The 72,089-nt window shown below is 46.4% G+C and overlaps 1 protein-coding gene across 3 annotated transcripts; it reads left to right on the plus strand.

Moving 5' to 3' along the window:
* The first annotated feature begins 4,920 nt into the window (after positions 1-4,920).
* On the plus strand, positions 4,921-57,893 carry LOC147123250 (magnesium transporter NIPA2-like). 3 transcript variants are annotated; one of them, XM_085969825.1, is made up of 6 exons: positions 4,921-5,153; positions 29,009-29,278; positions 33,619-33,675; positions 49,244-49,334; positions 51,624-51,784; positions 56,526-57,893. In XM_085969825.1, the coding sequence occupies exons 1-6, from the start codon at positions 5,117-5,119 to the stop codon at positions 57,194-57,196; spliced, it is 1,287 nt and encodes a 428-aa protein (XP_085825951.1). In that variant the 5' UTR covers positions 4,921-5,116; the 3' UTR covers positions 57,197-57,893. The 3 variants fall into 3 exon arrangements, with proteins under 3 accessions (XP_085825951.1, XP_085825959.1, XP_085825944.1); XM_085969818.1 differs by lacking the exon at positions 4,921-5,153 and adding an exon at positions 11,544-11,627; XM_085969833.1 differs by lacking the exons at positions 4,921-5,153; positions 33,619-33,675 and adding an exon at positions 11,542-11,627.
* Positions 57,894-72,089: the final 14,196 nt, after the last annotated feature.

Here is a 72,089-nt window from a genome sequence, read left to right on the forward strand (position 1 = left end):
TGACAGATGTCAGGTTGAGAATACAAGTGAGAACCAGGCTGAATACAGAAAGTTCAGAGAGGAAGTGAAAAAGGAAGTAAGAGGGGCAAAGAGGGAGTATGAGAATAGACTGGCAGCTAACATAAAAAGAAATCCAAAAGTCATTTATAGGCACATTAAATAGTAAACGGGTAGTAAGAGGAGGGGTGGGGCCGATTAGGGACCAAAAAGGAGACCCATTCATGGAGGCAGAGGGCATGGCTGAAGTACTAAATGAGTACTTTACATCTGTCTTTACCAAGGAAGAAGATGCTGCCAAAGTCATAGTGAAAGAGGAGGTAGTTGAGATATTGGATGGGATAAAAATTGATAAAGAGGTACTAGAAAGGCTGACTGTACTTAAAGTAGATAAGTCACCAGGACTGGATCGGATGCATCCGAGGATGCTGAGGGAAGTAAAGGTGGAAATTGCAGAGGTACTGGCCATAATCTTCCAATCCTCCTTGGATACAGGGGGTAGTGCCAGAGGACTGGAGAATTGCAAATGTTACGCCCTTGTTCAAAAAATGGTGTAAGGATAAACCCAGCAACTATAGGCCAGTCAGCTTAACCTCGGTAGTGGGGAAGCTTTTGGAAATGATAATCAGGGACAAAGTTAACAGTCACTTGGACAAGTGTGGATTAATTAAGGGAAGCCAGCACGGATTTTTTAAAGGCAAATCGTGTTTAACCAACTTGATAGAATTTTTTGATGAGGTTACAGAGAAGGTTGACGCGGGCAATGCGGTTGATGATGTGTACATGGACTTCCAAAAAGCATTTGATAAAGTGCCGCATAATAGGCTTGCCAGCAAAGTGGAAGCCTATGGAATAAAAGGGACAGTGGCAGCATAGATATGAAATTGGCTAAGTGACAGGAAACAGAGAGGAGTGAACGGTTGTTTTTCGGACTGGAGGAAGGTACACAGTGGTGTTCCCCAGGGATCACTGCTTTTCTTGATATATATTAATGATCTGGATTTAGGTGCACAGGGCACAATTTCAAAATTTGCAGATGACACAAAACTTGGAAGTATAGTGAACAGTGAGGAGAATAGTGATAGACTTCAAGAGGACATAGACAGGCTGGTGGAGTGGGTGGACATGTGGCAGTTGAAATTTAACGCAGAAAAGTGCGAAGTTGGTAGGAAGAATGAGGAGAGGCAATATAAACAAAAGGATACAATTCTAAAGGGGATGCAATAACAGAGAGACCTGGGAGTATAAGTGCACAAATCATTGAAGGTGACAGAACAGGTTGAGAAAGCGGTTAAAAAAGCATACGGGATCCTGGGCTTTATAAGTAGAAACAGAGTCCAAAAGCAAGGAAGTTATGAAGAACCTGTATAAAACACTGGTTCGGCCACAACTGGAGTATTGTGTCCAATTCTGGGCACCGCACTTTAGGAAGGATATGAAGGCTTTAGAGATGGTGCAGAAATGATTTACAAGAATGGTTCCAGGGATGAGGGACTTCAGTTACATGAATAAACTGGAGAAACTGGGGTTGTTCTCCTTGGAGCAGAGAAGATTGAGAGCAGATTTGATAGAGGTGTTCAAAATCATGAGGGGTCTAGACAGAGTATAGAGAGAAACTGTTCTCATTGGCGGAAGGGTCAAGAACCAGAGGGCAGAGATTTAAGGTGGTTGGCAAAAGAACCAAAGGCAACATGAGGGAAACTTTTTTACGCAGTGAATAGTTATGATCTGGAATGCACTGCCTGAAAGGGTGGTGGAGGCAGATTCAATTGTGGCTTTCAAAAGGAAATTGGATAAGAACCTGAAGGAAAAAAATTTGCAAGGCTATGGGGAAAGGGCAGTGTAGTGGGACTAGCTGAAGTGCTCTTGCAGAGAATCGGCACAGGCTTGACGGGCCGAATGGCCTCCTTCTGTGCTGTAACCATTCTATGAACCTATTTGAGTATGGAATCTATGACTCAATTTCCAATCATACCAAGACAGTTTTAATAAAGTTTAAAAAAATTGGCACAGGGCACATGCAGGATGAGAGGCCAACCAGGAGAGCACTGGAATAGTGGAGTCTGGAAGTTACAAAAGCATGGATAAGAGTCTTAGCAGCTGATGGGCTCAGGTTGTGGTAGAGATAGGCATTGTTACTGAGGCGGAAGTAGGTGATCTTTATGTTGGAGAGGATATGGGGTCAGAAGCTCAGCTCGGAGTCAAATAGGACACCGAGGTTACAAACAGTCTGGTTCACCTGAGCTGCTGTGGGCCATCAGCAGCAGCAGAATTGTATACCACCACAATCTGTAACCTCATGGTCTGGTATATCCCTCACTCCTCCATCACCATCAAGCCAGATGACCAACTCTGGTTTAATGACGTGTGTAAAAGAGCATGCCAGGAGCAGCACCAGGTGCACCTGAAAATGAGGTGCCAACCTGGTGAAGCTACATCACAGGTCTACATGCATTCAAAACAGTGAAAGCAGTATTGCTATAGGCAGAGTTAAACAATCCCACAACCAACAGATCAGGTCAAAGCTCTGCAACCCTGCCAGTCATAAATGGTGGTGGAAAATTAAGTAACTAACAGGAGGAGATGATGCCATGAACATCCCCATCCTCAACAATGGCAGAGCCCAGCATGTGAGTGCAAAAGACAATGCTGAAGTGTTTGCAACCATCTTGAGCTAGAAGTGCCGAGTGGATGATCCATCTTGGTCTCCTCCTGAAGTCCCCATCAACACTGATGTCAGTCTTCAGCTAATTCGATTCACTCTACATGACATCAAGAAACGGCTGAGTACACATTGGACACAGCAAAGGCTGAGTCCCTACAACATCCCAGCTGTAGTACTGAAGACCTGTCCTCCAGAACTAGCTGTGCCCCTAGCTATTTCAGTACAGCTACAACACTGGCATCTACTCAACGATGTGCCTAGGTGTGTCATGGCCACAAAAAGCAGAAAAGTTCAGCCTATATCAGCAAAGTGATGGAAGGTGTTGTCGACAGTGCTATCAAGCAGCACTTGCTCATCAATAACCTGCTCACCGAAGCTCAGTTTGGGTTCCGTCAGGGCCACTCGGCGCTAGATCGCATTACTGCCCTGGTTCAAGCATGGACACAAGACCTGTAGTCCAGAGGTGAAGCAGGATTGACTGCCCTTGATATCAAAGTAGCATTCAACCGAGTGTGACACCAAGAAGCCATATCAAAATTGAAGTCAATGAGAACTGGGGGAAAACTCTTGTGTGACTGGAGTCATACCTGGCACAAAGGAAGAGGTTATAGTTGTTAAAAGCCACTCATCTCAGCCTAAGGACATCGTTGCAGGAGTTCCTCAGGGCAGTTTCCTACCCAAATATCTTCAGCTGCTTCATCAATTACCTTCCCTCCAACAAAAAGGTCAGAAGTGGGGATGTTCATTAATGATTGTTCAGCTCCATTTGTAATTCTTCTTATAATGAAGCAGTCCATGTTCGCATGTAGCAAGACCTGGACAACATCCAGGCTTGGGCTGATAAGTGGGAATTAACAGTTGCACCACACAAGTGCCAGGCAATGACTATCTCCAACAAGAGACAACCTAACCACCTTCCCTTGACATTCAGTGGCATTACCATCGCCAAGTCCCCTGGGGGTACCCGTTGACCAGAAATTCAACTGGACCAGTCACATAAATGTCATGGCTACTAGAACAGGTCACAGGCTGAGTATTTTGTGGCATGTGGCTCACCTTCTGACACCCCATAGCCTTTCCACAACCTACAAGTCAGAAGTGTGATGGAATATGCTCCACTTACCTGGATGGGTGCAGCTGCAACAACACTCAAGAAGTTCAACATCATCCAGAATAAAGCAGTCAGAATGACTAGCTGAAACATCCATCCCCTTCATCACCGGTGTACCGTGGCTGTAGTGTGTACTATCTACAGGATGCACTGCAGCACTTCCCAAACCCACGACCACCACTTAAATGGATAAGGGCAGCACATTCGTGGGAATACTACCACCTCCAAGTTCCCCTCCAAGTCACACACCATCCTGACTTGACCATATATCGCTGTTCCTTCATTGTCGCTGGGTCAAACTCCTGGAACTCCCTACCTAACAGCACTGTGGGAGTACCGTTACCACAAGGGGCTGTAGTGGTTCAAGTGGAAGGCCCACCACCAGCTTCTCAAGAGCAACTATCCTGAGAATGAATAAAATTTAGAACCACTTGCACCTTGTTAATGAGAAGTACTGGATAATGGTCAAATAATTTAGATCAAGAAAAGTCAAGGAGTCTGAGCTTCCATACAACTGGTAGAAGTGTGTTAACGTCTGACTTGGGTTTACACATTGGGTGAGATACCAAAGTACTCTAGAGCCTGTAGAACGGTATCACATCATGAGTCAGTGCACTCACCCAAAGTAAAACTCGTATTTTTCACAAAACCAATTTAAGCAACTTATTGTTCTACCATAGTACTATTTATAGTCCGCAGCATGCACAAGATTCGCCTGATAAATCTTAAGTTTTCCTCTAGTGAATTAACTCCCCAAGGCCTACGACACGTCAACAGGACCTTCAGGTAATTTACAAAAAAAACTAAAAAACATCACTTCTGCACTAATTATTTTTTGTATTACCATTGAAATAACATCAGAACAAAGATATGGGGAAGGTTATGAAGCCAGTAAAATATACCAGAAAGCATATTAATTTTGAAAAAGAGAGCTTTGTGTCTAAAAGTTTCACAACTTCGCACCTGAAATAAGATTGCGTCAGAGAAGTGCATTAGCACAACTAGTCATTCAATTCTGCTGGCGGGCCCGGGTGGCCGGATCCCGACTCACTACAGGATTGGCTGAGTGACAGGCAGACACCTGGAGCGCGCGCCAGGGGGCGGGGACAGCGCAAGGAGGTAAAGCAATAGACCGAGTTATCAGGTAGAGGGAATTAACATTTAAAGAGCCGGCGGCAGACGATAGGTCAGAGTTGTGTAGTACAGAAGAACCAGGAGCCAAGGGGGAAACCGTCGAAGGGTTTTCGAGAGAAACTTCCAATAAGGACATTACATTTCGATTAAGACCGATGAGCTTGTTCTGGTAAAAAAAATCACTTCCAGCTGTTTACGGAAATCATTCAATGGAGCCAGGAGCAGGACACCAACAGTGTGCTGAGGGTAATGTCCTTCGGTTGTATACGTGCCAGTTTGTAACTTTTGTTTTGTTTGCGTACTGTTGAACACTGGCCAGAGATGTTATACCGTATAATGCAACACTTGATTTATTTCCACTTGTACTGACTGCACGAATAATACATGAGCCATTTTAAGTATAAATATTTCATAATGTGACTTTAGTGCACATGTGCTGACATTTTTCAGGTGAATATATATATGAGCTATATGTGAATTCGGCTGAGATGTAAGAGTGGAATTACATAGAAATTATAACTTGGAAACAGGGCGTTTAGCCCAGTCTGTTGGTGTTTATCCTCCAAACGAGCAGTAGCCCTAGTCCCATGTGCTTTCTGTTCCCATATCCCAACATTTGACCACTTGTTTAACCTATTCTTCAATGGTGACATGACTTCTGATTCAATCACTAACTCCGATAGTTCATTCCACAGCCTCCGGGGAAAAAAAAATCTCCTGCTCTAACTTTACCATCATTCTAGTTCCCACAATCACTAGAAACGGTCTCCAAATTACCCTGTAATCTCCTCTGCTCTAATGGAAACAGACCAAATATTTTCAAGTCTTCATATTTGTATTTTTTTTACCAGGCATCACACTAGTGACTCTGCGATTTACCCTCTCCACTGTCTTAACATCCTTCCTGTAGAGTGGAGCCCAACACTGCCCATTGTAGTCCAATTGTGGTTTTACTAACATTTTATATAGATCATCTTGACTTTTATATTCAACAACTCTTGGCATAAAACCTGCCATTCCATTAACTTTTGTTATCCACTTAAGGTATTGCTTTTACTAGCATTACTAGAATTCGAAAAGCCTACTTGCTCATCAAACCTACTTCTTCCAACAAACCATGTAGAAGTTGCACTGTTATGATCTCCACTTTACTTGATTAACACTAGTCACTAGATTATCTTTGATTGCGAAGAAGAAAACTTAGTGGCCTAGAAATTCAGTATCGCCACGTTTGGGGCGTTACAGTCGAGTGTGCGCTAAATTTAGCGCCCGGCGCAACTTAGCGCTACCTTCACCAAAATTGAGTTGCATCGCCCCAAGAGGTTGCTGCTGCGCTAAAGCAGGCGGTGCACAACTATCCTAAGGCGCTAAGCTGACGAGCTGAGGCGTTATTACCGAGGGCGGGCGCAGCGCAGGTGCGGCGCGTTAGCGATTGCAGGCAGACATGCTGGCGCCGGCCACCTCTTCAAGGGGGAGGGTCGATTTGGCTTGCAGCCACGCCCTGCCATTGGAGCCCTGATTCTAGGCCTGGACAGACCTGCTGCGACATTGTTACGCCTACGACCATGGAGAAGGCCAGGGAGCGAGCGCAGCGCTTCAGTGAGGGGGCCCTGAAGGTTCTGGTTAGCGCAGTGGAGTGCAGGCGACCTATCCTCTTTCCTGACAGTGGCAGGAGGCCGTTGCCCAGCGAATATAGAAAAGCCTGGAGGGAGGTGGCAAACAGGGTGACCTCCAGCAGCATGGTCCCTAGGACCCCAACGCAATGCAGGAAGAAGTTCAATGACCTCACTCGGGTTGTCAGGGTGAGTACCCTTTCCAGTATCCTCTTCATCCCTGCATGTTCACCTCACTTTATGACCAAAGGGCCCTGAAAGCCCCAATGCCCAGCCCTCATCCAACAACTATGGGACTCATGAAAATCACATGCACATTCACCACTTTACACACTGTCAGGGCTGTTTGACCATGGGAGGCAGTGCAGGCAAGATCAGGGCTTCACACTGTTGGGGCTATTCCACCATGGAAGACAATGCAGCCAAGATCAGGGCTTCACACTGTACTCAGAGCCCGTCCTTTCTCTTGCAGGGCAAGCTGGCCCACAATAGGAGGCAGTAGCAATGGACCGGGGGAGGCTGTCCTGAACTTAAAGACCTCAGCGATCTGGAGCAGCGAGTGGAACGGATTATGGCAGGCCGACTGATTGGCCCTGTCACCACTGGAGATGCCGACCCCGTTCTGGACAGCAATGGTAAGGTCATCACCTTTTTGACCTCTTTCTATTTGTGCCTCACACCAGCATCCTTTGCCACTATCGAACCAATACAGTGCATTGCAGCACTCATGCCTCCCTTGCTGCCGCCCTGTCCCCTCACTAAAGCAACTCTTGTACCTCCCTGCTTTCAGATGCTGATTCACCAGGTGAGGAGGCGGGCCCTCAAGCTGGCACTGCGAGTGAATCGGAAGGCAAGGAAGAGGAAGCCGGAAAATCGGTGCCACCCTCAGCTGAGGCAGCCCATGGCCATGATGGGAACATGACTTCCCTGGAGGGGAGCAGGGGGGGCGGGTCTGAGGGTGAAGCTCCGGGGCCCAGCGGGCTGCAGCAATGCGGGGGCGGGTGTAGGGAAGCTCAGCGGCCTTCTCCCCAGAGGGTGAGTGTGGCCTCCAGTCCTGCTACAGTGAGTGCAGAGGAGGTGCGGCTCCTTGGTGAAATGGGCGCCCAGGCGGAGCGCAGGCACACTGAGCTCATGGCTGCAGTAGCAAGGATGCCTGACTCCATAGAGTCACTGGCAAGGAGTGTACAGGAATTCTGGGCAGCACAGGCAAGGAGTCTGCAGGACTTCGGGGCACCACAGGCAAGGAGTCTGCAGGACTTCGGTGCAGTACACGCGGCTTCCAGCCAAGTGCTTAGTCGTGCCATGCAGTCACTGGCTGGTCTGATGCAGACACAGATCAGGGCCACATGAGCACTAACTGCTGCCACCCTCGCTGGATCGGCCAGGATTCGCCGAGGCCCTCGCCGCACTGCAGCAGTCTGTGCTTCAGCAGATTGCTGCGCATACTGCAGTGCTGCCCCGTGCGAGTGCCAGTGTCTCGTCCGACCAGGGAGTGCCTGTGCTCTGTCAGGTTGGCAGCATTCCTGCTGCCAACACTGTCACACCTCCACTGCAGCTGCCACCACCCGTAGGACAGACTGCTGCCGCCCAAGCAGAGTTGGAGCAGTCAGCAGCCGGGCCCTCCAGGCCTAGAGCTGGTACAGGCCGTCCCCCAAGGGCATCTGCCGTCTCACCATCTGACCCTCAGCAGCCTTGCTGCAGCCACTGAGGTCCCATTGCGGAGGAGCTGCAGGGCAGGAAGGGGCCAATCTCGCAAGCGAGGCAGATCACCCTCGCAGACCAAAAAGTAGGAGGTGTGGCAAAATGTTGTGTTTTTTTTTGTGAAGGCTGAGGATCATGGTCATTTTTGTTTAACTTTTTTGTTCATTGTTTCCAGGTTGTGAGAGCCAGTTATGTGTCTGACTTTTTTGGGGGGTTTCTCTGTATTTGTTTGTCATGCGGGAAGGGCACAGAGTTTGTTAAATAAATAATTGTCTTTATTCAGATAGTTCAAAGTGCAAAAATGCGCAATTTGTTGCCTTGACCAGCTCGGGGTTTGCGGAGCGGGGTCCATTCATGTTCTTTCAATGGCACAAGCCATTCCCTGAGAGGGGGCCTAGAACCAACTTGCAATAAGCCGCTGACGGATGGCCCTTGCACTTTGTGCCTCCCTCCCGTCTTGTGCTCCTCCTCCTCCTCCTCTGGTGGTCCTCCAATGTCTGCTGGCAGTGGCTGAGTCCTGAGGATAGCCAGGTTGTGCAGCATGCAGCACACCACAACGAAATGGGAGACTCGCTCAGGCGAGTACTGTAGGGCTCCCCTGGAATGGTCCAGACAGTGGAACCGTTGCTTTAGCACGCCGATTGTGTGCTCAATGATGTTCCTGGTCGCTTGATGGCTGTCATTGTATCGCTCTTCAGCAGGGGTGGTGGGCGCACGGAGCGGGGTCATCAGCCAGGTGCACAAAGGATAGCCCTTGTCCCCGAGAAGCCAGCCTCCCGGGTGAGCTGGGGCTTCGAAAATGTCTGCCACAGAAGTCTGGCACAGGATGAAGGCGTCGTGGCTGCTGCCTGGAAAGCGGGCATTGACAGCTAGTATGAACTGCCTGTGGTCACACACCAACTGCACGTTCAACGAATGGTAGCCCTTCCGGTTGCGGTAATCCTCGGCATTCTCTAGAAGCGCCCGCAAAGCCACATGCGTGCAGTCAATGGTGCCCTAGACCATGGGGAAGCCCGCTATTCTTGCAAATCCCATTGCACGCTCTTGCTGCTTGTCATGGGGAAGGAAATGTACTGATGTCTCCTTTTTGAAGAGGGCATTCGTGACCTGGCAGATGCAGCAATGCACCGCGAACTGGGAGATATTGGCAATGTCCCCAGTAGTGGATTGGAAGGAGCCGGTGGCGTAGAAGTTTAGAGCCACTGTCACCTTCACTGCCACCGACAGAGATGCCCTGCTCCTCAGCTGAGGCTGCAGATCTCTCTGAAGCAGGTGGCAGATCTCCGTGACCACCTCCCTTCTGAATCGAAGCCTCCGAATGCACTGCTCCTCAGGCATGTTGAGGTAGGAGAAGTGCTGGCGGAATACCCTGGGAGGGTAAGGCCTCCTGTGCCGATGCCTGTTGGCCCTCCTCCGTCTGGCCATGATTGGCACTCTCTCTTGGCGTCTCTGAGCCCCCTCAATGCAATGGAGAAACCCAACATTTCCACCCATTGCAGCCCCCATTATATGTGGCCACTCAGGGCAATGGCACTGAAAAATCAATCCGACTGCAAAGCTCTGGGCTGAAGCCAGAAGTACCTGTGCGAGTGCTGAGTCAAATCAGAAAGCTCTCTCCCTTTGTCTCTCTGCAAATCTCGGCTGAGATGTAAGAGTGGAATTACATAGAAATTATAACTTGGAAACAGGGCGTTTAGCCCAGTCTGTTGGTGTTTATCCTCCAAACGAGCAGTAGCCCTAGTCCCATGTGCTTTCTGTTCCCATATCCCAACATTTGACCACTTGTTTAACCTATTCTTCAATGGTGACATGACTTCTGATTCAATCACTAACTCCGATAGTTCATTCCACAGCCTCCGGGGAAAAAAAAATCTCCTGCTCTAACTTTACCATCATTCTAGTTCCCACAATCACTAGAAACGGTCTCCAAATTACCCTGTAATCTCCTCTGCTCTAATGGAAACAGACCAAATATTTTCAAGTCTTCATATTTGTATTTTTTTTACCAGGCATCACACTAGTGACTCTGCGATTTACCCTCTCCACTGTCTTAACATCCTTCCTGTAGAGTGGAGCCCAACACTGCCCATTGTAGTCCAATTGTGGTTTTACTAACATTTTATATAGATCATCTTGACTTTTATATTCAACAACTCTTGGCATAAAACCTGCCATTCCATTAACTTTTGTTATCCACTTAAGGTATTGCTTTTACTAGCATTACTAGAATTCGAAAAGCCTACTTGCTCATCAAACCTACTTCTTCCAACAAACCATGTAGAAGTTGCACTGTTATGATCTCCACTTTACTTGATTAACACTAGTCACTAGATTATCTTTGATTGCGAAGAAGAAAACTTAGTGGCCTAGAAATTCAGTATCGCCACGTTTGGGGCGTTACAGTCGAGTGTGCGCTAAATTTAGCGCCCGGCGCAACTTAGCGCTACCTTCACCAAAATTGAGTTGCATCGCCCCAAGAGGTTGCTGCTGCGCTAAAGCAGGCGGTGCACAACTATCCTAAGGCGCTAAGCTGACGAGCTGAGGCGTTATTACCGAGGGCGGGCGCAGCGCAGGTGCGGCGCGTTAGCGATTGCAGGCAGACATGCTGGCGCCGGCCACCTCTTCAAGGGGGAGGGTCGATTTGGCTTGCAGCCACGCCCTGCCATTGGAGCCCTGATTCTAGGCCTGGACAGACCTGCTGCGACATTGTTACGCCTACGACCATGGAGAAGGCCAGGGAGCGAGCGCAGCGCTTCAGTGAGGGGGCCCTGAAGGTTCTGGTTAGCGCAGTGGAGTGCAGGCGACCTATCCTCTTTCCTGACAGTGGCAGGAGGCCGTTGCCCAGCGAATATAGAAAAGCCTGGAGGGAGGTGGCAAACAGGGTGACCTCCAGCAGCATGGTCCCTAGGACCCCAACGCAATGCAGGAAGAAGTTCAATGACCTCACTCGGGTTGTCAGGGTGAGTACCCTTTCCAGTATCCTCTTCATCCCTGCATGTTCACCTCACTTTATGACCAAAGGGCCCTGAAAGCCCCAATGCCCAGCCCTCATCCAACAACTATGGGACTCATGAAAATCACATGCACATTCACCACTTTACACACTGTCAGGGCTGTTTGACCATGGGAGGCAGTGCAGGCAAGATCAGGGCTTCACACTGTTGGGGCTATTCCACCATGGAAGACAATGCAGCCAAGATCAGGGCTTCACACTGTACTCAGAGCCCGTCCTTTCTCTTGCAGGGCAAGCTGGCCCACAATAGGAGGCAGTAGCAATGGACCGGGGGAGGCTGTCCTGAACTTAAAGACCTCAGCGATCTGGAGCAGCGAGTGGAACGGATTATGGCAGGCCGACTGATTGGCCCTGTCACCACTGGAGATGCCGACCCCGTTCTGGACAGCAATGGTAAGGTCATCACCTTTTTGACCTCTTTCTATTTGTGCCTCACACCAGCATCCTTTGCCACTATCGAACCAATACAGTGCATTGCAGCACTCATGCCTCCCTTGCTGCCGCCCTGTCCCCTCACTAAAGCAACTCTTGTACCTCCCTGCTTTCAGATGCTGATTCACCAGGTGAGGAGGCGGGCCCTCAAGCTGGCACTGCGAGTGAATCGGAAGGCAAGGAAGAGGAAGCCGGAAAATCGGTGCCACCCTCAGCTGAGGCAGCCCATGGCCATGATGGGAACATGACTTCCCTGGAGGGGAGCAGGGGGGGCGGGTCTGAGGGTGAAGCTCCGGGGCCCAGCGGGCTGCAGCAATGCGGGGGCGGGTGTAGGGAAGCTCAGCGGCCTTCTCCCCAGAGGGTGAGTGTGGCCTCCAGTCCTGCTACAGTGAGTGCAGAGGAGGTGCGGCTCCTTGGTGAAATGGGCGCCCAGGCGGAGCGCAGGCACACTGAGCTCATGGCTGCAGTAGCAAGGATGCCTGACTCCATAGAGTCACTGGCAAGGAGTGTACAGGAATTCTGGGCAGCACAGGCAAGGAGTCTGCAGGACTTCGGGGCACCACAGGCAAGGAGTCTGCAGGACTTCGGTGCAGTACACGCGGCTTCCAGCCAAGTGCTTAGTCGTGCCATGCAGTCACTGGCTGGTCTGATGCAGACACAGATCAGGGCCACATGAGCACTAACTGCTGCCACCCTCGCTGGATCGGCCAGGATTCGCCGAGGCCCTCGCCGCACTGCAGCAGTCTGTGCTTCAGCAGATTGCTGCGCATACTGCAGTGCTGCCCCGTGCGAGTGCCAGTGTCTCGTCCGACCAGGGAGTGCCTGTGCTCTGTCAGGTTGGCAGCATTCCTGCTGCCAACACTGTCACACCTCCACTGCAGCTGCCACCACCCGTAGGACAGACTGCTGCCGCCCAAGCAGAGTTGGAGCAGTCAGCAGCCGGGCCCTCCAGGCCTAGAGCTGGTACAGGCCGTCCCCCAAGGGCATCTGCCGTCTCACCATCTGACCCTCAGCAGCCTTGCTGCAGCCACTGAGGTCCCATTGCGGAGGAGCTGCAGGGCAGGAAGGGGCCAATCTCGCAAGCGAGGCAGATCACCCTCGCAGACCAAAAAGTAGGAGGTGTGGCAAAATGTTGTGTTTTTTTTTGTGAAGGCTGAGGATCATGGTCATTTTTGTTTAACTTTTTTGTTCATTGTTTCCAGGTTGTGAGAGCCAGTTATGTGTCTGACTTTTTTGGGGGGTTTCTCTGTATTTGTTTGTCATGCGGGAAGGGCACAGAGTTTGTTAAATAAATAATTGTCTTTATTCAGATAGTTCAAAGTGCAAAAATGCGCAATTTGTTGCCTTGACCAGCTCGGGGTTTGCGGAGCGGGGTCCATTCATGTTCTTTCAATGGCACAAGCCATTCCCTGAGAGGGGGCCTAGAACCAACTTGCAATAAGCCGCTGACGGATGGCCCTTGCACTTTGTGCCTCCCTCCCGTCTTGTGCTCCTCCTCCTCCTCCTCTGGTGGTCCTCCAATGTCTGCTGGCAGTGGCTGAGTCCTGAGGATAGCCAGGTTGTGCAGCATGCAGCACACCACAACGAAATGGGAGACTCGCTCAGGCGAGTACTGTAGGGCTCCCCTGGAATGGTCCAGACAGTGGAACCGTTGCTTTAGCACGCCGATTGTGTGCTCAATGATGTTCCTGGTCGCTTGATGGCTGTCATTGTATCGCTCTTCAGCAGGGGTGGTGGGCGCACGGAGCGGGGTCATCAGCCAGGTGCACAAAGGATAGCCCTTGTCCCCGAGAAGCCAGCCTCCCGGGTGAGCTGGGGCTTCGAAAATGTCTGCCACAGAAGTCTGGCACAGGATGAAGGCGTCGTGGCTGCTGCCTGGAAAGCGGGCATTGACAGCTAGTATGAACTGCCTGTGGTCACACACCAACTGCACGTTCAACGAATGGTAGCCCTTCCGGTTGCGGTAATCCTCGGCATTCTCTAGAAGCGCCCGCAAAGCCACATGCGTGCAGTCAATGGTGCCCTAGACCATGGGGAAGCCCGCTATTCTTGCAAATCCCATTGCACGCTCTTGCTGCTTGTCATGGGGAAGGAAATGTACTGATGTCTCCTTTTTGAAGAGGGCATTCGTGACCTGGCAGATGCAGCAATGCACCGCGAACTGGGAGATATTGGCAATGTCCCCAGTAGTGGATTGGAAGGAGCCGGTGGCGTAGAAGTTTAGAGCCACTGTCACCTTCACTGCCACCGACAGAGATGCCCTGCTCCTCAGCTGAGGCTGCAGATCTCTCTGAAGCAGGTGGCAGATCTCCGTGACCACCTCCCTTCTGAATCGAAGCCTCCGAATGCACTGCTCCTCAGGCATGTTGAGGTAGGAGAAGTGCTGGCGGAATACCCTGGGAGGGTAAGGCCTCCTGTGCCGATGCCTGTTGGCCCTCCTCCGTCTGGCCATGATTGGCACTCTCTCTTGGCGTCTCTGAGCCCCCTCAATGCAATGGAGAAACCCAACATTTCCACCCATTGCAGCCCCCATTATATGTGGCCACTCAGGGCAATGGCACTGAAAAATCAATCCGACTGCAAAGCTCTGGGCTGAAGCCAGAAGTACCTGTGCGAGTGCTGAGTCAAATCAGAAAGCTCTCTCCCTTTGTCTCTCTGCAAATCTCTCTCTCTCTCACACGGGAGTGGTCCAAAATGGCTACCACAAAGAATGCAGGAAGAGTCCCCTTTAAATAGCGTCCCCACAGCGACTGGGAACCGTTCCACTCAACCAGTCGCTGCGAGCGCCAGGCGGAAAGAAGGGGGGCGCCACTGAAGTTCCAGTTCGGGGCACACCAAGGGCGTTGCACCATGAAGTGATGTTAGGATCTGTGCGCGCAGCTGAGCGGGTGTTGCGGTTTTGCGCCGCCGCTAAATCTTCACTCAAGTTCGCGAGAGGCGCAAATCGCGCCGGGCGCTAGCCGCTTCGCGCCCCACTTATCGCCCTCTTAAGGCGCTAGCGGCTGGCGCTACCAACTGAATTTCTAGGCCAGTGAGTCTAAAGTTAAACCTGACAATGGCCTATGGAATGTCTCTTGACCCCAAAGTAAATGAATGCTAAAGAACATCAACCTTGCATTACAATCTACATTACTCAACCTTAATTAGTTGTATTACAGGTGTGATGTTTTTGCAGAGAAAAAAAACAGTATTTCAGATTTATGTATCCTCTAGTTCTGTGATCACTGTTTAAAGTAAGTAAAATTGTGTGTACCATTGTGTCCCCTTTCAGTTTTCTTTTCTCTATGGTTGTAGCATTATAACTTGGATAAATGGATGGAGAAACACATTTATTTGTGATATTTTGAGTGAAAATGGATAGCAAGGGTGGCACCATAATGAGAATTTGTTCCAGTAAATTTAGCATCTATGTAATTGTGGCTGCTACTGGTAGATTGGGAAAATTATTTGTGAAGACCTTTTGGCACACTGTCCAACTTAGCATAGCATCTAATAAATACCAGTATTGTACCTACACAATTGAATGTACTGTAGATAAATGCATTTTGTCCCTCAGGCAAATTTACCCCAGTATGCTGCTGCTTTATGGAGGAGTTGAGGCAGGGGTTAATGGCAGCACATTTTCTGTACTAAATGGCTGCAAGTCGTGTGTTTGCCTTGTGTTTTTTTTTAAAGGTTTCTGTCCTCTGAGACATGAATTTGTCAAGTGCGAATACATTTCTAAAATATATAAATCCAGGAAGAACAGTGTCTACTCTTTACACCCATTCTCTTCACAAAGAACACTTGGTGTATATTTGCACTGCAGCTACTAGTCCTTTCCTTGGATCGCCACCTTGTGGTGGAGAGGCTTGCGTGAACCTGTGAGCGGGGGCACAGCTCTTGGCAGGGTCACCCAAGGCGGTAAGGTCAAGGGGGAGGTTCCAGACGAAGTGCGATCCATACCAAGTCCTCAACGGTAGAACAGGCGGATGGCGGTGGTAACTCTGAGTCACTTTGGTTCAGGGGCTGCGAGAAGTACCACAACGGCTGTGAAGGCGGAAGAAGGCTGCAGCAGAGAGGGGTCTCCAGTCGTCTCGGTTTTTCCTTGCCACTGGACCCTGGCCCCTTTTCTGTCAAGGATCATGTGGTGGCTGGCTGTGCACCAACCACCCCACGCTAAAAGATACCACGCACGGCGTCCTTCAGAGGGATCTACATTTACCTCTACAACACGCCAGCGTAAAGTCCTGTGGCGATCAGTAAGTGGTGATGGGGGCAGGATTGTGAGGTCTGGAAGCTCCTAATCACAAGCTGGCACACTCGGCGGTGGGTGTCTGATTCAGTCGTCTGGCTCGTGGATCGAGGCAGGGGAGCCCCCCGGCAGCTTCATCCACGACTGAGCATCCCTATTTAGGATCCGCTCTGCTCGCTCTGAACAGGGAGGGGGCTAGAAAAGGTGCCCCACAAATAGCCTGCCACAATAACACCCTGTCTGGAATACCGCATCCAGAAGGGTCACCAAAATGCGGTCCTAAAGATAGAAAATTGAACTTCGGAGCATGGAATGTGCGGACACTAGTAGACAGTGCAACAAGTGATCGACCGGAGAGAAGGACGGCCATCGTATGCAGAGAGCTGAAATGATGCAACGTTGATATAGCTGCCCTATCTGAAACTCGATTAGCAGGTCGTCAATTGAAGGAGGAGAAGGGGGGTTACACATTCTACTGGAAAGGGAAGCCAACGGAAAACCCCTGGATCCCCATGGAGTTGGATTTGCCATCAAAAATGAACTTGTTAGCCAACTCTCTGAATTTCCTGTGGGAATCAATGAACGCCTCATGAAAATGCGTCTAACCCTATCCAACAATCAGATGGCAACAGTTGTGAGTGCTTATGCTCCCACCCTGGATTCGCTAGATGAAGTAAAGGAGATCTTCTATGCTGACCTGGATAAAACCTTGTCTGGTATCCCAAAAGACGATAAAGTCATTCTTCTTGGACTTCAATGTCAGGGTCGGTCGGGATTACCAACGATGGAAAGGCATCATAGGAAAAGAGAGCATTGGAAAGTCCAACTCAAACGGACTACTTCTTCTCACTGTGCTGAGCACAACCTCATAATCACAAACAATTTCTTCCGACAAAAAAACAAGTACAAAACCTCCTGGAGGCACCCCCGCTCAAAATTGTGGCATTTCATTGACTATGTCATTGTACGGGCAAGGGGTCGTCGTGATGTTCTGGTCACTAGGGCCATGTTCAGCACTGATGACTGCTGGACAGATCATCGCCTTATCCGAGCAACTATGTCCCTCAAACTAAAGCCCAAGATACGTGCTCAGAAGAAGCAGTTCCGGCCAAAATTAAACATTGAATGCCTTGAGGACACTGCCATACAGCAGTGCTTTCAGGATTCCATCAGGCAAAGTCTTCCAAAGGAATACCCACATGATACTGGAGAACATTGGGAACTGCTGAAAGTCACTATCCACAACACCTCCCAGAACATACTCGGTTTTAAGTCCAGAAAACATCACGACTGGTTTGATGAGAACGACTCAGAAATTGAGCAGCTCATAGAAAGGAAAAGGAAAGCTTTCTGCGCCTGGCAAAACAACATCAGCAGCAAGGCCAAAAGAGAGGCTCATGCTAGAGCTAAGGCAGATGTCCAGCAGAGAATAAAGGAGATGAAGAACAACTGGTGGTCTCAAGTCCCTAGAAATACAACGTATGGCTGGTACTGGGGACTCTAGAGGCTTCTTCAGTGCCACCACGGCAGTTTTCGGACCAAGCTACCGTGGCTTAAACCCCTTACGCTCTAAGGACGGTTTAACTCTGCTGAAGGACAAGGAGGCAATTGACACAAGATGGAGGGAGCATTTTCAAGAACTGTTCAACTGACAGTAGCGCAGATCTGGAGTCCATCAATCAATTACCGCAGAGACCAGAAAGGGAGGAAATGGGGGCACCCCCAAGCACTATAGAAGTGCAGAATGCCATCAGGTCCATGAAAAACAACAAAGCTGCCGGCTCAGATGGGATTCCAGCAGAAATCCTTAAAGGTGGCCCTGAGCTCCTGACACACATACATGCCTTCCTCCTAAAAATATGGCAGCAGGAAGAAATTCCACAAGATCTCAGACGCTTTGATTGTTACTATCTTTAAAAAGGGGGAAAAGTCGGTGTGTGGTAACTACCGAGGTATCTCCCTCCTTTCTTCCACAGGAAAAGTGCTTGCCCGTGTCCTTGCTAACAGACTTTTGCCGTTATCTGAGGAGGTGCTTCCGGAGTCGCAGTGTGGTTTCCGACCATCCAGAGGAACAGCTGCTATGATCTTCACAGCACGTCAATTACAGGAGAAATGCCGTGAACAAAAGCAACCACTGTTCATAGCTTTCATAGACTTAACTAAAGCTTTTGACACCGTCCACCGCCAGACTTTATGGCATATCTTGTCTAAGCTTGGTTGCCCCGATAAATTCATCTTAGTTCTGAGGCTGCTACATGACAACATGTCCACAGCAGTTCTCAGCAGCAGCGGTTCTATTTCAGAGCCCTTTACAGTTGAGACAGGAGTAAAACAGGGCTGCATCATTGCTCCAACCCTTTTTGCTGTGTTCATCTCTGTTATCCTCCATCTCATCGGCAGTGATCTGCCCACCGGAATTCAATCCTTTACCGTACTGATGGCCGACTTTTCAATCTCAACAGGCTTAAGGCCAAGAGCAAAGTCTCCATCACTACCATTGTGGAGTTACAGTGTGCAGATGATAACGCCATCACAGCTCTTTCCGAGCATTATCTACAAAAAACCTTGAATGCTTTTTCCAGAGCCTACAAACTTCTGGGCCTCACCATGAATATAAAGAAAACCCAGGTGCTCCACCAGCCATCAGCTTGCAACTCCTCCCTCTATAAAGATTGATAATAACACCCTTGAAAATGTCAACACCTTTCCATATCTGGGTAGCCATTTATCCTCCAAAGCTGACATTGATTCTGAAATCCATCACCACCTGAGTTGTGCATGTGCAGCCTTTTCTAAACTGAGGAGAGTCTTTGAAAATCATGACCTCCAAGTCCAAACTAAAATTCTTGTATACAAAGCCATCATCCTTCCCACCCTTTTATATGGAGCTGAAACCTGGACTACGTACAGTAGACATCTCGAAGCCTTAGAGCAATACCACCAACGTTCTCTACGCAAAATCTTGAGGGTTAGCTGGGAGGACAAGCGTACCAACTGGAGTATACTTGAAGAGGCCAATATCTACAGCATCACTACGCTCATCATACAGCATCAACTCCGATGGATTGGACATGTCATTCGCATGTCAGACTCACGTCTCCCAAAACCAGTTCTGTACTCCCAGTTGAAGGAAGGGCAGAGGCCTCCTGGTGGTTAAAAGAAGCATTACAAAGATAACATCAAAGTAATCCTTAAGTTCCATATCGATATTTAATAACTGGGAGGAAATCGCACTGGACAGAGACAATTGGAGAAAATGCATCCACAACGGTGCCGCACTACATGAAAAGAATCTCCAGCGTGCCACTGAGGATAAACGCCAGCGCCGTAAGGAGAGACAACTTAAGAAGACCCATACTCCAGTTACTACCAATAGTCTTACATGCCCACACTGTAGTAGTCTGTGGATCTTGGATTGGCTTCCACAGCCACCTGAAGACCCACAAGTAGATGACTGATGAAGGACTTACCATACTCAAATTCGAGTGGTCGCCGATGATGATGACTAGTCTGAGGCCAGAAGATGCAGTTCGGGTTCCAGGCAGAATCCTGTTCACACTCTTTGGCTCCTGCCTCACACGTATCATCTTGGCCTGGAAATTGTGGTCAGTGTACGCCTCCGAACCGAAGAACAGTATGAACTTACCTGGTCTCTCTGGAGCTTCGGGCTGTTCCGGACCTGCAGGTGTACGCCTGTGTAGGGGCGCATGTGGTTCACAAGTGTCCCTGGGATCATGTGGGCCAGGCTAACCAATTTAAAAAAGGGGATTCCATTTACGTACGGAATCCTCATAAGCATAATCGAAATCGTCTAACAAATAAATAAAATTTCATACCACTTAAATAAAAATAAATGATCACATGTTCAAAATGAATTAAAAGATCTTTTAATTAAACATTTTAAATAAAAATGTAATTAAAAAAAATTAAACATTTTAAAACGGGATAGAATTTGCCTAAACTAATTGTAAATTTATGTGAATGTTTAAATCATCATAGCCCAACTCTGCGAAAGCGACTTTGCAGCAGATACGGTGGATCTGTCCAAACGAAACTTGACAGATCACAGTTCTGGGTTTTCGTGCATGCGCAGCGCATGCGGAAACCTGGAACTAGTGGGGCCATTCTGAAGGTTTCCGACAGCGTGTGTCGGAAGCACCGTAAAATCAGGGCCATTATTGTTTAAATAAACTTGGCAGCCAATCTGCACAGTTTTCTAATTCAGAGTCTTGTAGTGCTACCAAGTGAACAAAGCCACGAAGCACTCTTTTTGTTACCTGAAATGAGTTTCCAAGCTTTTTAAGCTTAATACAGAGGCAAGCAGAGATGGACTGGAGCAACGTAGTAAGGGTTCTATAAATCGTCACCTGGAGGAGTGGAGCCACTTGGCTAGGACTTACTCAGTCACTTAAATCTGTTTGTCCTTGTGATCTTGTTCAGAATTCTAAGCTGAAAATGATCTTTTCCCACTCTAGAAATATTTTTGTCAACTTTATAGCATTCAAACTTCCATTAGAATACTCCATGTTACATTTGTACTGTGTAGCCAGCATTAGCTCAGAAGCCACTTTTTCCTGAAGCTGCAAGTAATTTAATGTACTCCCAGCTTGAATTGGGGATTGTTAAGTCCGTGAATGATTGAGACACGGACTAGCAGGAGAGAAAACAAAACGATCTTTACTGGTGGAGGCATAAACGACTCTAAACAACAGAGGCTCTCTAGCGCCTTTTATACAGGGGTGGTCACTGCCGGTACTGCAGCCTGAGACCAGTTATTCTCTTAAAGGTACATACACAACAATTCCTCCCCTTTTAGATAAACAGTACATAACATTCATTTAACAACTAATAACGAATTACAATCACAATTACTGTTGCTAGATACATTGGTTAAGTTTAAGCAATTATAAGTTCAGTCTTTGAGGAGGCTTCCTGATTCTGTCTGGATAACGCCTCTTTGGGGTATCAGGTTCTTCTGGCAATGTTGAGTTGGAATCAATGTCGTTGTTTGGTTCATCTTCCAATATTACTGGGTCTGCGGTGGCTGCAATTGGAACGTCAATTTCATTACCAGGTGTATCAGATCGTGGTGTGGAGTTGACGTTTTCCAGTGACTCTAGAATCTGGTCAGCATGTCGTCTTACAATACTCTCCCCAACGTCCACGGTATACTCTCCCCAACGTCCACGGTATACATGAGAGGTCCTTGTCGTGTACAAATCGTTCCTGGCTGCCATTTCTCAGTGCGGTAGTCCCGGGCCAAAACTGGTTGACCTATCTTAAAACTCTTGGTCGGCCTTTCATTCATATTCTGAAACTGCCTGTTCTCCACATCTCTTCGGACATTTGGCTTAACCAAATCCAAGCGGCATCGTAGTCTTCGATTGTAGAACATCATGGCTGGAGTTTGGTTGGTAACCGCATGTGTCGCATTCCGGTAGGCAAACAAGAAGTTGTCCACCTTGTGTTGTAGGGGTATATCTTCATTACACATTGCCTTGATAGCCTTCTTGAATGTTTGGACAAACCTCTCGGCCAATCCATTAGTGGCTGGATGATATGGGGCAGATGTGTAATGCTTAACACCATTGTTCTTTAAGAACCTCTGGAACTCTTCAGACACAAACTGTGGTCCATTGTCAGAGCAAATCTGTTTAGGCAGCCCATTCCTGGTGAATATGGTTCGTAAAACTGTGATAGTTTTTTCTGTGGTGGTTGAGGACATTTTTATTACCTCTGGCCACTTTTGTGCAGCCACTGCAATTAAAAACATCGAGTCCATGAAGGGACCAGCAAAATCAATGTGCACCCTTTGCCATGGAGATGAGGGCCACTCCCATGGATGCAGAGGAGCTTGTGGTGGGGCGTTTTGGATCTTCTGGCATCCTGCACAGCTCTTGGTCATCTCTTTGATTTCTCTATCGATTCCCGGCCACCACACAAACGCTCTGGCTAAGCTCTTCATTTTTACCCCACCCAGATGACCCTCATGAAGCTCATTGAGCACTCTATCCGTCAACTTAGGTGGAATTACTACTCTGGATCCACACATCAAGGCTCCTCTGCACACTGACGGCTGTTCTCTTCTCGGCGAGCATGCTGGCAGCAGTGGTTCGCCATGTGCTGGCCATCCCTTCCCCGTTAATTCATAGACCCGTGATAGTGTCGGGTCATTCCGTGTTTCCTTTTCTATGTTTGCATTTGTCACAGGGAGACATTCGACTATGGTCGAGTGGAATAACTCCATTGGATCCACTGCAAGGTCTTCTTCTTCCACCGTCGGCAACGGTAGATGTGACAATCCATCAGCATTTCCATGCTGTTTAGTTCCTTTTGTACTCGATTTCATATTGGTGTGCCCCTAGAAAAAGGGACCATCTCTGCAGCCGTTGTGCTGTCATTATCGGTACGCCCTTCTGAGGGTTGAAAATGGAGACACGAGGTTGATGAGCGGTTAGTAGAGTAAATTTTTGACCGTGCAGATAGTGATTGAACTTCTTCACCCCCCCACACTAGGCTGAGGGTCTCTCTGTCAATCTGGGCGTAGTTACGCTCGGCAGAAGTTAAAGAGCGTGACGCAAAAGCTATCGGCCTCTCTAAACCATCAAGGAATTTATGTGACAGTACCGCCCCAATGCCGTAGGGAGACGCATCACACGCCAGCCTGATTGGCAGTGCTGGGTTGTAGTGAGCCAATACTTCCTTTTGAAGTGATTAAGTCCTTACTCTTCTGAAAAGCACGCTTACAATCATCGCTCCATTTCCATGCTACCCCCGTTCGTAGCAGGGCGTTCAGTGGGTGCAGAATTGTCGACAAATTCGGCAAAAACTTATGATAGTAATTCACCAACCCGAGGAATGACCTCGGCTGCGACACATTTTCAGGCGCTGGGGCCTTAACAACCGCTTCAATTTTGTCAGGGGACTTATGTAACCCCTCTTCATCAATCACGTGGCCACAATACGATATCTGTTTCTTAAAAAATTCGCACTTGGGGCGGTTGGCTCGCAGCCCATGTTCCCGTAGTCTAGTGAGCACCTGTTATAGGTTGTTAAGGTGTTCACTGTCATCTTCACCTGTTACCAGGATGTCGTCCAAGTAACACTGAGTCCCCGGAATCCCTTGCAGGACTTGTTCCATCGCTCTTTGCCATATCGCCGGAGCCGATGCTACTCCGAATACCAATCGATGATACTGGTAAAGACCTTTGAGTGTTTATCGTGGGATACTTCCTAGAGGACTCTTCAACCTCCATCTGCAAATATGCTTGTGCTAGGTCAATTTTTGTAAAACGCTTCCCTCCAGACAGCGAGGCGAAGATGTCTTCTATCCTTGGAAGAGGATATTGTACTGTGCGAAGGACAGGGTTCACCGTCACCTTGAAATCCCCACAGATGCGAATCTTCCTTGGCTCTCCGGACTTACTGGTTAACGTTTTTTTCATGACCAGAATGATGGGTGTCGCCCACTCGCTCCAGTCGACCTTAGACAACACGCCCGCCTTCTCCAGATTCTCCAGCTCTGCCTCGATGGCTGGGCGAATTGCATATGGTACCGGTCTCGCTTTGAAAAACTTGGGAACTGCATTCTCATCTAATTTTTATCGAGGCGGTTACGCCTTTAAGCGTGCCCAGTTCTTGTTGAAATACCTCTTTGGCGTTAGCTAAGATTGTTGACAATCGTCCAGGAGTGACGTCTTCATCTTTTTTACCGTCCACCGTCATTGCATGAATGGAATGCCAATCTAAGTGTCAGGGTTGGGGAGCCACGGGGCCGTGTAGATACGGGGCCGTGCTCTCCGGGCAAGGTAGGTTCTGGACCCAAATGCAGAAACCAGGCTAGAGGCAGGTATACAATCTTAAGGAACAGTACTTTATTCATTACTTAACTAGATTCACACATAACTAGATTCATACAAGGAACACAACAGCATACGTAAGAACTCGAGACAGGAACACCGCAGCATGCATAGAACTCGAGACAAGAACAATATACATAGAACTCGAGACAAGTTACAAAACGGTTAGTCAAGAATAGGAACTCCGGACAGCTTCCATGAGGCAACCTACTTGTCCATACTGAGCTGGGATAAGTTTACCACAAGCGCAACCAGCTTGCCGAGACGAGACAAGCTATCACGAGGGGCTGCCGCAGGGGTAACAGGCTTATCAATACAGAGCTCGAGACAAGTGCCAGCATGGCAACACGCTAGTCCAGCCCAGCACCTTATCAAGACTAAGAACAACAAGAACAACAAGAACACAGACTTAGTTACATCTTAAATACAGAGCTTGAGAGAACTATGGCAACCAGCTAGTCAAAGCCAGGAGCCACAGAGCGAAGGCTAGTCCCCGGTTCCCCGGTTAGGACTGAGCAAGGAGGGAAGCAACCACAGAACTTATATACCAAGAAAACCAGGTGAAACCCATGAACAGCTAACAGGCCGTTAAGAATTAACACAAGAGGCTAGGAACAATTAACAAAGGGCTAGAACCAAACAAGTGAAGGTGCCATCTAGAGGCTACAGAAGGAACTGACTGGCACCCTCACACAAACTTAATCTTCCTGATCCATTCCCGTCCCAATAACGGTGGTCCACCATTTGGCAGTATGTAGAGATACAATTTCCGTATTTTCTTGCCATTGTATTCGACAGGCACCCTTATTTTTCCTCTGGGGTATACTTTTTGCCCCGTATATGTCGTCAAGACGATGGATGTCTCTCTCAAGGGTATGTGAGAAAATAGCCGCTCGTAGTCTCGTCGATTCATGACGGTTAGCGCTGATCCTGTATCCAATTCCATTTTAACTTGGGACCCTGCTATCGTGAGAGTGACCCAAATGGTTCGGTGATCCTCTTTTGCGATTACATTGTGAAGTTTGAGACAGCTTAGTCTTCTGTTTCCGGATTCACTATCGCTCATCTGGTCTTCGGAACTACTGTCCGTCATCTTTTGTACTTTCTTGTACGGTTCCTTAGTAGCCTTTTTGTTGTCGCTGGTCTTCTTCCCAGACTTACAAACTCATGCAATGTGTCCAATCTTCCCGCATTGTCTGCATATTTTGTCTTTGGACCAGCAGTCCTTCTGGTCATGGTTAGTTCTGCCGCAGCGATAACATTTTGCAAATCCCTGTGTCATTTCGTGGGTGCCGTATTCCTGTGGTTTTTGTTGAATTTCTGCAGCTTCCCTGGCTGCTGCTTCATACGATACTGCCACGCTGAAAGCCTTATCTAGCATCAGCTCTTTTTCTGCAAGTAACTTCTTCTGTGTTCCTTCACTCAGGAGTCCACAGACAAATTTGTCCCGTAGGGTATCTGCCAGTCCTGCTCCGAACTGGCAGTGCTTTGATAGCTTGCGTAGTTCCGTAAGATACTCCGCATTGCTCTCATCTTTGTGCTGAGTTCTCCTGTGGAATTTAAATCTTTCTGCTATCAACAGCGGTGCAGGGTTTAAGTGCTCATGTAGAACAGCAACAATTTCGTTAAAACTCTTCGCCTTCGGTTTGGCTGGAGTAATCAGGTCCCGCAATAGGCCATACTTTCTAGCGCCCATTAAGTTTAACAATATCGATGCCTTTTTCCCCTCCGCTATATCGTTTGCCTCGAAATATACCTCGACTCTTTCCACATACGTGGTCCAGTCCTCTAATGTATTCTCAAAAGCAGTGATACAGCCAGTCTTCGGCATCTTGCAAATCTAAAATGGCGCCTCCCGCGCTTTTCCTTCTTCCCCGCTGTTGTTAGCGCTGCTTTCCACGGTTTCTTGCGCGTATTCTTTTTCTTTTATTATTTTCCCATCGTGGAGCGGACCCTCTGGGACACTTCCCTCCCTCTTCTGAGGTCCGAACGCTGCCCAGCTTCGAAATACCGGCCGCGCCCTGTATGCTCCACCCTCTCTCTCCTTGCTTCCCGACTCGCTGCCCGACCCCGTTGCAGCCCAGGAAGGATCAGAGCACTACCTGCCACCAGCCCGATTAGCTGGGAAACCACGGACCGAGGAACCCGGCCTGGCTCTGGACAGTCTCTCCTGCAAAGCCTTGAACCCGATGATTGACAGTCGACGCCCGTTCCTCGAGTTTCAATGGACTTTTTTTTAGCTCCGACCTTCAACAACGTCGTCGGAGCTGTTGCTGAGTTGCAGGTAAGTTCGTTTCTAACTTGTCGCCAGTATTAAGTCCGTGAATGATTGAGACATGGACTAGCAGGAGAGAAAACAAAACGATCTTTACTGGTGGAAGGCATAAACGACTCTAAACAACAGAGGCTCTCTAGCGCCTTTTATACAGGGGTGGTCACTGCCGGTACTGCAGTCTGAGACCAGTTATTCTCTTAAAGGTACATACACAACAGGGATAGTGGGTGGAAGAAGGCTACCAGCTCACTAAGTCGGATGGAGAGAAGAGTGTGAACATAGGAACAGGAGCAGACCACAAAGCCGCTCAACTCTTTCAGCATTCAATTTGATCATGGCTGATCAATACCTGAACTCCATTTACTTGATTTTGCTCCATATTCCTTTATATCTTAAGATCTCAGTTTTGAAAATTTCAATTGATCCAGTATCTACAGCTTTTTAGGAGAGAATATTCAGGATTTCACTCTTTTTGTGTGGAAAAAGTGCTTCCTGATTTCACTCCTAAATGGCCTAGCTCTAATTTTAAGATTATGCCCACTTGTTCTGGACTCCCCCACTAGAGGAAATGGCTTCGTTGCATCTACTTTTATCGAGTCCGTTTATCATTTTATAAACACTTCAACAGATCACCCGTCAACTTTCTAAACTCAATGTAGTAAAAGTTTATGCAAATTGTCCTCCTAATTTAACACTTTTTAAGCCCTGGTATCATTCTGATAAAATCTGTGCTGGACCATCTCCAAGGCCAATATCTCTTTCCTGAGGTGCGGTGCCCAAAACTGAACACAGTACTCCAGATGGGGCCAGACCAGGGCTCTGTACAACTGAAGCATCACTTCCTCCCTATTTATATTCTAGCCCCTTTTGGGGTTGAAATTGAGGGGGAAGAAGTAGAATGTCTCTACAAAGTAGGAGGGTTGGAGGAGGAGAAAATGTTTCTGTGAAATGGTGGCTAGTTGGATGAGTTACACTGAGTCTCAACTGGGTTCAAAGGCAGTCGAGTGCCTCTATGAATTGGAGTTGGAGGGTTGTGTGCAAGTGACTGTTGAGGTAGCTTTTGGGGAAGTGATCTGGTTGCATATTCAAAAGTTAGGTTATTTTTTAATCTAAAAGATTAATAACCCATTGACTAGAAAGCAGCATTTTTAATGTAAAAATTCAAAATTCTCTTGGGAGAGGGAGATATGACCCTAGACTGTGCTTTCAATGTTTGTGTTTTGTCCTTCAAGGCTTTTATCTACTTATGGTTTTATTCCCCTTGCGAATTGGATGCCACGTTTGCCTACAAAACAACAGTGACTGCACTTTGAAAGTAATTCATTGGCAGTGGATTCCAGCTTTTGGAAATTCTGAGGATGTGAATGCCGTTGGTACACTCCCCATGTTTGTTCCCTTAAGTCAGTGTGCACCCAGCGCACAATTGGTCCAGCTATTCATCGCCTGATTTGGCCCAATCATGTCAGTAATGACCAAGTCTTGCCATTCTCCGTAAATCCCTCCTACTATTCCATGATCATGGGAGCCAAAGACCACCCAGAATTTATTTTCTCATGATTTAGTGACTTCTCAAACACCTTTGCCTCACCCCTTCCGCACTCCCTTCCAGTACCACGTGTGAAGAGCTCGTGGATTTCTTTATCTCTAAGACTGAAGCCATCTGTGCAGCTATCCTTAACTGCTATTCACACCCCCTCCCCTCAATCTTCCTAGTATCTCTCCTATTCTAGCCTTGATCATCTGTCTTTTTCTATCTCCCCCAGATAAGATCATCTCTTTCATGAAACCCATTCCCTCAATCCCCTCCCTATACAACTTCTGACCACTCAACTACCCCCACCCCCTGACCTCGAAGCTGGCTCACATTTTTAACATCTCTATCTGGTCAGACACTGTCCCTCTCCCTTTTCAAAATTAACACCCTCCATAGAAAATATGCCCTTAACCTATTCATCCTCTTCAATTACTGTTCCGTCTCTAACCTCTCGTCTTTAAGGTCTCAAATGTTTCATTGCTGTCCATCTCTCCCAAAGCTCCCTGTTCAAATACCTTTAGTCTGTCTTCTGTCCTGCTCACAGATCTGAGACTGCCGTGGCCAAAGTTAGAAATGACCTCCTCTGTAACTTGACTGATCTATAGCATTTGATAGTCAACTGTGCCATCTTCTTCCATTGCCTCCTTTTTTGACAGATTCTGTGGAACTGCCCTCACATGGTATCACCTGTTGAAATGTAGTCAGTGTATCTCTGCCATTTTTCTATTTCTGCCCTCATACAAACACTTCTAGTGTCCCCCCAGGGTCTATCCTTGGTCCCTTTGCCTCATCTAAATGAAAATACTACAGCTTGCAGCATTTCATTTTCAAATGGATAGTAACTCGTCGGTTTCCGATAAATCAACATCATGCCTAACCATATCTATTCCGTATGTGTACAAGAAAACCTTCAAAAATGCAGCAAAATATCTTTAGGTATGCAGGAGAAACCTGTATACACTGCCAAAAGATGGTACTCAAATTTTCCAACAATTTGTAAGCTAAATGTTTTTTTACATTGGAGAATGTTTCTCCTTGCTGTTTGGGCATTGCTGTTTACATCTTTTGGCACCAAAAGCACTCTGGGATTTGTGGTGCACTGAATGAATTCTCCTCATCAAAAAGTGGCTTTTCACACCATCTTTTGGTTAATTAGAAATAAAAATTAGTTTTGATGAATTGAATATTCTGAGAAGTGTATTCTTTTTATTAAAAACAAATCCCAAACTGGCTCAATTAAATTTCTAATTTCTACAAAAGTTGTTTTCCCATTAAACTCTGCAGTAACCTAACTAAATCACAAGTGAGACATTCAAATGCAACATAAAAAATTCACATGCTGTGGTGGTTTTGTGTTTAGATATGGAATAGAAACATTTTTTCTTCTATAGGCCTCAAGGCCAGACAAATAGTATTTAAAAATGTTGTTTTTCCCTACAGGTTCCTTAATTTCCTTAGCCTGCCCTTCTACGACTCAACAGGCTTTATGTCAGATCATCAATATAACCGAAATAAAAGATGTTCACTCCCACAAAACAAGTGAAAAATTAAATGGGACAAACTTCGAAACAATAGCTTGGCCTGGAACGCAATACAACTTGTACATTGGGTTGGCCCTAGCAGTCACCTCTAGTCTCTTCATTGGATGCAGCTTTATACTTAAGAAGAAAGGCCTCTTACGTTTGTCTGAAAAAGGAATTACCAGAGCTGGTAAGTCTATTTTTAGCATTGAGATTTTTTTAAATTTCAAGGATCACATGAAAGTCTAATTTACTAGAATTATTGACTTTGCAGAAATAAATTCTGGCTGATCAATGCTTCAAAGTTTAAAGTGTAATTTGCACATGAGCTTAATATAAAAAATTGCATGTGTAGATGAGCATTACATTAAAACCTTGTTTCTATGCCTGCTGTTTTGAGGTGGCTCGTAAACAAAAGAGCATGTTATTTCCCTGTATATAACCAGACATTGCAAGGCACATTCTGGGCTGGCCAGTCAGAGTCTTGCATGCAGTTCTTTCTTTGGATGAAGTGAGGATCCCCTGGATGCTTTGTTTACCTGTCCTGCTTAGGCATTTTGTTTCAACAGCAAAGTGCGGTATAACAGTGCATGATGAACAAAACAGGCAGTCTTCCTGCCATTCTGACCCAGCTAACCTATATTTTTGGAATTCATTATGTACTGTTGGGTGTAGACTGACAACTAGTTAGTCAGCTATGTTGCAACATGCTAAAGAAGGTAGAGATCCTAAACTTCGGTTTTATCTTTATGAAAAATTTAACTTTTCTTTTGTATATCTTTAAGAAACAGAATTTATGTGCTCTTAAAACCTCCTCTGAATGTTAATGTTGGATTAATTTGATAGTTCATGGTATAGCTGCAATATTTTTATCTCCTGGACAGTCATCTTCATGATTTCAGCAAGGTTGCATGAACTGCTTCTCGGTTATAGTGCGAAAAACCCGCAGAATGCTATTTTTTTTTTTTTAAGTTGATCAATTGGGGGGGAATTAATAAATGACTTTTTTAATAATGTAAAGTTATTGAATTCTGTTGTTCAGTAATGAGTCTGGCACTAAGTTCTGCCCCATCCTCCTCATCAATCTCTTTCTTTCTCTTCTCCCCTCCCCCAAAACATGCTTGCTGGGGGCTAATCTCACTAGCTTCTTTCCTACCTTGCTCACCCTCGGCCTCTGCCACTGCATCAACAATCACAACCCCCTCCACATTTCCCTCCATAATGTCCGTTCACTCATGAACAAGGCCCTCCTCCAAGTTTTAAAGTGATAGATTCTTCAGTTTTTTCACCCTGAAATGTTGGCAATTTTCTTTTCACTGTGGCGCTGTATTATTTACACAGAATGAAGAAGGCTAAACCCACAGTAATTAATCTAACATTTAATACATTATTCGTTGTTTATAATGATCTCGTGCTTTGTCAATCAGTCTTTTATGCTTGCTCCTTTTAGACATTTTGCCCCAAACCAATTTTATACTTGATATGTGATCTGTTTCAGAATGTTCCAGATATTTGTTTATCAGGATAGCTTAGTAATAAGTCCTTTTTAGATCTCACAAAAGACATTTGTTCTTTTGAGCTTTAACTTCTGTTAATCTGAATACCTGGTAACTTTAATCACATAAAAAGGCAAGAATTCCTTTCAGTGATGCAGTCTAGTACCCAGATTTTTATGGCTACAATTAAATTACAACATGGAAACAGGCCATTTGGCCCACCAGTCTGTACTGCCATTTTCTTCCCCATGAACATAGTCCTAATCCCATAAATTTGGTCTATTCCTGTGTCCTTTTATTCCCCTCTTCCTTCAACTACCTGTCTAGCCCGTTCGTAAGTATTTACATGGTCACTCCTTCCATTACTTTACTGATGATTTGGGAGGAGGCGAATAGGATGGTAATTGCTTAGGCTTGATCGATCCTGTTTTTAGTTGGTGGGAAATAACCTGGGCAATCTTCCACATTATTGGGTAGAATCCAGTGTCATAACTGCACCAGTGTATCTTGGCTAGTTCTGGTGTGGAGGTTGTCAGTACTACAGCGAGATAGTATCAGGGCCTGCAGCCTTTGCCGTATCCAGGGAATTCAGATGTTTAATGTTGTGCTGATATCTTGGCCTTGCTTTTGCCGAGGGTGAAGCGGTGCACATGAGTTCGGGGACGTGGAGGCCCTGCTGATTTAATGGTAAGGCCTCGTTTAAATAATAATTTCCGGAGTCCTGCCCAATACCTGTCTAGATTCACTACCTGGCTGGCGGGTGGGAATTTGACAGCAGGAGGCCATAGCCATGGACCTGTGGGACTCCTGAGATTCCCTCACGATTGGGAGAGGCCAGGGCTGGGGACTTCCTTGATCAAGGGCTCATTAAGAGGCCTGGAGGGTGCTCTCCTGCTCCTCCTGGCCCACAGGAGTACAAACAGGAATACATTTCTTACGCTTACCCTGGTCTGTTCTGGCCTGTCTGTTCCTCTCGCGGTGGTTCCAAGTGCGGCACTTCCCCTGACTTGATGTTACAATTGCATCATGGCGCTGATGATGTCATTGGACTGTGACTTTGAATCTGAAGTAGGCCTCTGCCTGCCTTTAGTGAGAGCCTCATAGATGGCCCGAATTGCCGCCGGTATTATTACAGTGGCCGGGAATTGGCAGGTTGGAGGCAGGATTGCGTTTTTTTTTTCTCAAAATTTTAACCCCCTTGCCTGACCGTTTCTGCCTGTTTTGGGTGGGGTGGGGATGGTGGCGGTGGCAGAGGAGAAGGTGTATAAAATTGAGGCTCTTATTTCTTTTGTCTATTCGTTCATGGGCAATTCCTTTTAATAAGCAAAGGTTTGTGCAGCTAAGGTCCCATTTAATCTTGTCTGGGTGCAGTATCAAATGTCTCTCTTGATTTCTTCACTGTTGGCTGTGCTCAGTGATGGCAATTCTGCCTCTGAGTCAGAAGATTGAGTGCTGAAGACAGCAGCACATAATCTACAGCTGATACTCCAATGCGGTATTGACGTGCTGCTTTGTTGGAGTGCCATCTTTTGGATGAGATATTGAACTAAAGCCCTGCTTTCTTATTCTTTTGGTTCAGATGTACATTAAAAGATCTTATGGCACTATCTTACAGCAGGGAGTTCTCCTGGTGCCCTGGCTAACATTCCTCCTTTAGCCAACACAACCAAAAACATTAACTTATTATTCTGATGAGCTCTGACAAAGGTTCATCGACCTGAAACGTTAACTCTGTTTCTCTCTCTTTACAGATGCTGCCTGACCTGCTGAGTATTTCCAGCATTTTCTGTTTTTATTTCAGAATTCCAGCATCCGCAGTATTTTGTTTTTGTTTTAACTTATTATTCATCTGATTTTTGTTTGTGGGTTCTTGCTTTGCAAAGAATGTAGACTTTGAGAGATGTAATGAAGCGCTGTGTAAATACAAGTCCCGTTTTCTATTTGCAGGTGAAATGGTTATAGGATTGGTCCAATTACTCCATTAATGGTCTGTTAAGTGTTGCATTACATATTAGAGCATTACATATTCGAGCAAATATCATAAGTGGATGCACAGTATTTGTCATACTAACACCAGCAATAGGAAAACTTGGATCCAGATTGGTAAACATAATGAAGTAATGGAGATGGATAGCTAGTATTTTTATGCCAACACTAATAACAGAACATTAGATGCAGTAGACTGCTTTTTTAACAATTTGCATGGTGTCCAGCTATGCAGTCCAGTTATAGCCAGTGCACGGCACAAGGTTCCTTTGCATATTCTTCAGTCTGATAAAGTTTAGGTATCTCTTTTTGCCCCTTCCCCTCTCCTCTTGCTATGAAACTGTAAAGGTCTATATCAATTAATTAAAAAAAATTGGCATGAAAATTTGCCAAAAGATTCTGCTGAAGTTCAGCATTACAGTTACTGGATTAATCGATAAGGTTCTCTAGTCCAAATTCCAGCAGATATCACTGGCAGCTCAGCTACCTCTGTACTAGTTGTAACTGGAATTATAATTCAAATAACTACCATAAATGGAGTAGACCAATTTTATGTACAGTGTAAACAATAAATAAACTTTAGCATCATTTCCTGGCTTGTCAAGGTCAATATTTAGACATTTTTAAAAATCCAGTTAATAATTTTACACTTTCATAGTTCCTTTAAAATATTGACTCATTTTGGTGTTTGTTTTTAAATACCATAGGAAAAAATGAAATTTATTTAGTGGAGCTACTAGAAATCTTTTAATGAGAGTTGAAAAATTTGGCAAAAATTGTTGTTTTTAATGTTTTAAAAATGTGACTGGGAGAGTCTGAAGTGAAAATAATGTATTTATAATCTATAATTTGTGTTAGCCAAATTTATGTGTCTTGGATAAATTTACAGTAATGAGATTAAAGTTAATGATCCTTAACCACGAATGCCAATGAATGTTAATGGGGTGGAAAATGCTGACATTTGGTATCCTCACTGATACCAGCTGTCAAGGCAAAAATGCACCCAAATTCAATCCATCAAATTGATTGTTCTGTAATGGTTTTGCAGGTCAAGGAGGATATGCATATCTAAAAGAATGGCTGTGGTGGGGAGGACTCCTTTCCAGTAAGTTAAGTTTTTTTTTAATAGTTTGGGTTTAACTTGAGCCTCAAACAAAAAAATAAATATTCTATAAACAGACCATTGAGGTGAATTTGTGGTTATCCAAGGGTTCCACTGTACAGGATTGCTGTAGACGATTTGTCTCATTTGCAAGGTTAACTGAAATGATTGCTTTTATGGTGGTTTTGTTTCAAGCTGTTTGCTTATACAGTTAATCTACTCATTCAGTTGATTTCTCGGAATCTTTAGGTGACTAGAACAGATTTCACATACCTCACTCAGATATTCTGACTCTGTATTCCCCACTCAAACAACAGAAACTTGCATTTCAATGGAATTCTCTCCCCCCCCCCCCCCCCCCCCACTAAACCGCTTGCGTGCTTTAGTCCTTGCATCACCTTTCTTCCTGTGCAACTGGGAGACCGCTATCAGTCTCTCAAAAGGTGTAGGTCAGAATAGAGAGTCTTTCATGGTTTGCAGGTATTTTCTGTTGTTAAATTGCCCAGTCTGTTTTCTTCAGGTATTTTTAATCCCCAAAATTGGGGTGTTGCTCTTGGCCAATGACCCTCTTGAGGAAATATTAATAAGAACAATACTGTGTTCATTGGGAAAAATGTAGTCCTAATAAAATAAAAATGAATTGGCACTCGTAGCTTATAGGCTCGGCCGCAAGCAGTATTTAATGCAGCTTATAATGGCTACAATCATTGACCGACAATACGCTTTAAAGGGGACAGATCAATGAGAGCCATAAAAGCTGATGAGCACTGGGGAGGGAGGGATACTGAGCCACAAAATTGGAACTTAACACTCCGAATAGAAAGTATGCCACCAGCTAGGTTCTTGTCATTTGGGTACATATGCCAACACTGACCCAAAACAATGTACTGTGCTTTCACAGTTGGGACATTGGGGCCAATTTTCCAAATGTGTACTCTTGGCATGGAGACTGTCTTACCGAGCGTGCATATTGGGAATTTGCAGGCATGCACCCAATGATTTTACCGATCGTGGCTCCACACAAGGAGCACACATTCAGAAAATCTGCCTTAGTACATCTACCCCAATTTATGACACAGGCTCTAAATACTGTACAAAATGCAGCACCCCATTTATCATTGGTGGACACGATTGAAGCATAAAATATTTATTCCAAAAATGCACATTTGCCTCAGGTTCTGGAGATGCTCCCATGAAGAGCAACAAAACAACATGCAGTTGTAGGTGTTTATAGCATAGAAGGAGACCGTTTAGCCTGTTGTGCTAAAGCAATTTGAAACTAATCCAGTTGCCCCACTTCCGCCCCCCCCCCCCCCCCCCCCCGCCATCATAGCTCAGCTGGCAGATACATCTAGCACTGGCACAAGTATGTACTGTCAACCCTCTCTGTGATCTACGATGAACATCATATAAGCCAAAAGCAAGGGAGGGAACCATTAGTTTAGCAGTGCAAAACCTCCCTGGCAGACAAAAGTTCCAAATTCACAAAGGAGTTCAATGCATGGGGGTCTCAACCTCCATCTTACATAGAAACATAGACGATAGAAGCAGGAGTCGGCCATTTGGCCCCTCGAGCCTGTTCCGCCATTTAATGAGATCATGGCTGATCATCCAAATTCAATACCCTGTCCCTGCTTTCTCCCATATCCCTTGATTCCTTTAGCCTTAAGAAATATATCTAACTCCTTCTTGAATATATTTAATGAATTGGCCTCGACTGCCTTCTGTGGTAGAGAATTCCACAGGTTCACCACTCTCTGGGTGAAGAAATTCCTCCTCATCTCTGTCCTAAATGGCTTACCCCTTATCCTTAGACTGTGACCCCTGGTTCTGGACTCCCGCCGCCATCGGGGACATCCTTCCTGCATCTAGTCTGTCTAGCCCTGTTAGAATTTTATAAGTTTCAATGAGATCCCCTCTCATTCTTCTAAACTCCAGCGAGTACAAGCCCAATCGACCCAATCTCTCTTCATACGTCATTCCTGCCATCCCAGGTATCAGTCTGGTGAATCTTCGTGCACTTCCTCCATGGCAAGAACATCCTTCCTCAGATAAGGTGACCAAAACTGCGCACAATACTCAAGGTGTGGTCTCACCAAGGCCCTGTACAACTGCAGCAAGACATCCTTGCTCCTGTACTCGAACCCTCTCGCTATGAAGGCCAACATACCATTTGCCTTCTTAACCGCCTGCTGCACGTGCATGCTTACCTTCAGCGACTGGTGCACCAGGTCTCGTTGCACTTCCCCTTTTCTCAACCTATTGCCGTTCAGATAATATTCTGCCTTCCTGTTTTTGCCACCAAAGTGGATAACCTCGCATTTATCCACATTTGACAAATGCATGGCAAATGCTGTATAATCACCCAACCTGTCCAAATCATACTGGAGTTTCTCTGCATCCTCCTCACAGCACACACGCCCACCCAGCTTTGTGTCATCTGCAAACTTGGAGATATTAAATTTAGTTCCCACGTCTAGATCATTAATATATATTGTGAATAACTGGGGTCCTAGCACCGACCCCTGCGGTACCCCACTGGTCACTGCCTGCCACTCGGAAAAAGACCCGTTTATTCCAACTGTTTGCTTCCGGTCTGCCAACCAGTTTTCCATCCAACTCAATACCTTGCCCCCAATCCCATGTGCTTTAACTTTGCACGCTAATCTCTTATTCGGGACCTTATCGAAAGCCTTCTGAAAGTCCAAATACACCACATCCACTGGTTCTCCCTTATCTATTCTACCAGTTACATCCTCAAAAAAATTCCAGTAGATTAGTCAAGCATGATTTACCTTTTGTAAATCCATGTTGACTTTGTCCGATCCTGTCACTGTTTAACATTAGAACATAAGAAATAGGAGCAGGAGTAGGTCAATCGGCCCCTCAAGCCTGCTCCGCCATTCAATAAGATCATGGCTGATCTGATCCTAACCGCCAATGCACTATCACAGAACCATCTCCTGAATCTAACAGAATTAGTCACACGAAATAGGAGCAGGATCAGGCTACACGGCCCCTGGGCCCGCTCCGCTACCCACAGGGCTATGACCGATCCGAACCTAGACTCATGTCCAAATTCCTGCCCGCTCCCCGTAACCCTTAATTCCCTTTACTTCTGGGAAACTGTCTATTTCTGTTTTAAATTTATGTAATGATGTAGCTTCTACAGCTTTTTGGGGCAGCATATTCCATGGACCTACCACCCTCTGAGTGAAGTAGTTCCTCCTCATCTCAGTTTTGAAAGAGCAGCCCCTTATTCTAAGACTATGCCCCCTAGTTCTAGTTTCACCCATCATCGGGAACATCTTCCCCGCATCCACCCGATCCAACCCCTTCACAATCTTATATGTTTCAATAAGATCGCCTCTCATTCTTCTGAACTCCAATGAGTAGAGTCCCAATCTACTCAACCTCTCCTCATATGTCCATCCCCTCATCCCCGGGATTAACCGAGTGAACCTTCTTTGTACTGACTCGAGAGCAAGTATGTCCTTTCTTAAGTATGGACACCAAAACTGTACGCAGTATTCCAGGTGCGGTCTCACCAATACCTTGTACAACTGAAGCAATACCTCCCTATTTTTATATTCTATCCCCCTAGCAATGAAAGCCAACATTCCATTGGCCTTCTTAATCACTTACTGCACCTGCATACTAACCTTTTGAGTTTCGTGCACCAGGACCCCCAGATCCCTTTGTACTTCAGTACTTTCCACTTTCTTGCCATTAAGATAATAACTTGCTCTACGATTTTTCCTGCCAAAGTGCATAACCTCACACTTTACAGTATTGTATTCCATCTGCCAAATCTCTGCCCACTTACTTAGCCTGTCGATGTCCCCTTGCAGGTTTTTTATGTCCTCCTCACTCACTACTTTCCCTCCCATCTTAGTATCATCTGCAAACTTTGATATGTTACACTCGGTCCCCTCCTCCAAATCGTTAATATAGATTGTAAAGAGTTGGGGACCCAGCACTGACCCCTGCGGAACACCACTAGTTACTGATTGCCAGTCTGAGAATGAACCATTTACCCAACTCTCTGCCTTTTGTTAGATAGCCAACCCTCTATCCATGCCAGAATATTACCCCCAATCCTGTGATTTTTTATCTTAAGCAATAATCTTTTGTGTGGCACCTTGTCAAATGCCTTTTGGAAGTCTAAATACACTACGTCCACTGGTTCCCCTTTATCCACCCTATATGTTACTTCCTCAAAGAACTCCAGCAAATTTGTCAAACATGACTTCCCCTTCATAAAACCATGCTGACTTTGTCCTATTAAATTATGATTATCCAAATGTCCTGTTACTGTCTCCTTAATAATGGACTCCAAAATTTTACCTACCACAGATGTTAGGCTAACCGGTCTATAGTTTCCAGCCTTCTGTCTACTGCCCTTTTTAAATAAGGCTGTTACATTAGCAGTTTTCCAGTCTGCCGGGACCTTTGCCGAGTCCAGGGAGTTTTGGAAAATTATTACCAATGCATCCACAATCCCTACCGCCACTTCCCTCAAGACCCTAGGATGTAAGCCATCAGGTCCAGGTGATTTATCCGCCTTGAGTCCCATTATTTTACCGAGTACCACTTCCTTAGTGATTTTGATCGTGTTTAGCTCCTCCCCCCCCCCCCCCCCCATTTTGCCCCCTGTTTGTCCAGTGTTGGGATATTCTTAGTGTCTTCTACTGTAAAGACTGATATAAAATATTCATTCAGTGTTTTTGCCATCTCCATATTTCCCACCATTAATTTCCCGGTCTCATCCTCTAAGGGACCAACATTTACTTTAGCCACCCTTTTTCTTTTTATATAACTAAAAACTCTTACTGTCTGTTTTTATATTTTTTGCTAATTTACTTTCATAATCTATCTTCCCTTTCTTAATCAATCTTTGTTATTTTTTTGCTGTCTTTTAAAGTTTTCCCAATCCTCTATCCTCCCACTAGATTTGGCTACCTTATATGCCCTTTTTAGTCGAATACTATCCTTAATTTCTTTACTTAGTCACGGATGGCTGTCTTTTCTTTTACACCCTTTTCTTCTCAGTGGAATATATTTTTTTTGGAAGTTGTAAAATAACTCCTTAAATGTACACCACTGATCATGTATCGTCTTACCCTTTAATCTATTTTCCCAATCCACTCTACTCAATTCCGCGCTCATACCTTCATAGTCTCCTTTATTCAAGCTTAGCACGCTTGTTTGAGATCCAACCTTTTCACCCTCTAATTGAATATGGAATTCAACCATGTTATGGTCACTCATTCCAAGGGGATCCTTTACTAGGACAGCTTTCCAAGTACTCTGCTATTACATCTTTTATAATGGACTGTAGCATTTTCCCCACTACTGATGTCAGGCTTACCGGTCTATAATTCCCTGTTTTTTCTCTACCACCTTTTTTGAATAGTGGGGTTACATTAGCTACCCTCCAATCCATGGGCACTGTGCCAAAATGTGTAGAATTTTGGAAGATGACCAGCAATGCATCTACTATTTCTAGGGCCACTTCCTTAATTACCCTAGGATGTAGATTATCAGGCCCTGGGGATTTATTGGCCTTCAATCCCGTCAATTTCCCTAACACCATTTCCCTACAAATATTGATTTCATTCAGTTCCTCCCTCTCATTAGACCCGATGTTTCCTGACATCTCTGGGAGGTTATTTGTGTCCTCCTTTGTGAAGACAGAACCAAAGTATGTATTTAATTGGTCTGCCATTTTTTTGTTCCCCATTATAAATTCCCCTGATTCTGACTGCAAGGGACCTATGCTTGACTTCACCAATCTTTTTTTCTCTTCACATATCTATAGATATCTTCTTGCTCCATGGATCCTGAAACCCAGATTATGACTCTTTTTTCCAGATCTTGCAATCTGTAGTAGGACAATATACTAGGGACATAGCAACAAGAGTAGGCCATTCAGACCCTTGAGTCTGTTCCTTCATTCAATCAGATCATGACTGATCTGTATCTTAACTCCATCTACCCGCCTTGGTTCCCTAACCCTTAATACCCTTGCCTAACAAAAATCTATACATCTCAGTTTTGAAATTTTCAATTGACCTAGCCTCAATTGCATTTTCGGGGAGAGTGTTCCTTATTGCCACTACCCTTTGTGTGGGGAAAAAAATGCTTCCCGACATCACCCCTGAATGGCCTCGCTCTAATTTTCAGTTTGTGCCTCCTCATTCTGGACACTCCCACCAGAGGAAATAGTTTCTCTCTCTCTACCCTGTCAACTCCTTTTTAATCATTTTAAACACCTCAATTAGATCATCACTAATCTTCCATATTCGAGGGAATTCAAGCCTAATTAGAATCATAGAATGGTTACAGCACAGAAGGAGGCCATTTGGCCCATCGAGCCCGTGCCGACTCTCTGCAAGAGCACTTCAGCTAGTCCCACTGCACCGCCCTTTCCCCGTAGCCCTGCGAATATTTTTCCTTCAGGTACTTATCCAATTTCCTTTTTGAAAGCTGCAATTAAATCTGCTTCCACCACCCTTTCAGGCAGTGCATTCCAGATCATAACTATTCGCTATGTTTATATTTTTAAAAAAAAGTTTTCCCTCATGTCTCCTTTGGTTCTTTTGCCAATCACCTTAAATTTGTGTCCTCTGGTTCTTGACCCTTCCGCCAATGGGAACAGTTTCTCTCTATCTACTGTCTCGACCCCTCATGATTTTGAACACCTATCAAATCTCCTGTCAACCTTCTCTGCTCTAAGGAGGACAACCCCAGCTTCTCCAGTCTATTCACGTACCCATCTTATCTCTGGAACCATTCTTGTAAATCTTTTCTGAACCCTCCCTAAAACCTTCTCATCCTTCCTAAAGTGCAGTGCCCAGAATTGAACACAATACTCCAGTTGAGGCCGAACCGGTGTTTTATAAAATGTCATCAAAACTTCCTTGCTTTTGTACTCTATGCCTCTATTTATTTATGAAGCCCAGGATCCTGTATGCTTTTTTAACCGCTTTCTCAACCTGCCCTGCTGCCTTCAGTGATTTGTGCAGATATACCCCCAGGTCTCTGTTCATGAACCCACTTTAGGATTGTACCCTTTTGTTTATATTGCCTGTCCTCGTTCTTCCTATCAAAATATCACTTTGCACTTTTCTACGTTAAATTTCATCTGCCACTTGTCAGGGTTTATTCACCAGAGCCATGCAATTACAGGCAGTCACTAAAGCAAACCACGGTTCCTTTCGCACTCGATCACTGCCTCTTATCAAAGACCAGATGCAGATATTCAGATCACAGCTTTGTCTCGGGGGTAAGATCTATCGCTTTTGGTATTTTACTTCGTAGAATGTCATAGCTCCAACTGGTGTCATTCTTGTGTGAGTTACAACTGCTGCTACTGACTTTGTTGGGAATGATATTTCCGCCAGAAGGGCGACTGAAGTACTGCAAACTCTTGAGAAGCAGCAGCAGAACTTGAAAACAATTGCAAGAATGACCAAAAAGTCTCCAGCAACTGAAGATTAATCTCCAGGGCACTGCTGCGAGCAACCCTGGAGAAAAATAATCAGGGCATTAAAAAAATAGTTTTTCATTTTTCTTTGAACACATGTTTATTAGTTATAAAAATATTGGAGATGGGGGGGGGGTGGGGGGTGGGGGGGTGGTGCGGTGGAAAGGCTGTTTGACTGACTATCAAGAATCTTCCAATTGGGTAATGAGTCTCTTCACTTTCCAATTAGCGTAGGAAGGTGGTGCACCGTGAGGATGGATATGTTGGGCGAACAATAGTGGGGGCGGGGTAGTTGGAGGTAGGAGGTCAGAAGGCTGTGGAGGCCAAGTCACTGAATATATTTAAGAAGGAGATAGATTTCTAGACACAAGGCATCCAGGGGTATGGGGAGAGAGCGGGAATATAATATTGAGATAGAGGATCAGCTATGATCATATTGAATGGCGGAGCAGGCTCAGAGGGCCGAATGGCCTACTCCTGCTCCTATTTTTTTTTCTATGTCATGTAATAACGCCTCCAGGAATACATTCAGCCAGTGTTGGCAACCCGAGCTCCGATGACAGGCCATAACAAAGCCCGTTAATCACAGCAGCTCTTTTGTTGCATCACCTGGGCCTCTGAGCTTAAATGGCTCACCAGTCCTGCAGCAGGAGTTTCTTGGCGAGCTTCAGGCTGCAGTATTGGGTCACTGTCGGCTTCACAAGTAATTCACCATTTACTCCCTGCTCATCTAGGACCTAGGTGGCGGACCGCCTGCAGAAGAATTACTATGGGTGCATGGGTTTTAGGAACTGTGGGAAGGGCTGTCTCCTTCACTTCATAAGCAAACCCATCTGATTTCATGTGATAATTGTATCATTTAAGGGACCTGATCACATTAGCAGCATTGACTGTTGAGGGAGACAAATTACTATTGTCTAGTGCGATTCAAAGCATTTACCCTGCAGATGAGAATATTTGATGGGGTGGGGGGAGAAATTGGTCCCCATCTTGCCTGTTCTCGAGTTGAAGGGACCAATTTCACCGTCTGATCTCCCTGGAAGTGTACCGGCTGACAATTTGAATGACTTTGAAGTGTCCAAGGCTCTCACCTAAAATGGGCACTAGGCCCCTGATTAGCATATTCCTGGGTTGTGGTCAATTATATGTGCAGCGTAGTCTCATAGCAGTAACACTGTTCTGCAGAGGGACCTCACCACTACAACTGAGCAGCATCTTGTTGTTGCAGCACCTCCAAAGGGGACAAAAGCTACCTAAAGCAGTTCAAAACTTTTCAACATGAGCTCTGTGGGGACATGTCAATAGTGGGACAGTACAGGAGAGGAAGAGGTGGCCAAAACTAGGTCCTCTTTCTCCTTCTGTGGAAGTCTAGTTTATCCCACAGCTGAAGCGTGTGTATCTCTGCCCTGCTATAGGTTGGCACTACTGCGACAGGATAGCAAGAGGATCAGCTGATGTCCCAAGCCCTACACCCTTGCTGTGCCAAGGCACTCGAAGGGCAGGTGGCCAACATCCCTGTTAATGGAGCAGGGATTTGGTGTTGGGTCTCCCCATTCCTTTTTCTATGCTACATCTCACTAGGCCTGCCTGAAAGCAGCTGCTTTACCAGAGGAAAATTCCGGTCGTGTATCAAATTACTGTAAAATGTGTACAATCCTGCAGTAACTGAATTGAGAGATTGTTTTTCATGCATTGAAATATATTTCAATCTGGTATTAGATCTCTAAGGAGACTACAAGAAATTAATGATTCCAGGAATAAATTAATTCAGTTATTGAATGATCTAGCACAGAATGATGCCATTTGGCCCATCGTGCCTCTGCTGGCTCTTTGGTAGAGCTATCCAGTTAGTCGCACACCCAGCTCTTTCCCCATTGCCCTGTAAATTTTTCCCCTTCAAGTATTTATCCAATTCCCTTTTGAAAGTTACTATTGAATCTGTTTCCACCACTCTTGGGCAGCGCATCCCAGATCACAATTCGCTGCATAAATTTTCTTTTCCTCATGTCGCCTCTGGTTCTTTTGCCATTTACCTTAAATCGGTGTCCTCTGGTTGCCGACCCTTCTGCCACTGGATACAGTTTCTCCTTATTTACTCTATCAAAACCCTTCATGATTTTGAACACTGCTACAACACAAATAACAGATTCCTGAATTGGGTCTCCATTCCAAACGCCCACATCCCGTGACTGAATTTAAAAAAAATTGGGGCCATAGGATGTACATGGGACCCAATAGTGTTTAATATCGGCTAATTAAATGTGGATAAGTACTGTCGAACCTATAGTACTTCAAATTGTGTAATGTAAATGTAGCTTTCGGGACCGACAGGCAGCAAGATCAATATGTAGCTCATCTAACAGTAGTACTCTTATGAGGGGTGTAAAGTCTGTAGGTTGGGCAGTTAATAAATACACAGACTTCAAAATTACAAACAAACAGGTCTTTACTATTCAGAGGTCAGGGCGAATCTGCCCCAGTTATCCTGTCACAACACTTATATACTGGTGTGGTCACTGTCGGTATTACAGTATACAGAAGCCAATCAAGTAGTGCCACACTTAAAGTAGTTCCCTTAAAGGTGAACGGTTACATACAATAATTTCCTTAAGGGTAGACGGGTACATACACTACAATCCTCCCTTTTTAGCTTTCAACATACTGAGTCCATAGTGGACATACATTATCACATATATATATATATACAGATTTATTTAAGACAGTTCATAGATTCAGTCTTTCTGGAGGTTTCCGGATTCTGTCCGGGTAACGCCGCAGTGGTGTCGTCATTCCAAGCGGGCTAGTAGGTGTTTCTGGTAAAGTTGAATCGGCTCGAAGCACAGTGTCAGGTTCCTCTGACTCCAGAACTACCAGATCGGACGTAGGTGTTCTGGGTAACTCAGTCTCAACCTTATCCGGGTAAGGTGGTGAAGTCGGGGGCCCATTTGTGGCGGACCCTATGATCTGGTCAACATGGCGCCTTATTATATTGTCTCCAATGTCCACAGTGTACATTAACGGGCCTAACCTTTTTCCAATCGTTCCAGGCTGCCATTTCTCAGTACGATAGTCCCGGGCCAAAACTCGTTGACCGGTCTGGAAGGATCTAGTAGCCCTTTCGTTCATGCCCTGGAATTGCCGGTTCTCTACGTCCCTTCTGACGTTTGGTTTGAGTAAATCCAGCCGACATCGTAGGCGTCTATTACAAAACACCATCGCGGGAGTTTGATTTGTGACCGCATGGGTTGCATTTCGGTATGCCAACAAAAAACTATCCACCTTATGCTGTAAACTTATGTCTTCATTACTCATGGCCTTTACGGCCTTCTTGAAGGTCTGGACAAACCTTTCAGCCAATCCATTGGAGGCGGGATGGTATGGGGCTGACGTGTAATGTTTAACCCCATTGCTCTTTAAGAATTTCTTAAATTCCTCAGATACAAATTGCGGTCCATTGTCAGAACAGATCTGTTCTGGCGGGCCATTCCGAGCAAACATAGTCCTTAACACCGTGATGGTTTTTTCCGTCGTGGTGGTGGTCATCTTAATTACTTCTGGCCACTTGGTGTGGGCATCTACCGCTATTAGGAACATCGAGTCCATAAATGGACCAGCAAAGTCAATGTGTACTCTTTGCCAGGGAGATGAGGGCCACTCCCATGGGTGCAGAGGAGCCTGTGGTGGTGCATTCTGAACCCTCTGACATCCTAGGCAATTCTTCGTGATCTCCTCTATGTCCCCATCGATGCCTGGCCACCACACAAACGCCCTTGCTAGATTCTTCATCTTTACGCCACCCAGGTGTCCTTCGTGCAGCTCCTTGAGTACCTTCTTTTGTAGTTTGGGTGGAATCACCACTCTAGACCCACACATCAGGGTTCCTCGACACACTGACAGTTGTTCTTTCCTCTGTGAGAATGCTTGCAGTGTTGGTTCGCACTGTGCTGGCCATCCCTCCACCGTTAAATCATAGACTCGTGAAAGAGTCGGGTCATTCCTTGTCTCATTCTCAATCATTGAGTTTGTTATCGGCAGACACTCCACTATTGATGAGTGGAACAACTCTACTGGGTCCACTGTCCTCGCTTCTTCTACCATCGGCAATGGCAAGCGTGATAGCCCATCAGCGTTTCCATGCTGTTTGGACCGTTTGTATTCAATATCATACTGGTGTGCCCCAAGTAAAACTGACCATCTTTGTGCCGTCATGGTAGAAACGGCCTTGTTTGGGTTGAATATGGACACCAACGGCTGGTGGTCCGTCAGCAATGTGAACCTCTTACACTGCAGGTAATGGTTGAATTTCTTCACGCCCCACACAAGACTGAGGGCCTCCCTATCTATCTGGGCGTAATTTCGTTCCGCTGGTGTCAATGATCGGGACGCGAATGCCACTGGCCTTTCCGAGCCATTTGGTAGTCTGTGCGAGAGTACTGCCCCAATTCCGTACGGGGAAGCATCACAAGCTAGCCGAAGGGGTAATGCTGGGTTGAAATGAGCCAACACTTCTTCAGAGGTAATCAACTCCTTGCTCCTGCGAAAAGCCTTTTTGCATTCTTCACTCCACCTCCATGGTGTTTCTTTCCGCAACAGCTCATTTAGCGGATGCAGCACCGTAGATAAATTTGGCAGAAACTTGTGATAATAATTAATCAACCCCAAGAATGACCTTAGCTGTGACACGTTTCCTGGAGCGGGGGCCTTCACGACCGCTTCTATCTTTTCCGGTGACTTATGTAGTCCCTCTCGGTCAATGACATGACCGCAGTATGAGATCCGTTTTTGGAAGAACTCTCACTTCTTGCGATTAGCCCGAAGGCCATACTCCTTCAACCTGGTGAGTACCAGTTTCAAATTCGTGAGGTGTTCTTCCTCATCTTTTCCCGTGATTAGAATATCATCTAAGTAGCACTGCGTGCTTGGAATTCCTTGTAACACCTGTTCCATGGCCCTCTGCCAAATTGCTGGCGCCGAAGCTACTCCAAAGACCAGTCTATTATAGCGATACAAGCCTCTGAGTGTTGATGGTGAGGTATTGGCGTGACTCTTCCTCAACCTCCATCTGTAAATATGCCTGAGCCAGGTCTATCTTCGTGAAGTGCTTCCCTCCAGCCAATGAAGCAAAAATATCTTCAATCCGCGGAAGCGGGTATTGTACCGTGTGAAGTACCGGATTCACGGTGATCTTGAAATCTCCGCAGATACGGACCTTCCCCGGTCCCCCTGGCTTATTACTTGGTGAGGATTTCATGACGGGAACAATGGGCGTGGCCCACTCACTCCAGTCTACTTTTGACAGAACCCCTGATCGTTCAAGTTCTTCTAGTTCTGCCTCCACTGCTGGTCGTATTGCGTACGGTACCGATCTGGCCTTAAAAAACTTTGGGCTTGCATGTTCTGCAATCTTGACCTTTGCTTTAATACCTCGCAGCGTTCCCAGTCCTTGCTGGAATACCTCTTTAGCTTTGTCTAATATTCTGGACAACCGTTCAGGTTTGACATCCTCTTTTTTGGACTCCACCGTCATGGTGTTTAGTGCATGCCAGTCCATCTTTATTTTTCGGATCCACTCTCGTCCCAGAAGTGGTGGACCTCCCTCAGGCAACACATACAGATCTAACCGGTGGTGAACTTTATCCTGGTATCTCACCTTAACCTCTATTTTTCCGACGGGGAATACTTTGTGCCCCGTGTATGTCTGCAGCACTAGATCCGTATTCCGTAGTGGAATATGCTTGAAAAACTTTTTATAGTCATGCTTATTCATGACAGTCAACGCCGATCCGGTGTCTACTTCCATTTTTACTTGGACCTTCTCAATCTGTAACGTTATCCAAATAGTTTGTCGGTCGGCTTCATTGCTCACGTTGTGGATTCTCAGACTGTCCAGTCCTTTGTGTTTGGAGTGTGAGTCCGACTTCTGTTCCTTCAGACTCTTCCTAGTCGCCTCTTGTACCTTTCTGTACCATTTTTGTGAGGACTCGTTATTGTTGTACGTCGTTCCTGACCGGCACACTTTAGCTATGTGCCCGATCTTGCCACATTTCCGGCATTCTTGGTTTTTACCCCAGCAACGCTTCTGGTCGTGTGTTGTCTTCCCACAACGATAGCATTTCGTAGTCCTCGAGGTGATGTGGTCCACCCCTAGTGCCACCGCCTTCCGCTGCATTACCGCCGTTCCTTTTGCTGCGGCTTCGTATGATGTGGCTATAAGGACAGCCCTGTCAAGTGTGAGGTTGTTCTCTTCCAGTAGTCGCTTTTGCGTCCCTTCTTTGGACAATCCACATACGAACTTGTCTCGCAGTGCCTCTGTCAGATTCCCTCCGAACTGGCAGTGTTTCGCTAGCCTCCGCAGTTCGACCAAGTATTCCGCGTTGCTTTCGTCTTTCTTCTGCGTTCTCGCATAGAATCTGAATCATTCAGCCAGCTTCAATGGTGTGGGGTTCAAGTGATCCTTCAGCACTGCTACTATATCCTCGAAAATCTGATCCGCCGGTTTAGCTGGAGAGAGAAGATGTTTCAACAACCCGAATGTTTTCGCACCCATCATGTTAAGTAAGGTTACAGCTTTTTCCTCCTTAGCTATTTTGTTAGCCTTACAATGTATCTCAATACGTTCCACGTACGTGGGCCAGTCTTCTATTTCGGAGTTAAAATCGTTGCTGTCCCCATGCTTAGGCATCTTCCTTTCTTTGGGTACAACACAAATATTTCTTTAAATTCTTATGTATTTTTTTTTTTTCTAAGATGGCGGCTTTTCCCGCGAAATTGGCGGTTTCCCGCTCTTCCTTTCTCTCCCCGCCCACTTCAATGGCGGTTTCCCGCTTCTGTCGGCTCCTCCGCCTAATGGCGGCTTCCCGCGTTTCTTCCTGGTGGAAGGGGTACGCTTCCCTCGCAGCGGACAGGTTCAGCCGCTGGGCTGGCTCTCGCACAGCTCCCCCTACTCGGCTCTGTCTTCTCCTCCCGCCCGCACGGCTCTACCGGCGCTGGGTACACCCCGTTAACGGAGGACAGTTCAGCCGCTGGACTGGCTCTCGCGCAGTCTCTCACCCCGTTTTCGGCTGTGTCTCTCTCCCACTCCCGCACGTTCGGTTTTGCCGGCTCTGAGTACCCCGTTGGTGGAGAACAGCTCAGCCGCTGGACTGGCTCCTCGCAGTCTCTCTCTCCGCACCCGGCTCTCACCCGCATGGTTCCAGTTCGCCTCCCCAGCCCTCTCGCAGACCGGCGTTTCCCTCCCCGGCTGCGGCTGGGTTTCTCTTCCCGCGCCTACTCGCAGGCTCAGCGCTTCGTGGCTGCGGCCGCTGCCCGGATTTTTCCCGCCGATCGCGGTCCGGCTGTCACCCGACGCCGTTGGACCCGACTTTTGGCCGGCACAGCTCCCCCTCGACCGAGGTCGAGTGCTCTGCCCTTATCCTCCGGATACTTCTACACCTTCCCCTACTCACAGTCTCTTCGGCCGCCTTGTTTCTTGCTGGTCGGCTCACTCCGCACCGTGGCAGAAGGGTAGTCAGTGCCTGTTGCTGATACAGCTTTTGTTGTTAGTCTTCCTGCTTTCTGTTGTTGCAGCCTCGTGTTTTCTTTTGGTAGCACGACGAGGGCGGTTGTCTCTCTTCGACGCTCTTCGTTGCTTTTGGTAGTCTTGCCGCAGGGTACGATCGGACTCGTCGCCACTGTAAAGTCTGTGGGTTGGGCAGTTAATAAATACACAGACTTCAGAATTACAAACAAACAGGTCTTTACTATTCAGAGGTCAGGGCGAATCTGCCCCAGTTATCCTGTCACAACACTTATATACTGGTGTGGTCACTGTCGGTATTACAGTATACAGAAGCCAAACAAGTAGTGCCACACTTAAAGTAGTTCCCTTAAAGGTGAACGGTTACATACAATAATTTCCTTAAGGGTAGACGGGTACATACACTACAAGGGGGATGGGAAGATAGAATGATTTCAAATTTGTAACGGCCCTGGGAAGTGGACAGGGCACAGAGGGAAATGAAAGGTCTGAAAGTTTATGAACATTAGGGTGTATAATTCCTTGAGCCTTTCTAAGCTTACACTTGTTATCATTTTATTTTGCAGTGGGTGCTGGAGAAGCTGCTAACTTCGCTGCCTATGCATTTGCACCTGCCACACTGGTTACCCCATTAGGTGCACTAAGTGTGCTTATAAGGTATGATTTTTTAATGCAGCAATTGGAATACAGGAGCATTTTTTAAAAACAAAACATACCTGCGTAGATGTAAATGGGGCCACAATCTGGTTATGATGTTTATTGAATAGCCTGCAGCACTCTGCTGTCTCGGCTCATTGAGGAAGGTGTCCATGGGCAAGGGTAGCTGGTGCTTGTGGAACCACACCCCAGCATAAAGCAGTGCCTTCAGAAGAGGAAGGGGGGAGCGGTAGCTTTTACAAGTTGTATTTTCAGGCAATCAATTCACGTAAGGTAACCAAAATATTCCACCAATTCTGTTCTGATCCTTGTTGATAACTGATGTAGAGCAGTGGTGTTGTATTTAATTTCTCAGTAGAAATGAATCTTAAAAACATATTGGGGCTAATTTTCATCTCTGTACTGCCCTGTTTTTCTGCAGGAATGGGGCAGCAGTGAGATCAGTGCAGCAGTTATTGCCCGGTCTCTGCCAATGTCTGGCCTGTTTCTGGAGCTGGCTTGGAAATAAGCATACAATGTTCCTGTCCAAAACAGGTGGGAGCCTCATGAAATAGGAACATAAGAACAAGAGTAGGCCATTCAGCCCCTCGAGCCTGTTCACCATCCAATTAGATCATGGCTGATGTGTATCTTCACTCCATCTACCCACCTTGGCTCCACAACCCTTAATCTCCTTGCCTGTCAAAACTTTATTTAAAGTAATCCATGGGATACGATAACATAGTGGTCATGTCACTGGACTAGTAAGCCAGAGGCCTGGACTAATGATTTGGCGACGTGAGTTCAAATCGGCAGCTAGGGAATTTAAATTCAGTTAATTAATAAATCTGGAATAAAAAGCTAGTATCAGTAATGGTGACCATTTAACTACCAGATTTTTGTAAAAACCCATCTGGTTCACTAATGTCCTTTTTAAGGAAGGGAACCTGCCGTCCTTACCCAGTCCGGCCTATATGTGACTCCAGACCCACAGCAATGTGGTTGACTCTTAACTGCCCTCTGAAATAGCTTAGCAAGCCACTCGGTTGTTTCAAGAAAGCAGCTTGCACCAATTAGGGATGGACAATAAACGCTGACCTTGCTAGTGATGCCCACATCCAGTGACTGAATTTTTAAAAAAATTGGAGTCATATGATGTACATGGGACCCAATGCAATTTTTGATATGACATGGCACTGCACAAGTCCCACTCAGTGGGATCGAACATAAAGCTACCAAACTAGTTGTTCTTAAAGGGACCACTGGAGGCTGCTCCAGGAAATCTTAAAACATTTTTTTTTTTAAAAGTTTGTGGGGCCAGAGGTAGGTGAATCTTCCTGCTTGGTGACAACTTTCCATGGCCTCCCTGCAATTGCTTGTCCCTATCTGTAGTGTATGTACCCGTCTACCTTTAAGGGAATTATTGAATGTAACCGTTCACCTTTAAGAGAACTACTTTAGGTGTGGCACTATTTGTTTGGCTTCTGTATACTGTAATACCGATAGTGACCACACCAGTATATAAGTGTTGTGGCAGGATTGCTGGGGCAGATTCGCCCTGACCTTCGAATAGTAAAGACCTGTTTGTTTGTTACTCCTGAAGTCTGTGTCGTTATTAACCGTACAACCCACAGACTTTACACTATCCTTTAACACAAATATACTGGCTCTCCTCTACAAAGGAGCCGGAATCTTGTACCAACTATGACATTTCATGTTCTTTTGGAGGCAACCTAGATGGAAGTGATTGAGTTTTCTGATGTGATGCATGCAAGTGATCCAACTATATCTCTCTCATACAGTAAGGATATTCTCACTAATGCCTTGTAGACCTTGAGTTTTGTTGCCAGTTTAATGCCTCTCTTATCCCATAACCTCACATGGAGCCTTCCAAAAACAATACTGGCTTTAAACAATCTGTGGTTCATTTCATCATCTAGGAGCACATCATACAGCACGGTGCTTTATAGGAAGGTGAACCTATCCACTGCAGATCAGTAAGTCTAAAGTACAAAACTACCTCTAGTTCAGCACTAATTGGTAGTAAATTGGCAAGAAATTTGCACAAGTCACATGCGAATGTCACCATAGTGTGGAGGGAGGCAAATTAATGGACCATGTTGAGATAATGATATACCTGACCTGAGGGTGTTTGCTTCTTGATGCCAAAATGGAAAAATGCTTAATTACCCAGGACAAGCATCCATAATACAAATTCCTATCCAAGGTACAGAATGAATCTTCTAATGTTTAGACATTTTCACTCCAATGTCCTGCTAACTTTTTTTCTTTTTTATAATTCACGAACAGTGCCGTGCTCTCATCATATGTCTTAAATGAGCGACTGAATATTCATGGCAAGTTAGGGTGCATGCTGAGCATTGTAGGGTCAACAGTAATAGTGATCCATGCTCCAGAAGAAGAAGGAGTCCATTCCTTGCATGAGATGGAAGAAAAGCTAAAAGACACAGGTACATTTAGTTCTATTATAAGGTATTTTTGAAGACACTTGGACACTTCAAACCTGCTCCTCTCCAACGGATGCTGCAAAAATACTTGATCAGGCACAATTTTATAGTTTTTGTGTTGGGATTTTATTTAATTTTGCACCCAATTGTAATAGGAGAAATTGAAGTATTGTGTGAAAGAGCTCTTCAATTTTGGCAGACTTCTTTTTTGTGTGTGTATATACCTTTTTAGTACAGTTTTTTCTCCATGCTTCTAAAACCTGTAGTTTTGGAACTTTTTTGTGATTGAGGGGGAATTTTCATTAGTTCCTTACAATATGTTTGTTTGAAATGTTCCAAGGTGAAAAAAGGTATGTCTAGCAGATACCAGCCATATCTTGACACATCTATCTGACAATGGCCAAGGGAAATGCTTCAGCTTGTTCCTTATCAATGGAGGACCAGTTGTAGAATTGTACCATCTGCAGCAAGGATACCTGTGGCCAATTTGAAATGTAGGGACACCACTGTCGATGGTTGGCAAAGTCATCACTCCTCACCTGTTATGCATGTGGTTCATTCCAAGGCTAGGCTAGCACTGTAATATTAGATAATATGTTGCCTATATATGTATTGCTCCACATGTGTCAGTCAACCATTTGATCTGTGAAGTCTTTGGAAGATGAATGTAGCTAGGCTTTCAATATAATGTTGCATCTTGACTGTGTAACATGCTGAGAGATGGTTATGCAGGAGATCTGATGAAAGTTGAGAGGCCTAGCCATGTGTGCGCACTGGATGTGGAACAGGTTGACGGGCAATGCTGCGACATGGAATCTTGGGCCATCTACCAGATACATGTAACTGCTGGCTAGTCTTGGCACGAGCGGTCCATTAAAGGGTGCCATATTCTCCTGCATCTGTTCCCAGGTCCTGTAGGGACTGTTGTCATTGAGCCTGCCTGTTGGGCACGGTGCTCTGCTGTCTTTTTAAAACAAAAAATAATTCTGGGGATATGGGTGTCGCCAGCAAGGCCGGCATTTATTGCCCATCCCTAGTTGCCCTTGAGAACGACCCTCTTATCAGCAACCATGTCCGCTTAACCAACCATCAAATGAGTTCAGGAGCAGCACTGCTCTGTCATTTGCCCACATTTCATGCCTCTACATTTGGTTTTCTGCCCCTTCTCTCCTTTCCACCCTCCCAGCTTTTGTAAAAACAAGAATTCTTTGTGATCATTTACTGGCCCCACATACAACCACTTTCCCTTAAGTGGCTGCATCCCTTTTTAAATTTTAGGCAACAGTCCTTTAGGGTTGCATGTTCTCAAGATTCTCATCTTCTTTGCTCTCCTATTTCCTGCTTAAGGCAACAGTGGCAGAGGAAGCTTACTTAATTTATATACATGAATTGGGATTGTGGTATCCAACAAGCCCAGCTCCCCATTCTGTTGACTTGTGTAGTGGCCCACCTAGTGCAGTTCTAGGGATTGCAAAACCTGGACTAATATGCACACCTAAGGGGCTAATTTTGAACTAACCTGCCCGTTGGAAAACGAACTGAATCGGATGCGACATTGGTTTTGCACCTCGCCCTAATTTTACTTTCAATTTGAAGATCCATCGATTCCTGTAGGTTTCCTGCCCGGCACGTTACCTTAAAATTACCCCCAACGATTCTCTTCCCTGAAGCATCAATTCTGCTTTTAGAGAGATGTGAAAAATGGAAGCTTTTGTGCTGTATTTCCCTGCTTCTCAAAATATTTTGCAGAATAATATTTTGAGACATTGGATTTCAGTTGATATTCTCTGTTCTCCATCTTTGTTAATATTCTGTGGAATATTCAGTTCAACCTCTGTCTGTCATGTTCTGGGATTTTTGATCCTTTTTTTTTTCTTCATGGAAAAGGTTTGGGTATGAGTTCTGTTTGTGTTGCCATAATATAATATGCTTTAAGATAATTGAGAAGGACCTAAGTATGACAACGACCAGGGTAGTAGATTGGAGAAAAGCTGCTTTTTGAGGGGCTGAGAATAGAACTTGCGGAAAATAAAATGGGCAACAATATTGGCAAACAATGATGTAGAACAGCAATGGGAAACATTTATTTAAAAAAAAGTGTTCAACAGAGTCCAGGAAAAATATATTCTGCTTTTTCAAAAAAAAAAGAGCTAAACACTAATGAGACACCATGGATCAATAAAGACAGGGGAAATATTGAGGGCAAGGCAAGAGGCATATATTAAGTACATGATGAGGGATTGGGAGAAAAGTCAAAAAACCAATTAGGAAGGCAAAGCGGACCTATGAAATTTAGTTATCAAGGAACATAAAATAAATAGTAAAATATTCTAAAGGCGCATAAATAAAAAAGGAGTTGGGATGGGAATAGGGCCTCTAAGGGACGGACAGGATAAAATCGCAGGCAGCAATAGCGAAATGGCAGAAATATTAAATAATAAATAATTACTTTGCTTCAGTATTTACCAGGGAGATGGATCAGGTAGATTACATCCGTGCATCTTAAAAGAACCTAGGGAAGAGATAGCAGAGGCACTATTATACATATTTAATAATTTGTTAGAGAAAGGTGTAGTGCCAGAGGACTGGCGGATAGCTAACGTACCACCTATATTTAGGAAGGGAGATAGAACATGTCCAGGGGACTCTAGACCAGTCAGCTTAATACCAGTGGTAGGAAAAATAATGGAATCCCTACTAAAGGAAAAAAATAGAACCTCTAGAAACCAAAAATATAATAATGAATAGTCGGCATGGATTTTAAAAGGGGAAAGTCTTGCTTGACCAACCTCATTGAATTCTTTGAAGAGGTAACCGAGAGAGTAGACAAGGGTAATGCGGTAAATGTAATTTATCTAGATTTCCAAAAGGCCTTTGATAAGGTACAACATAATAGACTAATGAATAAGGTCAGAGAATGCAGAGTTTGGGGACCAGTAGCAGAATGGATAGCTACCTGGCTTCAAGACAGAAAGCAGAGAGTAGGGGTAAAAGGTAGCTATTCAGAGTGGCAGAATGTGGAAAGTGGGGCCCCACAAGGATCCGTGCTGGGACCAATATTGTTCACACAAACAATTTAGACTTTAGAATCAAAAACACAATTTCTAAATTTGCAGATGACACCAAATTGGGGGGATAGTCAATACTGAGGAGGACTGCAACAAATCACGACATTAATAAACTTTCAGAATGGGCATATAATTGGCAAATAAATTTCAACACATAAATGTGAGGTATTACATTTTGTTAAGAAAAATAGGGATGTTACATTACTTAGAAAATAAGAATCTAAATGGGGTAGAAGAGCAAAGGGATCTCGGAATACAAATACACAAATCATTAAATATAGCGATGCAGGTTAATAAGGCCATTAAAAAAAGCAAACCAAGCACTAGGGTTTATTTCCAGAGGGTTAGAATTGAAAAGTAGAGAAGTTATGCTAAACTTGTATCGAACCTTGGTTAGACCACACTTGGAGTAATGCTAACAATTCTGGTCGCCATATTATAAAAAGAATAGAGATACTGGAGATGGTGCAAAAAAGATTTACAACAGTGATGCCAGAAATGTGAGGTTCTACCTAATCTGGAAAGGATGAACAGGCTGGATCTCGTTTCTCTTGGAAAAATTCTGAAAGGTTTTCATAGAGTAGATACAGAGAGAGTGTTTCCACTTGTGGGGAAGAGCAAAACTATTGGCCATCAATACAAGATAGTCACCAAGAAATCAAATCGGGAATTCGGAAGAAACTTTTTTACCCAGAGTGGTTAGAATGTGAAACTTGCTATCACTGAGTGGTTGAAGCGAATAGTATAGATGCATTTAAGGGGAGGCTAGATAAGCATATGAAGGAAAAGTGAATAGAGGGTTATGCTGATGGTTAGATGAGGAAAGATGAGAGGAGGCTCGTGTGGAGCATAAACGCTGGCATGGACTGGTTGGGCCGAATGGCCTGTTTCTGTGCTGTATATCCTATGTAAGTGTTGTGTTTTAAACAAAGTGAATTCACACAGCTTTTATAATAAAATAAACACTGCTGCAGACATTGACACTTAAAACCAGATGAGCCAGTTTCTGGAAATTCACAGCTCATTGTTTAATTCTGATTGAGACAATAGGTCAATTAATTTCTGATTGAGACAATAGGTCAATTAATAGGTCAATTGCCTCATCCCAGGCCCATCAAGCAAGGTTGTCCCATATTCATCTTAGAAATAAAGCTGCTTAACAATTCACATCTGGCCTCGTCTAACTAACTGATTTCATTAGTACGATAGCAAAATACTGCAGATGTTGGAAATCCGAAATAACAACAGAAAATGCTGGAAAAACTCAGCAGGTCAGGCAACATCCGTGGAGAGAAATTTGAGTTTCTCTCCACGGATGTTGCCTGACCTGCTGAGTTTTTCCAGCATTTTCTGTTGTTATAACTGATTTCATTGCCTTTGAAATGGTTGGAGAGTGCACATAAGCGAAAATGTGAAAGACACGATATCCACTTGATCACAAGGGGATCCTATTGTTACACCCCTGGGGTTACACTACTGCATAATTAGATAATGGCAATTGTGGACACACTGCTGAATGCAAGATGCTTGGGCTACTTGTGTGAGCGACCAGCACCACTGTATCCAAGAGAATTTCTAAGGCAAACCCAAAACTTCTAACAAACTCAAGTATCATCTGTGCAGAAATTATTTTTGTTTATTATTTTGATTTACATTTTGTCTTCTCTTTCTTTCAGGATTCATCATATTTGCCAGCGTAACGATCATCGTCTCTCTGGTGCTGATTTTCTTTGTTGCCCCCAAGGTGGGACCAACCAATATACTGGTCTATATTTCCATTTGTTCGCTGATTGGAGCCTTTTCTGTATCTTCTGTAAAGGGACTAGGTATTTCTATAAAGGAGCTGCTTGACCAGAAACCAGTAGTCAGTAAACCATTTAGCTGGATTCTACTCGCCACTTTGCTCATTTCTATCAGTACTCAAATCAGCTATTTAAATAAAGCTCTTGATATCTTCAACACCTCTGTAGTGATCCCTATTTACTATGTATTCTTCACTACTGTTGTCATAACTTGCTCTGTTATCCTTTTCAAAGAATGGAACAATGTGGATATTAAGGATGTCATTGGGATTATCAGTGGATTCTGTACCATAATCTTGGGCATCTTTTTACTTCATGCTTTTAAGGATATTCAAGTCACCTGGGAACAGTTAACATCTTTTATTAAGAAAAACGAGAAAGCAGAAACAAATGGATTTGGCCATGATGACCACCATACATTGCTGGAGAATATGGACAGCCCATCTGCTATTTATGATGATGAAATACATTTATTCTTTAACAGAAGAAATGCTGGTTTTAAAGAGTGTCCTAATCCAAATAGACAACTAGAAGAACATGTATAGCCTTCCAAAAAATGACTGCCTCTTGAATCTTTTGAGGTCTGCAGAAACACTTGTATACCATCTACACAATCAAAGAATTGCAAGATCTTCAGACTGCTGTAGAAATAAGCAGAATTCTTATCTGCATGGTGTTCACTTATAGCTTATACAGTCTATTTCTGATAATTCAAAACCATTTTTACACAGTGGATGATCCAATAATCTGAAGTAAGCAATGTAAATTACAAAGTGCTAAAAGATCAGATAACTTGAATTAAGCAACTTTGACTTGTAAGAAGTAGATTGTAATTTCAATTGGAGGCATTTGTTTCAGGGATCATGCTGGGGGAACTGATGTGAAATGTAAATATTCAATCTTCAAATAATGGGATTTCTGGTGTTGGATGGTATACACAAATGGGCTGCTTCATACCAGTGCAGACATTAAAATCTGGGATCTAACTCAAGATAGTTGTACTGTAAAGTATAGAGCATATGGCTTTTTAAAATACTGTGACAGCATTGTTTTTTATAAACTCTTAAATCATTGCATACAATGATTTATACAATTTGACATTACCTCTTGTATGTAATTGAAGAAGCTTTAGAGATATCCTTGGTGAATGGTTTGTATTGAATGAGAATGTTGAGTTTGCATATAACTGTAACTGCACAAATTTATTTTTACAAATAAAGATTTGCTCTTGTATTTGAGAGACATCTGCTTAAAGGAATACATTTTTGTAGATTTCTTAACTTTTGATCATAACTTTTTATAGTGTTATAAACCACAATGATGTAATGTAATATCAGTAACGTTGTTTATGATGAACAATCTCTTGCACATAATATTCCCTTTTCTTAGAATATATGTTCTAGGGTCAACATTAGCAAGCACTTGGAAAACAGCGACAGGATCGGACAAAGTCAACATGGATTTACAGAAGGTATATCATGCTTGACTAATCTACTGGAATTTTTTGAGGATGTAACTGGTAGAATAGATAAGGGAGAACCAGTGGATGTGGTGTATTTGGACTTTCAGAAGGCTTTTTATAAGGTCCCGCATAAGAGATTAGCGTGCAAAGTTAAAGCACATGGGATTGGGGGTAAGGTATTGACTTGGATAGAGAACTGGTTGGCAGACAGGAAGCAAAGAGTTGGAATAAATGGTTTTTTTTCCGAGTGGCAGGCAGTGACTAGTGGGGTACCGCAGGGATCGATCCTAGGACCCCAGCTATTCACAATATATATTAATGATCTAGACGAGGGAACTAGATGTAATATCTCCAAGTTTGCAGACGACACAAAGCTAGGTGGGCGTGTGTGCTGTGAGGAGGATGCCGAGAAACTCCAGTATGATTTGGACAGTTTCGATGATTGGGCAGATGCAGTATAATGTGGATAAATGTGAGGTTATCAACTTTGGTGGCAAAAACAGGAAGGCAGATTATTATCTGAACGGCAATAGATTGGGAGAAGGGGAAGTGCAATGAGACCTGGGTGTCCTTGTGCACCAGTCGCTGAAGGAAAGCATGCAGGTGCAGCAGGCGGTTAAGGCAAATGGTATGCTGGTCTTCATAGCGAGAGGATTCGAGTACAAGAGCAAGGATGTCTTGCTGCAGTTGCACAGGGCCTTGGTGAGACCACATCTGGAGTATTGTGTGCAGTTTTGGTCGCCTTCTCTGAGGAAGGATGTTCTTGCCATGGAGGGAGTGCAGCGAATATTCACCAGACTGATACCTGGGATGGCAGGAATGATGTATGAAGAGAGATTGGGTCGATTAGGCTTATTTGCTAGAGTTTAGAAGAATGAGAGGGGATCTCATTGAAACTTATAAAATTCTAACAGGACTAGACAGACTAGATGCAGGAAGGCTGTTCCTGGTGGCAGGGGAGTCCAGAACCAGGGGTCACAGTCTAAGGATAAGGGGTAAGCCATTTAGGACTGAGATGAGGAGCAATTTCTTCACCGAGTGGTGAACCTGTGGAATTCTCTACCACCGAAGACAGTTGAGGCCAATTCATTAAATATATGCAAGAAGGAGTTAGATATATTTCTTAAGGCTAAGGGGATCAAAGGATATGGGGAGAAAGCAGGGACAGGGTACTGAATTTGGATGATCAGCCATGATCTCATTGAATGGCGGAGCAGGCTCGAGGGGCTGAATGACCTATTCCTGCTCCTATCTTCTATGTTTCTATGTTCAGTGTTCATCAACGTGAAGAATGGCAGTCCAGGGGAATTGGCCAGTTTAAAAAAAAATTTGTTCTGGGTACTAGGATCAGAATCAAATGTTCCCATGATAGGTGAATATGATCTGGTGCAAATAATGTTCCCTGTACCATGGCCCACTATTGTAGTTTAATTCCCATCTCCAAAAGAGCTGCTCCAATGTGACATTTCCATTTCCCAGGCCAGTCATCCTTTGGGTCCCTCCAAGCATGATTGTCAATGAGTAATGAGATGTTTTGTGCTACAGGCCCAAGCCAAGTAGGAAATGGCTTGAGGCTTTCCAAACTTGTTTCACATAGGGACAGTGAGATTGATTTTTTTTTAAAACAAAAATTAATTTGTACATAATGGATAACTGCTTGCAATCCGTGTACTGAAAATGGGCATGCTTCATTTTGTTTATATTTCATTGTCTAATGCAGACCTATTTCTTGCTATTTGGTCTTTTGATGCTTTTTCAGTTACTGCCTTATTTTTCTGGTGTTTTGAAAAATGTCTGCCATGATTCAGGCAGTAATGAAGAAAGCTACACTATTGCTGCTAATATGTTAAAGCTGATTGATTTACATCCCACCTTGTATAGATGCGGGTATTATCGATCATGCCTAACTGTCTGCACTTAAGTTTGAACATATCCCATGCACCAAACAGTATACTTACTACCTGTGGAAAAATACAATTCATGTATAATTCGGTGGCGTGAATTAAAAGATCCTGCTCTGTCTCTGGAGCTTGATATCATTTATCTAGGATAAATTTGAATCCATCGGAGTGCTTCTTTTTGATGGTTATTATGTGTCCTCTGTGAAATCAGTGGGAAGAATTTCACAACATTGAATTAATGACATAATTTCTCCCATAATTTTGTGACAATCTTGCCACAAACAAGTTGTTAAAATAGTGTGGAAGTTGGAACTGATGGTATGAGGTTGGTTACAGATAAGTTCGGACAATGTAAAAGTAGCTTTTAACTGTCAGCTCAACGCCACGCTTTTGCCTCTGAGTCGGAAGTTTGTGGTCTCTCACCCCAATACTGATTTAATCTCGATACTTCAGTGCAGCCCTGAGGGGTGTTCTGCATTGCGGGAGATGCTGTCTTTCAGATGAGATGTTAAACCAAGGCTTGATCTTTTGCTTAGGTGGTTATTAAAGATACCAGGGCACAATTCAAAAAGACCAGCGAGTTTTCCTGGTTGGTGTGGCCAATCTTTCCCTCAACCAACACTGGAATGCATTCAATGTATTAATTGATTGTACCTGGTTGTCCAGTATAACAACGGTGACTATAGTTCAAAAGCAATCCATTTGTTGTAGTGCTTTGGGATATGCTGATGGTGAATAAAGTGCAAGTTCTTTTCTTGCTTTAGAAGCTTTTATTCTCTCCATGGTACTGAATCTGACCAGAGAATGCTAAATTATAAGGGGCACAGAGGCTTTTTTATTCTCTAGCATTGTTCTTCATTGTCTTGATGAGCAGGAAAATGTATAAAAGCATAAAAAGGTGAACTTTGTAGAAAGGCCTCCACTTGTATGGGGCCAAAGCCATTTTTAGGGATCATGGAAGGACCATCTTCAACCTTCGAGTGGAAAAGTTTAAGGTAAATTTGTGACGCCAAAACAGTCTTTTGCTATGTTTTACTGTTGATGCTTGTGCAGAATTGTCTGTGCTTCGCTTTCATGTGTGTATACACAGCAACAGCGGCATTGATTCTCACAGGTAGCGTGCTGAGTCACTTTGACAGGATCAGAACAATCATGGCCGCGCCTACGGGATTCATCGGAAGCATCAGCATGTATAACAGAGCTGGCGAACCATTCAGTTCTTACATTGAGCAGGTGGAGATGTTTTTTAGCGCCAAGACCAAAGGTGCAGATGAGAATGTTCAAGCTGAAAATAAAGTAATTTGTGAACGTAAAAAAAGCTATTTTTCTAACAGGTCAGGCCAGATGTGTATGGAACGTTGACAAACCTACTCTCGCCAGGGAAAGGGAAGGATAAGAACATAAGAACATGGAGCAGGCCAATCGGCCCCTTGAGCCTGCTCCGCCATTCAATAAGATCATGGCTGATCTGATCCTAACCGCCAATCCACTATCACAGAGCCATCTCCTGAATCTAACAGAATTAGACACACGAAATAGGAGCAGGATCAGGCTACATGGCCCCTGGGCCCGCTCCGCTACCCACAGGGCCATATCCGATCCGAACCTAGACTCATGTCCAAATTCCTGCCCGCTCCCCGTAACCCTAAATTCCCTTTTACTTCTAGGAAACTGTCTATTTCTGTTTTAAATTTATGTAATGATGTAGCTTCTACAGCTTTTTGGGGCAGCATATTCCATGGACCTACCACCCTCTGAGTGAAGTAGTTCCTCCTCATCTCAGTTTTGAAAGAGCAGCCCCTTATTTTAAGACTATGCCCCCTAGTTCTAGTTTCACCCATCATCGGGAACATCTTCCCCGCATCCACCCGATCCAACCCCTTCACAATCTTATATGTTTCAATAAGATCGCCTCTCATTCTTCTGAACTCCAATGAGTAGAGTCCCAATCTACTCAACCTCTCCTCATATGTCCATCCCCTCATCCCCGGGATTAACCGAGTGAACCTTCTTTGTACTGACTCGAGAGCAAGTATGTCTTTTCTTAAGTATGGACACCAAAACTGTATGCAGTATTCCAGGTGCGGTCTCACCAATACCTTGTACAACTGAAGCAATACCTCCCTGTTTTTATATTCTATCCCCCTAGCAATGAAAGCCAACATTCCATTGGCCTTCTTAATCACTTGCTGCACCTGCATACTAACCTTTTGAGTTTCGTGCACCGGGACCCCCAGATCCCTTTGTGCTTCAGTACTTTCCAGTTTCTTGCCATTAAGATAATAACTTGCTCTACAATTTTTCCTGCCAAAGTGCATAACCTCACACTTTCCAGTATTGTATTCCATCTGCCAAATCTCTGCCCACTCACTTAGCCTGTCTATGTCCCCCTTGCAGGTTTTTTATGTCCTCCTCACTCACTACTTTCCCTCCCATCTTAGTATCATCTGCAAACTTTGATATGTTACACTCGGTCCCCTCCTCCAAATCATTAATATAGATTGTAAAGAGTTGGGGACCCAGCACTGACCCCTGCGGAACACCACTAGTTACTGATTGCCAGTCTGAGAATGAACCATTTATCCCAACTCTCTGCCTTCTGTTGGATAGCCAATCCTCTATCCATGCCAGAATATTACCCCCAATCCCGTGATTTTTTTTATCTTAAGCAATAATCTTTTGTGTGGCACCTTGTCAAATGCCTTTTGGAAGTCTAAATACACTACGTCCACTGGTTCCCCTTTATCCACCCTATATGTTACTTCCTCAAAGAACTCCAGCAAATTTGTCAAACATGACTTCCCCTTCATAAAACCATGCTGACTTTGTCCTATTAAATTATGATTATCCAAATGTCCTGTTACTGTCTCCTTAATAATGGACTCCAAAATTTTACCTACCACAGTTGTTAGGCTAACCGGTCTATAGTTTCCAGTCTTCTGCCTACTGCCCTTTTTAAATAAGGGTGTTACATTAGCAGTTTTCCAGTCTGCCGGGACCTTTGCTGAGTCCAGGGAGTTTTGGAAAATTATTACCAATGCATCCACAATCCCTACCGCCACTTCCCTCAAGACCCTAGGATGTAAGCCATCGGGTTCAGGTGATTTATCCGCCTTGAGTCCCATTATTTTACCGCGTACCACTTCCTTAGTGATTCTGATCGTGTTTAGCTCCTTCCCCCCCCCCCCTTTAGCCCCCTGTTTGTCCAGTGTTGGGATATTCTTAGTGTCTTCTACTGTAAAGACTGATGTAAAATATTCATTCAGTGTTTTTGCCATCTCCATATTTCCCACCATTAATTTCCCCGTCTCATCCTCTAAGGGACCAACATTTACTTTAGCCACCCTTTTTCTTTTTATATAACTATAAAAACTCTTACTATCTGTTTTTATATCTTTTGCTAATTTACTTTCATAATCTATCTTCCCTTTCTTAATCAATCTTTGTTATTTTTTGCTGTCTTTTAAAGTTTTCCCAATCCTCTATCCTCCCACTAGATTTGGCTACCTTATATGCCCTTGTTTTTAGTCGAATACTATCCTTAATTTCTTTACTTAGCCACGGATGGCTGTCTTTTCTTTTACACCCTTTTCTTCTCGGTGGAATATATATTTTTTGGAAGTTGTAAAATAACTCCTTAAATGTACACCACTGATCATGTATCGTCTTACCCTTTAATCTATTTTCCTAATCCACTCTACTCAATTCCACTCTCATACCTTCATAGTCTCCTTCATTCAAGCTTAGCACACTTGTTTGAGATCCAACCTTCTCACCCTCTAATTGAATATGGAATTCAACCATGTTATGGTCACTCATTCCAAGGGGATCCTTTATTAGGACATATTAAATTAATCCTGTCTCATTACACAGGACCAGATCTAAGGTTGCTTGCCCCCTGGTCGGTTCAGTTACATACTGCTCAAGAAACCCATCCCTAATACACTCAATGAACTCATCCTCAAGGCAGCCCTGCCCAATTGGATTTGTCCAATTAATATGATAGTTAAAATCCCCCATAATTATAGATGTTCCCTTATTACAAGCCTCAACTATTTCCTGATTGATACTCCGTCCAACAGAGTTGCCACAGGTCGGAGGCCTATAGACTACGCCCACTAGTGTTTTTTTCCCCTTATTATTCCTTACCTCCACCCAAACTGTTTCATTATCCTGATCTTTTGACCCAATATCATTTCTCTGTATTAGTGATTCCTTCCTTTATTAACATAGCCACCCCACCTCCCCTTCCTTCCTGCCTGTCCTTCCTGATCGTTAAATAACCTGGTATGTTTAATTCCCAGGCATTGTCACCCTTCAGCCATGTTTCTGTAATGGCCACAAGATCATACCCATATGTAGTTATTTGTGCCATTAACTCGTCTATTTTGTTACGAATGCTACGTGCATTCAGATAGAGAACTTTCAAAGATGTTTTGTGACACTTTGGGCTAGATTTTCAGTAGCTTGCGCCAGCAGTTAGCGCCTTAAGAGAAGTGATTTCCGGGCGCTATGTGTGTAGCGCCCGGGCGCAGCGCAGTTTGCGCCCCGCCCCAAATTAAGTTGCCCGTTAGCGCCGGCGCAAAGTTTAGCGCCCGCCCGGATGCGCGCGCAGAAAATGACGTCACATCCTCGTGCAACGCCCTTTGGCCGCCCCGATTGCAAACTTCAGTCGGACCGCCCCATTGTGCGGCGGGCGGCCGGAGCGTTTGGAAAAAGGAACGCAACACAACCAGCGCGGGCCCCGGGGGGCGCTAATTAAAGGGAACGTCCTCTCCAGTATAAAGGCCATCCTTTTTTCAGAAAACAGTCTTGTGCAACGCATTTCTGGAGACACAACAAGGAGGATAGCTAACTGGTTTCAAGCAGCAAGAGGCAGGTATTTTTGGACTCAGGCAATAGCGCTGCAAGTGGCCATTTGGAAATTAGACTGTTTGCCAGGATTTGATGGGGGCTGCATGGGGTGCCAACGCGCAGCTGCAGCGCCATATCCGTAGGGCTCGCAGACGCATTGTGAGAGGGGCAGCCCTGGCTAGAGGCAGAGGGGGCTACAGGCGTCGGCCACGTAGGCCTTACCCAGTCAGGCTATACCGCCAGCAGCGCTCCTACCTAAACATGAGTGCCGTGCGATGTGTTAGAAGGCTCCGATTCCGAAAGGAGGTGATTGCAGAGATCTGCCACCTGCTTCACCGAGATCTGCGGCCAAAGCTCAGGTGCAGGACGTCTCTGTCGGTGGAAGTGAAGGTGACGGTGGCATTGAACTTCTATGCCACCGGCTCCTTCCAATACGCTGCTGGGGACATAGCAAACATCTCCCAGTATGGCGCGCATCGCTGCATCCACCACATGACCGAAGCACTGTTCAGAAGGAGAAGCCAATTCATCTCCTTCCCCATGGCCCTCGAGAGCCAGCATCAGCGCGCATTGGGATTTGCCAGACTCGGGGAATTCCCCTTGGTGCAGGGCGCCATTGACTGTACGCATGTGGCTTTGCGGGCCCCTCTGGAGCATGGCGAGCAGTATCGCAACAGGAAGGGCTACCATTCTCTGAATGTGCAGCTGGTCTGTGACCACAAGCAGCGCATCATGGCAGTCAATGCCAGCTTCCCAGGCAGCAGCCACGATGCCTTTATCCTGCGGCAGAGTACTGTGCATGACATGTTCCAGGCACAGCCTTCCCCAAGAGGATGGCTCATCGGGCACAAAGGCTATCCTTTGTGCACCTGGCTCATGACCCCGCTCCGCGCGCCCAGGACCGCTGCTGAAGAGGCCTACAACGAGAGCCATCAAACCACCCGCAACATCATCGAGCTAACTATTGGGGTCCTCAAGCAGCGGTTCCCCTGCCTTGATCGCTCCGGAGGAGCTCTCCAGTATTCGCCGGACCGGGTCTCCCAATTTGTGGTGGTTTGCTGCATGCTACACAACCTGGCTATCCGCAGGACTCAGGCACTGGAGGAGGAGCAGGAGGAGCATGAGGAGGAGGAGGAGGAGCAGGAGTACGTTCCCAGGAGGGAGCAACCAGGGCCAAGGGCCGCACGACGCCACCTTATTACACGGTACTTCTAAGCCCCCTGTCAGGGAATGGCCAGGGGCCATGAGGGAAGATGAATGCAGCCGCTCCGCAAGCCCTCAGCCGGCGAAGCCAACAAACACTAAGAAGAACAACCATGGAGACTGCATGAATAAAGATAATTTTTTATTGCACAAAAATGAAAAGCCCTTCCCACATGAATCCCCAAAAACAATAAACGGGCCCCACAAAAAGCCCAACAAACGACTCACTCGCACAAACTGGGGAGGAGCCACTCCACCTTTATTGAAACCGGGCCTCAACGTCGGCCTAACGCAAAAAATAAGCCCTCCAAAAGCACAACCATGGGCAAAATAAAGATGGCCACCGCCATATTAAAGGAAAGCTGCCCACACCCTCTACTGAGTGGCCCGCGAGGGCGAGACCTTGGCCAGCATTTTGCCTCCCCTGCCCTGCCTGCTGCTCCTTCGCAAGCTCTGCCCAGTGGCTGCTGCGAGGCTGGGCGAAGGCGCCTGAGGCTCAGATGCCCTTCCGCCAGATGCCGCTGGGGGGCGGCCTACATGGCGTTTGGGCCTCGAGGGGCCGTCTGCTGAGTGGCGTACCTGAGCCTGGCCACCATCAGCTGCAGCCGCTTGCCGTTGACGCCCCAGAGGGGGAATGGCGGCGACGGATGGCGCAATGTGGGCCAGCTGGCGTCTGGGATGCGCTGGCTGGTGCTGTGGCGCGGTGGCACTCGGCCGGGCCCGCACTGCAGGATCCGCAGCAATCAGCCGACGGGCGGCTTGCTGGGATGGTCCAGCGCGGCGCCTGCCCTGGCGATGCCTGCCTGAGACAGCGCGTGTGGCAGCAGTGAGTGGCCCTGTGGTCCTGGTGTGCGCGCGCATCACATCCGCCAGGGTCTTGACGGCATCAGTCAGCATGCGGCCAGTCGCGGCAGTTGCTGCCCCGAACTCGCGCACACTCGTCGCCAGCGACTCGATGGCCTCAGGCATGCGCCCCACCACGCTCATGAGCTCCGTGTGGCGCCGGTCCGAGTCGTCGGCCATCTTATCCAGCTTCCGCACCTCCTCCGAAGTGAAGGTGTCCGGACTGGAGTCGCGACTCTCCCGCTGGGGAGGAGGGGGCCGAACTAGGGGACCCTTGCCGCGTTGGTGACGGCGAGTGTGCCGAGCAGCAGCACTCCCCTCTGATCCTTCCCCCCTTTGGGGGGAAGGCCGCGGGCCACGCGCACGGCTGCTGGGTGGCTGGACGCCACTGGTCCCAGAAGCTGCATTGCCCTGCGACAGTTCCTCCAGGCACTCGTCCAGTGAGGAGGTGTCAAGCATTTCCTCCTCTCCTGCGGGACGTGACTGTTCCCCCGAAGGTCCGGCTTGCTCCTCCTCCTCCTCCTGGTCGGAGGTGCTGTAACTGGCAGCTTCAGGGTCCTGGTCGTCACCAGCTGAAAGCAGGAATGCACAAGAGTAGCTTCAGAGTGAGGAGACGGCGTCAGCGAGGGAGTTAGGACTGGTGGGATTCAGCGCATTGGTGGGACAGTGGCAAAGGAGGTAGCTCGGATGGGCCAGTGCGACGCGAGAGGGCCAAAAGGCGAGGTCCTTACCATTGCCGGGCAGTGGAGGGTCGGATACACCGCACGCTGTGGGGACAATCACACGAGCTCCCATGAGCACACACACGCGCTCCTCCAGCCGAGTGAGCTTCTGCAGCTTGGCGCGGCCACCCCTGGCACGGGCCTGGCAATTAAACGCTACTTTAGCCTGCAAGAGAAAGGACGGGCTGTAAGTGCGCAGTGAAGCCCTGATGTAGTGTGCACTGCCTCCCATGGTGGAATAGCTTGGCCAAAGTGTAGCCCTGATGTAGTGTGCACTGCCTCCCATGGTGGAATAGCTTGGACAGAGTGAAGCCCTGATGTAGTGTGCACTGCCTCCCATGGTGGAATAGCTTGGACAGAGTGAAGCCCTGATGTACTGTGCACTGCCTCCCATGGTGGAATAGCTTGGCCAAAGTGTAGAGTGCCGAATGGCCATTTGATGCTCATGACTGTCCCAATGCTGCTGGCTGAGGGCTGGCCAATAGGACTTTCAGGTCCCTTTGCCCATCATGTCAGGTGTACATGCAAGAATGAGGAGGAGACTGGAAAGGCTACTCACCTTCACAATCCTGGTCAGATCGTTGTATTTCTTACGGCATTGTTTGTGGGTCCTGGGGGCCTCGCCGGTGAACGTCACCCTCTGGGCGATCTGCTTCCAGGCTTTGGTGTAGTCATGGTGGGTTGGATTCCTCCCACTCTCTGGAAACAAGATCTTGTGCCTCACCTCCAGAGCTGTGACCATTATGTCCAGATCACCCTCTGAGAAGCGCAGGGCACGCTGACGGGCCTTCTCTGGCGTTGCCATGACTCCCTGGGGCTGAGCAGCAGTGTTGAGGCCTCTTTGCAAGGCTGCAGTGTGCAGGGCGTGGCAGCAGACCAATTCGTCCCTTCCCCCTTTAAGAGCTGGTCGGCACCACGGGGTCTGCTGTCAGTGCAAAAATGACCGCACCCGTGCTGCGCCCCGCCTGGGCGCTATCCCTCTGGACCGCCGGCTTAGCGCCTAAAGGTAGGAGTGCAACGCCTCTTTTAGCGCTCCACCACTCTCTTAGGGCGAAGCCACTGAATTTCCGGCAACGGGGCGCTACTTTGGGGCGGGCGCTAAGGTTAGCGCCCCAAAACTGTCTATACTGAAAATCTAGCCCTTAGTTCCTGCTTTTGCCCTTTTTATTACTTTACCTTTTACTCCATACCTTCTGCCCCTTCCTGACACGCTCTGGTTTTTAATTTGCCCACTGCTACCTAAGTCTATGACCTTCTCTGTTGTCATTTTTATTATTTGCTCTCTAGGAACCTCCCCCCCGCCCCCCCCCCCCCCCCCACTAGTTAGTTTAAAGCCCTCTCTACAGCCCTAGTTATATGATCCGCCAGGACTCTAGTCCCAGCACTGGCCAAGTGAAGCCCGTCCCAACGGAACAGCTCCCTCCTGCCCCAGTACTGGTGCCAGTGTCCCAGGAAGCAAAACCCATTTCTCCCACACCAGTCTTTGAGCCACGCATTTAACTCTCTAATTTTATTTGTCCTAGCCAAATTCGCTCGTGGCTCAGGTAATAATCCAGACCCTTGTGGTTCTGCTTTTTAATTTGGCCCCTAGCTGCTCAAACTCTCTCAACAGAACCTCCTTCCTTGTCCTATCTATGTCGTTTGTACCAACATGGACCACGACAACTGGACCCTCCCCCTCCCACTCCAAGTTTCTCTCCAGTCCAGAGGAGATGTCCTTAACCCTGGCACCGGGCAGGCAACACAGCCTTCGGGACTCTCGCTCTCGGCTGCAAAGAACTCTGGCCTAGAAATTCATTGACGCCACTTTTGGGGCGCTAAAGTGGGGCGTCCGCTAAAGTTTGCAGCCGCCGCCAAATCGATGCCACTTCTCCGCTATTCATTAGCTTCGCCCTAGGAGTTCGGGCGAGCGCTAAAACTGCTGCTGGACGCCTCTCTTTGGGCGCTAAGCCGGAGGTGGTGATCGATAGCGCCGAGGCCGGGCGCAGCGCAGGTGCGGCCATCTCGTGATTGACAGCAGACACCCTGGCGCCGGCCAGCTCTTAAGGGGGAAGGGTCGACTGTGTCTGCTGCCACGCCCTGGATAGTGGAGCCCTCCAGCTAGGCCTGAACACTGCTGCTGGACCCAAATAGCGCCTGAAGACATGGAGAAGGCCCGTGAACGTGCGCAGCGCTTCTCAGAGCGTGATCTGAGTGTGCTGCTTGCTGCTGTGGAGAAGAGGCGCCATGTTTTGTACCCGGACAATGGCAAGAAGGCGACGGTCCGCGTCTACAGGAGAGCCTGGAGGCATGTCGCCAGCAAGCTGTCAGCCAACAGCGACGTCCCCAGGACCGGTGCCCAATGCCGCAAAAAGTTAAATGACCTCACACGCATTGTCAGGGTGAGTACCCTTTCCAGTGACCTCCTCATCCTTGCATGTGCACCTCACATTATGGGCAAAGGGACCTGAAAGCTCTAATGGCCAGCCTTCATCCAGCAGCTATGGGACAGGCATGAGCATCAATTGCACATTCTGCACTTAAAACACAGGCCAAGCTATTCCACCATGGGAGGCATTGCACACCAGATCATGGCGACACACTGGCCAGGCTATTCCACCATGGGAGGCAGTGCACACAAGATCATGGCGACACACTGGCCAGGCTATTCCACCATGGGAGGCAGTGCACACAAGATCATGGCGACACACTGGCCAGGCTATTCCACCATGGGAGGCAGTGCACACAAGATCACGGTGACACACTGTACTTAGAGGCCGTCCTTTCTCTTGCAGGCCAAGCTGGCGAATAATCGCAAGAGCCGGACTGCGACCGGGGGAGGCCGACCCCATATCCAGCTACTCACCGACCTGCAACATCGCGTGGAGCGCCTCATGGGTGGCCGGGTGATTGGGCCCGTTGCATGTGGAGATGCCGACCCTGTTCTGGGCAGCAATGGTAAGGACATCACCTTTTGCACCTCTCTCGTCCCACTTGCGCATCAGATCTACATCTTTTGCCACTGTCCGACCAATGCGCTGAATGCCACCACTCATGCATCCTGCACTGACGCCCTCTCCTCACTCTAAAGCTACTCTTGTGCCTTCCTGCTTTCAGATGGTCAAGAGGAGGTCCCTCAACTTGCCAGTGACAGACCCTCCGAAGAGGAGCAGGAGGAGGAGCAAGAGGAAGGCGGCCCATCAGGGGAACCCTCAGCCACGGCCACCCAGGCCAATGTAAGGGACACGTCTTCCCTGGAGGGCAGCGTGGCAGAAGTGTCGAAGGGGAGGGGAGCTCCTGGGACCTGCGGGCTGCAGAAAGGCGGGAGGGGGGTGGAAGCTCGGCGGCCTTCTCCCCAGAGGGGGGATGCGTCGGAGGGGAGTCCAATTGCTGGGCCCAGCGGCATCCAGCAATGCAGGAAGGGTCGGCCAGCTCGGCGGCCTTCTCCCCAGAGGGAGAGTCCGGCCTCCAGTCAGGAGATGCTCTTCGCCGAGGAGATGGAACGCCTCGAAGACTTGTCCGCAGACTCGGAGCGCCGGCACACGGAGCTCATGGCGGCAGTGGCACGGTTGCCCGAGTCCATCGATTCCCTCTCTCGGAGTGTGGCCGAGTTCGGGCCCTCAGAGGCCACCAGTCGGGCGGAATACCGGGCAGATCAGGCAACGAGTCGGGCGGAATTCGGGGCAGCTCTGTCAGCGACTGGCCAGGTGATCAGTGGTGCCGTCCAGTCACTGGCTGCTCTGATGCGGTCAGTGAACAGGTCAACACGGGCACTCGCTGCTGCCACACTCGCTGTGTCAGCCAGGCATCGCCAGGGCACCTGGCGCGCTGCAGCAGCACAGCGGTCTGTCCCTCGGCAGATTGGTGCGCATGCTGCAGTGCTGGCCCGGGCGAGTGCCAGTGTCTCAGGCGACCAGCGAGCGCCTGCCATCCGCCAGCTTGCCACCATTCCTCCAGCCGCCACTGCCAGTCCCCCAGTGGAGCTGCCAGGAGCTGCTGCAGCGACTGATGCTGGCCAGCCACAGCTGCAGCAATCAACAGCCGCCCGCTCGACGGCCAGACCTCGACTAGGCCGACCCCCAAGGGCATCTGCCGTCCCGACATGTGCCCCTCAGGAGCCTGCCCCCAGCCTTGCAGTAGCCAATGGCCTTACTTTGAGGCGGAGCAGCAGGGCGGGCAGGGGCCACCCAAAGATGGCCAAGGCATCGCCCTAGCGGGCCAAATAGTCGAATGTGTGGCCATTTGTGTTTGTTTCTTGAGGCCGAGAATTGGATGTTTGTTTTTTGAAGGCCGATTGTGGTGTATGTAACCGTTCCACCTTTAAGAGAACTATTTTAAGAGATGCACTACTTTATCTTGGCTGCTGTATACTGTAATACCGGTGGTGACCACACCGGTATATAAGTGCTGTGTAATGATTTATTGGGCAGTTCAGCCTGACCTCCGACTAGTAAAGTCCTGTTGAATTTACTCT

Source organism: Somniosus microcephalus, chromosome 2 (assembly GCF_052327205.1).
Source record: "Somniosus microcephalus isolate GS21.2 chromosome 2, FLI_Smic_1.0, whole genome shotgun sequence".
Lineage (NCBI taxonomy): Eukaryota > Metazoa > Chordata > Chondrichthyes > Squaliformes > Somniosidae > Somniosus > Somniosus microcephalus.

Bases quoted from the DNA above. Each gene is read 5' to 3' on its own strand.
- LOC147123250 (XM_085969818.1), top strand. From the start codon at position 11,564: ATGGCAGGCCGACTGATTGGCCCTGTCACCACTGGAGATGCCGACCCC. The intron at 29,279-33,618 runs GTAAGTCTATTT...ATGGTTTTGCAG, and splicing joins AAAAGGAATTACCAGAGCTG to GTCAAGGAGGATATGCATAT. The intron at 49,335-51,623 runs GTATGATTTTTT...ATTCACGAACAG, and splicing joins GCACTAAGTGTGCTTATAAG to TGCCGTGCTCTCATCATATG.